At 44.2% G+C, this 70,899-nt stretch overlaps 3 protein-coding genes across 3 annotated transcripts in view; 1 reads left to right on the forward strand and 2 right to left on the reverse strand.

Moving 5' to 3' along the window:
• Positions 1 to 1,727: 1,727 nt before the first annotated feature.
• PANX1 (pannexin 1) lies at positions 1,728 to 28,303 on the forward strand. Its single transcript, XM_086475932.1, has 5 exons — positions 1,728 to 1,908; positions 12,554 to 12,693; positions 24,281 to 24,504; positions 25,522 to 26,192; positions 28,218 to 28,303. The coding sequence occupies exons 1-5, from the start codon at positions 1,728 to 1,730 to the stop codon at positions 28,301 to 28,303; spliced, it is 1,302 nt and encodes a 433-aa protein (XP_086332058.1).
• Positions 28,304 to 51,113: 22,810 nt separating this feature from the next.
• On the reverse strand, positions 51,114 to 56,108 carry GPR83 (G protein-coupled receptor 83). The gene is made up of 4 exons (XM_009956005.2): positions 55,722 to 56,108; positions 54,862 to 54,987; positions 52,537 to 52,670; positions 51,114 to 51,738 (listed from the first exon to the last, which is right to left on the reverse strand). The coding sequence occupies exons 1-4, from the start codon at positions 56,106 to 56,108 to the stop codon at positions 51,114 to 51,116; spliced, it is 1,272 nt and encodes a 423-aa protein (XP_009954307.2).
• A 5,638-nt stretch (positions 56,109 to 61,746) lies between these two features.
• The window catches only part of MRE11 (MRE11 double strand break repair nuclease), a 20,345-nt gene continuing 11,192 nt past the window's right edge, over positions 61,747 to 70,899 (reverse strand). The window contains exons 12-19 of the mRNA XM_086475910.1: positions 69,116 to 69,289; positions 67,849 to 67,911; positions 66,659 to 66,875; positions 65,629 to 65,712; positions 64,544 to 64,599; positions 64,012 to 64,079; positions 63,564 to 63,642; positions 61,747 to 62,375 (exon numbers count right to left, since the gene is read on the reverse strand). Of these exons, the coding sequence (XP_086332036.1) occupies positions 62,325 to 62,375; positions 63,564 to 63,642; positions 64,012 to 64,079; positions 64,544 to 64,599; positions 65,629 to 65,712; positions 66,659 to 66,875; positions 67,849 to 67,911; positions 69,116 to 69,289 (792 nt within the window). The 3' untranslated portion in view covers positions 61,747 to 62,324. The remainder of the gene's footprint in view (positions 62,376 to 63,563; positions 63,643 to 64,011; positions 64,080 to 64,543; positions 64,600 to 65,628; positions 65,713 to 66,658; positions 66,876 to 67,848; positions 67,912 to 69,115; positions 69,290 to 70,899) is intronic.

The raw sequence follows: 70,899 nt of genomic DNA on the forward strand, positions 1-70,899 counted from the left end.
GCTTGGAAGATGACAAATGCAAGATCAACCTTTAACAACTTTTCAGAGTAATAAGCAGCTCTGACATCCACACAATGCAAGCTGGCTGAAACTGTTCTGAAAAAAACCCAGAAAAGTGGCAAAGGACCAAAACGGATCATGGCAGAATAGATACGTTTGTTTTTTTCTTAAGGAAAATGGTACCTTAGTGAGATTTTCGAAGGACTCAATGTATGGATAAGAGACCTGGATGAATATAGCCTGCTTACATTTCTATAAGACATTTGAAAAGGTCTCTTAGTTAAAGCTTCTTAAGGAAATGAAATCACCATGGGATGAGAGGAAGGGTCCATGGTGGTTTAATAACTGTTTAAAAGACAGGAAAAAATGGCCAGATTTCATGTTGAAAGTCACTCATGGAGCACTGAAAGGACCCTTGCTCTTCACTATTTTCTGTAAGTGGTGTGAAAAAGGGTGATCAAGCTGAGTAACAGTTGTAAGTATGTGTAGCATGAAAAATGAGTGATAAAAAGATAAAATTTAGTACTGATACTTTTACAGTAGTACTTGTGGAAAAAAGCAATCCTAGCCCTACGTGCATCAGACTGTCTAAGCATCTCAGAAATGGGATCTTATTTCTAACCGTTTAATTACAACTTTAGCTCCAGTGCTTTTTAGGGGGCAGAAAGGCAACTGACTATTTGGAATCAGAAGGAATTAATAACAGAGCAAACCAGAAAACAGCGTAGTACCATTAAACAAATGTCTGGGGCACCTGTATTGTGAACGCAGTATGAGTCACATCCCCTAGTCCCATCCAGGAGAGGCCACAGCAGCACAAGAACAGCACAGAAAGAACAAGAAAGGCAATCAGTGTTGTAGAACAGCTTCCATATTAGGAACGGTTTCCTTGGATTATGGCTTGGAAAAACAGAAAGGGCAATTGAAAGCAGATAGGATAGTGGTTTTATAAAGGGCGAGCTGAGCGGAGAAGGGAGCAATTCGTCTCTTTTGGCAGAAGTAGTACGAGCTGGGGGAGCGCTACGTCCGAAGGGCAGCACAGGAGGTGGCTCCTTACGGGGTGGACAGCCACCTCCGTGACTCCTGCTCCGAGGGGGAGGAGGGTGCTCCGAGCTTACTGAGGTTCAGAAAGCAACTGAAAAAATGTAAGGGGGGGAAATGAATTAAGGGTTGTTAAAGGTGAAGGCACCCCACTGACTCCCACAAAATGCGAGTTGAGATGCGGCGGTGGTGACCAAACACTTCGGGTGTGCAAAATGGCGCAGCACACGGCGCTAGGCAGGTGAAGGGCTTGGGGCATCTGCCAGGGGAGGGCGGGGAGGTGTGTGCCGAGCTGGGGCAGTTCACCGCGGAGAAGAGATGGCTCAAGGGGGTCTCAGCGGGGTGCGCAAACAACGGATGGGAGCGCAGGGCAGGGGGGGCCAGGCGCTTCTCAGCGGTGCCCGGCCCCAGGCGACGGGCGCAACCGGCAGCACAAGCAGTCCCCAAACCTGGGGACACCCCAATGCGCCCGGCACGGCCCGGGGTTCCCCTGCTCCCCCCAGGAGGGCTGCCCGGCCCCACCTCCTGCCTCCCCCGCACCGCCCCGGGCGGGGAGGCCCAGCCCAGCCCGCCCCGCCGGGCCGCGGGGGCGCTGCCGAGCCGAGGCGGGCCGGGCCGCGCCGGGAGGAGCCGAGCCGAGGCGGGCCGAGCCGGGCCGTGTCGGGCCATACCGAGCCGTGCCAGCCATGGCCATCGCGCACATCGCCACCGAGTACGTCTTCTCCGACTTCTTGCTGAAGGAGCCGCCGGAGACGCGCTACAAGGGGCTGCGGCTGGAGCTGGCGCTGGACAAGATCGTCACCTGCATCGCCGTGGGGCTGCCGCTGCTCCTCATCTCCCTCGCCTTCGCCCAGGAGGTCTCCATCGGTAACCGGCCTCCCAGAACAGCTCCCCCCTCCCCGCCGCCCGCCCCGGTGCCTCCTGCGGTGGACAAAGGGCTCGGCGGGGCGGTGCGGAGCTGCGGGGCAGGGGCGGGGGTAGCGGGTAGCTCAGCGTGGGGGGCTCAGCGCCGGCTGCCGGGAGGGGTTTCCACTCGGGGGTAGGGCAAAAGGCGCCTTTGGGCCGCGGGGGGTGCGCGGGAGGGAGCGCGGCGTTCCCGGAGAGCATCCCTAGCGCCGGCGGTGCCTCCGTGCGACCTGACCCAGGTGTGCGGGGCATCCCGGCTGGCCCTTCCCGCGCTTCCCCGTGCCCTCCTCCTCCTCGGGGCATTCCCTAACCGCTGTCTAACACCTCCTGAGGAGCAAGAGCCCTGTCAGCTCAGCTGCTGAGGGTGGGTGTGATGTGAGGAGAGCGATGGAGCCATGCCGCTCTTTGTTTCCCGGTGCTGCTCGGCCTTGAGCGTGAGCGACCCGCCGGGCCGTGCCCTGAAAAGTGCCCGTGTGCTGCAGGTCCCGGCGCTCGGAGTGTTTTGCGGTAAGACCTCGCTGTCGTCCCGCAGCTGGCAGGGCCAGGTGCCAAGGAAAAGGGGTGGCTCAGTTGTACATTGGGGCTGGTCACCCATTCCTCGGATGCGGGGCAGGCTGGGGGGTAGTGCAAGTGCTCCCCAAAGCTGTCCCCTGCTCCGCTGCGCCTCTGCGACTGTTCCAGTTTAACTTCTGGTGTGGCTCGATAGATGAAGCTATGTTTTACAGGAGAATGGCCAAGTTTCCTAATTATTTTGCCATCTTTTTCTTTTTTTCCCCATCCCCAAGTTGCAGAAGTGCTTGTGCAGCAGCCTAGTAGCCAGCCCTTATCAGAGTCTGAAATGATGAGGGGACTTTTAAATCCAAATGACAAGGACTTGAAACTTGGAGGCTCACTTATAAAATCTGCTTCACAGAATCACAGAATGGTAGGGGTTGGAAGGGACCTCTGGAGCTCATCTAGTCCAACCCCCCTGCTGAAGCAGGTTCACCTACAGCAGGTTGCACAGGACTGCATCCAGGTGGGTTTTGAATATCTCCGGGGAAGGAGACTCCACAGCCTCCCTGGGCAGCCTGTTCCAGGGCTCTGTCACCCTCAGAGTAAAGAAGTTTTTCCTCATGTTGAGGTGTAACTTCCTGTGCTCCAGTTTGTGCCCGTTGCCCCTTGTCCTGTCACTGGGCACCACTGAAAAGAGCCTGGTCCCATCCTCTTGACACCCGCCCCTTCAGATATTTGTAAGTGTTGATAAGGTCCCCTCTCAGTCTTCTCTTCTCCAGGCTAAAGAGTCCCAGGTCTCTCAGCCTTTCCTCATAAGAGAGATGCTGCAGCATCTTTGTAGCCCTGAAGAATAAAGAAATGCTTACAAGAATTGCTCTGCATTTAAATAGCACTATATGAATGAATATTTCAAAGGTGAATAAGCAGTACTGTCTGTTTTGAGACTGGAATAAATCATAGGACTTCTGCCCATTCAGAAGTAGATTGATTTACTGCATGTGCCCATTTACTGACATTCAGTGTTGTATACGTGAGATACATCATCTATAGGTTTGAGTCAAGCAAATGTCAAGAAAGCAGAGACTGGAATGGGACTGTGAATTAGTGGTGAATATATGCAAAATCGTCATCAATAGCATTAATCAGATACCAGACTGCTTAAGAGATAAGATGCCCCAGACTGCTGTATTTACATCTAGCTACACATCTATTGCAATAGAGGTGATTTTGACCCAAAGCACTGTGGCCTGCAATAACCCCACAGAGGAGTCAAGGACAACCAGGCTGGGAATGCCAAGACCATATCCAAGCCCTGTGGCAGCTCTAGTCATCCAGAGACTGGGTGGATACAGCAGTATTTCTGTAATCTAACATGCTGGTTTTAGTTTCATACCTGCTACTGATATGTGCACTTTTCTTCCTCTTAAAGCAGTGAAAAGGAGGGCTTACATTTCCATATACTAGCTCATATATGGGCCCCTTAGTTCTTCTTCGTTCTGCTTCTCCTCAAGAAGTGCTGGATACAGTTTGGAATAGTGCCTGTGTACCAACGTCTCTTTTATGAGCTATACAGAAGTATTTCTTTCATTTTCCTTCCTTACATATAGCTCCAATAGGCAGCTGAATTGCAGAGTTTGGTAAAGGGGGCCTTTCTTTCAGATAAGTGAAGTCCTCATCTTTGCTAATCAAGTATTTGGGCCTCTGTGCGTGCTATATATAACATATTTCAGTATTAAACTAATTCAAATTGAATCTGTGACTGCAGTAGATTCGTAAAGCATGAAAATGCATGCTACATCTTGTGTGTGCATTATTTTGCTTACAATTCTGAGAACGTGTTAGAAGAAAACATGGGGTTTAAAACCAACCTTTTCTGTTTGAAAAATAAATATGAAAATAAGTGTGAGAAATACTCCAGGCCCCCGGTGTGAGTGAAACTACACCACGTGGTTTCCATACAGAAAGTGATACTGTATGAGCCACGCTGCTCTTACAGCTGTCGCCTATTTCCTGCACAGTCCTTGCGGCTTAGCAGGCTGGCTGCTTACGGGAGATCCCGAAGCTGTGTCCATTAAGGCTTTTTGGGGGATAGAGAGGGTCTTGGGGTCTGGATATGTCCGGTTCTGTGAGCACTAGTGTTCAACCAGTGATAAAATAGAAAGCAAGGATTGTTTTCAAATGCTTCCTGATGTAATTGTGCTTTGAAAAAGATCAGGAGGGCTAAACTGAGAGAAAATGGTAGGGTCCATTTTGGGTCTGAGGAAGAGCCACTCAGAATCAGAAGTGGTTATGAAAGCAGTATGTGAGTCGCAGCATGGAAATATCTCTGCCTCCAGGTACAAAAATTGGACACCCTTTCCGAAAATGAAAGCTCAGCTCCTATTTCTGTTGGGATGATTGCTTTCTTCCCACCTAAAATTCTCTTGGCACCTCGAGCTGTCACCTGCCCTTCCCACTCTGCTTTCCTGTTTCGTTGCAGTGCGGTGTCAGATAACTGCAATTTTCCTCCTACATGCAGTTGCTGTTAGTTGCGCAAGATGATTAAAATGTTTATGAAGGCTGCGGAGGTTTTCTGAAGCCGCCAAATAACTTTTAGTTTTGATAGAAGTTTCAGGAAATAAATGAGATTCCAGTTGGATATCGCAGAGGATTTCTCTGCCGGAGGCATGGAAAACCCAGCTGCTGCTCTGAGCCAGCAAGCACTGCCAAAACTCCTAGGGTTAGTGCTTGCACCGCATTTCGGCATTCTTCAGGGGCAGGAGGAGAACTAACCTAAGTTTATTCTTGATTATATTTTAGAAACCCATGGTTAGCTGCAGGTTTGTGATGATTTTAAGCTGCTTCTGGTAGTGCTTAGCTGTGATTGATCTGTTCTCTGCCAGCCCTGGGAAGCTTTGCTGCTTGAAATCCTTCACCTGTTATCTCTTTACAGCTAGACCTTGTTTTATACAATTTCATGTAATTTTATGTCATTTTACGTAATTTTATACTGGGAACTTGAAAATGGAAATAACAATAGGATTGTGAGGCTTGAGTTGTGGATGCTTATATTTCTTCTGTTATGGCCTGATATTATTTCCTTATATTATTTGGCAGTTCTTAGGGTAAATATAGTACAGATGATCAGGTAGTATGGTAACAGAAACCATATAAATATAGCTAAATCACCCATCTCTCTTATAAAGGGGGGAAAAAAAAAGATGGGGGCACCCTCAGCAATGTATGAGCCACAAATTAATAGAATTTTATCTGTGTGATTTTTCCATGACTGTATTTTTAATAAGAATAACTTTGAGCCAGGATTGAGATTCCAGTTTTTAAACTCTGTATGTGTATATTGTGAGATAGGCTTTCGTACTGTAAACCACTTACTTAGCTGAAAATGTAGGTATTTCTTACCAAGGCACTGCTTATAAGCAGAATACTGCAGCCCTAAGCAGGTACAGTCAATCGAGCTAAGAAGGTATCAAAACAAGCTGCTTAATTTTGACAGAGGCTTATTTCCAAGTCAGTTCTGGAAAAATTATCAGTAGCTGGCTTGGGTTGCAGCTGAAAGAAAAGCAGATGTGAGAGCTGTCCACTTGACATTAAATACTTGCATCTTTTCCCATAGGAAGGCAGTTGGGAATTGCTCAGCCCTGCTTAAGCCCTGCAGCTGCTTGTCACCAAATGATGTCGTTTGACTTTCTAGATACAGCAACTTTCAGGCACCGCTGTGCAGCAGGCAGCCTGTGCCAGCTGCGTTCATTGCAGCTTCATGTGGGAGGTGGTGGCTGGGAAGGGAGATGAGGAGGGAGGGAGGGAGCTGGAGAGAGAAGGGAATCTCGTGGTGGCCACCAGCAGTCCTTGCTACATGTTCAGTTTGGGTGTTGGTTGTGCATGGCTCATACATAGCTGGTATGAATTAATCCTCTTGTTGTAGCATCTCTGTTTGTTTTATAATACAAGAAAACACCTTGGAAACCTTCCTGGGAGACAGAAACCATCACGTGTTGAGTAAAGGCATCTGAGAAACTTGGGTGTAATCAGCATGAAGGCCTGGGTAGTGCTTCTGGCTTGTCAGTTGTGGGGGGGTGCTGGGTTAGGAAGCACCTGGCCATGGACCAACCCACAGCATCAGCGTGAGTCTGTCAAAATGAAGATTTGCTGCGCTAAAAGAGTTGTATTTCCCTCTGAAGCTCTCTGATGCATCTTATCATGCTGGAGGGTGCTCGAAGGTGGGAAGGTGGAGCCTTGCCCTATGCTTTACACACCAGGGGGTTAATGTCCCCATTGACCACTTTGGGCTTTCCCCGTGGTGACAGTCCTTGCTTGCCCTGCTCAATTCCCACCTAATTTCTGGGATGTTTTTTTCCCCAGATTTGTTTGTTTTAGTTCCCTTCCCCCTATTTGGCTGCCTGTGGGGTTTGAGGTGCTTTGGCCAGCAGAAAACACAGGGTGAAGGGTGTTAGTGGGAATCTCTGGGTGCCACATCCCAACAGCTTCTTTGGGTGCCATGGGGCAGCGGTGCCCATCTGCAGCATCCCTTATTGCACGTCCAGCTAAGCCTGTCTCTCTCTGTACAGGTTAATCATGTTTCTCAAACAGTCATGAGAATCAAATGTATAGAAAGGAAAAAAAAATATTTGTGAGACTATATCACAACAAATACACAAAAAAATTAGTCTTAGCTCTTGAGTTAGGCTTCTTTCCCCTCCTGCTGCCCTCTTACTGGCCCGCCCTGCTGCTGTCCCTCTCCCTTCATGTTCACAAATTGCTGGAGAGGCATTTGGGAAATAATCCTATCTTGTGACTTCCGTCAGTGCTGGGGGCTAAAGTTAAGTTGTGTGTAATTAAGCCAAAGACTATTACTATGGCAGCTGCTGGCTGAGAGCTTGAGAAACCTCTCCCAGTGCTGCTGAAGCAGGCTGTATGCTAAGAGATGACGTTGCACACCTTACATTTAGTTCAGTAGGATGCTCTGAAACCTGGGGCATTAATAACAGGACTGAGTCAATAAGTGTGCGGATAACATCAGTCTGGAGCAGCCAGACAAACTGTGAACTCCAAAGCATCTTTCCGAAGAGGTGCAGACCCCAGAGAACAGCAGCATATGCTGTGCTGCCCTTTGGCATATAAGGGGTGCTCGGTAAAAAGCAGAAGTTACCAGCATCAGGCACAGGCCTGCCTGGGGAGCCAGGACAAACTTGTGAAAACATTTACTTTAATGTCGAGTCTAAATTGTCTTTGGTGAACATCTTCAGCTGTTGGTGAGGAGATTTTCTTCTGTTTAACTTCTACAGAGCCAGATTTACATTTCCTACAGAAGTGATAGTAGGCTGCTTTTGATCCCAGAATTAATGTGAAAAGCATCATGGTCCTCTGGTATTGCCTGAGATTTGGGGTACCACCAATGTTAGCAGTGGAGCCAGATGGTCACCACCACTGTTTTGAGATGTTTCTCCTTCAAATGAAGGGAAACTTTTTGTTTGTTTGTTTTCCTTAAATGTCACTGGTGGGAATTTCGTGGGTTTTTCCCATGAACCAAAAAACCTGTTGCTCTGAAGGCAATGCTTGCTGAACACCCAGCTCTTTTCCCACTGCATGATTTTGAGAGTTCTCTGAGGATAACTGGCAGCCCTGTGGAAAGGGAAAGATACTTGCTGTCTGCTCTGAGCCACTCCACTTAAACGTTGCATCACCTGAGCTTTACGTTCTGCTACTACACCGTTGCCAAGGTAAATCTTAGGGAATAGGTCCTCCAGTGCACCTCAGGGTGAATCTCAGGGAGCTGTTTTCTCCTGTGCACCCGTTTCTGTCTCTTTATACTTCCTTCTTAAACACAGTGTCTATTCTGTCTCACCCAACCTGCTGCTTTGGTCCATGAGAAGCATCTGTAAATCTGATAAAGTCATTCCTTCTGGTCCACTCTTAATGCATGTGTGTACACTCACACATACAGTTGCTTCTTCTTTGGCATGCATTGGGACATCTTTTTCCATATTTTAAAATGTTGGGATGGAGGGCGTGCGTTGGATGGTGCCTGGCAGTCTGTACATTGTGTACATGTGCCTTGATGTTGTTGTTTGTGGGTTTTCTTTAGTGGCTGGTAAAGTGCATAATTCTTGCAAGATAGAATCAGGTGTTTGGGTGTTGTGGCTAGTTCATTTTGCCTTGTGGGAAATTATAGTAGTAATTAATGGCTAGGTTTTTATCCAAGCTTATGCAAATCTTTTACCAGTGATTGCAGTGTATTAGAAACCAAATAATTAGTTACTGAAGGTTTAATTCTGTCAATTACAACCACGTGATCCTGGTTCAGCATATGATCAACACTGATTCTTGGAATTACTCTTTGTTAGTTGTAGTTTCTTGATTAGATGTTTCAGTCGGAAGAAGGTTGTTGAGCCACTGGGGAGGAATCCAGTTCAGCTTGCTGGGTTTATGCTCTCTCTGGTAAGAGATGCAGCCAGAGGATGCTGAGCCCTCTGCTCATCGCACCTTGCACCCCAGCAAAGCAGTCAGGTACTGAACAGGGACTCTCCTTCAGATTTGAGATTTTCCTTGAGGCTCTGAGAGTCTCTTTTTGTCGGTAAGTTTCTGGTTTTGGAAAACGTCTACAGGGGTGGTAGGGTGGGAATCACAGAAGTGACCTCTATCCTGCTCATTTAGCATCAATAGCAAAATTTCCACCTCTATTTGGGCAAAAGGAGCTGGAGTAGGTCCACTGCTTGTATCTCAACTCTGAGAAGTCTCAGCTGGGATTGGGACATCTTTTAGACACCTGGTGACAGATCCTTCCCAAATGAGTTTGCAAGACTTAGGCAAAGTGGATGAAAAGGGCACAGGACCTCCACCTGTAGGCAGCCTCGTGCTGGTTTTTACAGTGCTGTACAGGGGTGCAGAGGAGCTAGTTGCAGAAGAAAAGGGTTGTCCTGGTACAGGCATGGAGGAAATCGCTGGGGGCCTGTTGGCAGAGCACAGGTGAAGACATGCCTCAGCTGGGTGGGGTGACAGCTCGGCCAGGGCCTTGCTGCTCGCTGGCGCTGGCGGCGGTGACTCAGGCTTGTACTCTGCACTCAGCTGCATGCCTGCGAGGAGTTCCTGCTGTCAGCCACCAGCTCTGTCTGATCATCTTAGCACACTTGTAAAAGTGACGTTTTATCATGCATGGCTGCACACCCGTTGCTGCCTTAATTTTCTGCGGCTCTTTTGGGTGGTCTCTCTTTAGGGCGACCATAGTAAGTGGCATTTTTTTATCCTCAAATGTTTGCAAAAGTGTAAGTCAGATCCCCATCACTCCCTCTCCAAAGTTGGTTTAGTACCAGGGAATGATTACAAAAAAAGTGTGTTGCCAAGTATAATGATAACTTGGCCAAAGACTGTTGTGGCAACTGCTTAACGCGTGTGGTCATATATTATTCCTCATCCTTCTTGCTGTGTATGTTATCTCCTTGTTGTTATGGGCTTGGCTGCTGCTTTTCTTTTTCCCCTTCTATTACTTGTGGGAGCAAAGGATGGGGAATGGCTTCATGCCACCAAGCCAGGAGGCTGTTCCTTTGATAGCAGAGGACTATTATCCTTTCATAAACTACCCCTGTGCATGCCTGTGTACACAGTGGGTCTGTGGAAAGCGTTTGGCCCTTTGCCTGATTTCTCCTCTAATAAAAACTACAGATTTTCTTTTTCACTTCCTCCAGAATAGCCCAACATAAAGTAAATTATCTGTATAAATTTATTATTGTTACTGCTTTAGAGGGGAGAAGGAAGGAAAAAAAGATGGAAAACAGTGACCATTTTCAGAGGCACTTAATAATCTGTGTTCTGTGTAGATTATGCACAAAAACATCTTCTCTGTGTAAGTCTTAACATTGCCACTGTTAGTGCAAAGTTGTAATTTACATTAACAAGTGTTTACAACCAAGACTGCGATAAGTTAATCAAAAAACAGTGCAATAACCAGAGCACCCCCAGCTGCTTCTTGATGCTGAGCTCTATCTGCTTGGCTCCTAAGTCAGGTTGCCAAAGGTTCCAACATCCCTGCTGAAACTCTGGGGATCAGAAGAGCCAGGTTCACTGCTCTGCTGCACCACTGGCATTGCTGTAGCTATTCTGGTATGAAGTTGTGCGCACAACTCTTTGGAGAAGGAGGCTGGCTGCCTTTTTCCTCACCAATTTAAACTCTCCATCACATTAAGTGGTTTCCCACCCGTTAACGAGAATGAACACATGGAATGTGTTTCTTGTTGTAGATACACAGACATGAATAGGACAAAGCATCTTTCTGAACCCTCCTATTGCTCATGCTTTGAAAGGGTCACTTGTTTGCTGCTTCACACTGGGCACAGCCAGCAGCAGGAGGTTCGTCAAGTGAGAAGAGCAGAGCACAAATGATCCCTATCCAGTGGAAAACAGACAAGTAGACAACTCCAATTGCCTGCTCTTTTCTTCTTTTTTTTTTTTTTTTTTTTTTTTTTTTTTCCCCTCTGCAGTGTATTATTTCTTGAGCTTCCACAGCTAATGAAAATTCTCTGGAAAGCAGAAACTCACGAAGCTTTGGGAGAGAGCAAGTGCTTGTCTTGTGCCAGCTTTGCTAAATCACATGAGCTCTGGTCTGATAAACAGTAATTTGTTTTCCATAAATTCCATAAATAAAGGGAGGCTTGTGATGGGTCAAACCATGTCTTTATGATACTACAGCCTTAGAAATAATTATAATAGTGACTCATAAGGAAAGGCTTTTATTCATAGTGCTCCTTGACTATGCTATGTTGTAAAAAGGCTATATAAGTTACAAGGCAAATGTGGTCAGCTTCTGTTAGGAAAGACGTTCTTATTCTCTAAAAGCTAATCCAGCAAAAAGGCACGAATGATACAATCTTATACAAAATACTTTTTCCTCATAAAGCAAACAGCGATGCCATTATCCCTAATTCTGATGAATATATTAAGAAAAAAAAGTAGCAATATTTCCTCCTCTTTTGATATTGGTATTGTGTTGAAGGAAGTGTTGGAGGTTGCTCTTGGAAGAGGGACGTTCATGGAAGAGCCATCTCCACTTTGTGTAATAGTTTGGTGAAACAGCTATCCTGTTTCAACATTTAGGAAAGCCTGCTGGAAACATGTGGGTTTTGTTACTTTCACTACCAAAGCTTCAGAAAGAAAATCAAACCCCCTCATCCTGTTTTATTAGCTCTCATCCGAGGAGCCACTGGTACTCCACATCCAATAACCACTCTTCCTCTCTGAGCTATGCTGCAGTAAGACTCAACTGGTACGTGTTGCCGGTCAGAGCAGAATTTGACCCTAAGGCTGAGGCTGGCTAAATAGCTGCTCTTGCTGTCAGTTAGTGCCCTGATCTTAATTTGAAGCTCCCAAGCAGCTGAAGAGGTGCTGGGAGTGAGTGAGGATGACAGTGGTACGACTGATCCTGGGCACAGCACGTCACTGCACTGGTGAGGAGGGGTCTGGTGCCCTTTGGAGGTGCCTGGAGGGCACGATTGCTGTGCCAGAAGTTACGTGAGGAAATCCTTGTTTTCACATGTGTGACTTGAACCCCTCAAAACTCATGCACAATCTCAGAGGCCGAAGAAGCAGCAGCAGTCTGGGCTAAACTTGCCCTTGCATCGCTCCAAGGGCTGCTGGGCTGCAGGAATGCTGTTCGAGGTCTTGTTTCACTGAACATGTAAGCGGTAGGTTGTATATTTGGGAGACACAGCAGCACGATGGTACATGGTGGTGGCTGTTTCCTCGGGAAACCAGCCTTATCTGATCACGCTTCATGTCTGCTGGTTTGCCTTTGGCCAACCTGAGTCAAAGGCAAGCGAGAGAGACAGGTCTTGGAGGTTGTGTTCCCCCCAAAACTTAAGAAAATAGGCCTAAAAGACAGATGCTTCTAATATAATGTCTCAACACTTAGGAAACATGAGAGAGTCTCATGGGAGTTTAACCCTTTGAGTGCAGTGGGAATTCAGTGACTCTCCTTCCTGCAGAGCTGCTGCGTTTCATTCAGTTGCTTAACCTAATAGCTTTGGATACCATGAAATCTCGAGGGTGAGCTTCTCTTCCTACACTTGATTTCTTTTTATTTTAATCTTCCAAGGATGCGATAACTTTTGCTTTGTTTTCCCAGGTGCCCAGATAAGCTGTTTTGCACCCAGCTCCTTCTCCTGGCGACAAGCTGCTTATGTGGACTCCTACTGCTGGGCAGCTGTGCAGCAGAAGCAACCATCCCAGAACAATGTACAAAACATTCCCCTGTGGCTGCACAAAGTATGTACAGATCTCCTTCTTCTCAAAGAATTGTCCCCATGTAGAAGCCTGTCTTTGCCTTGCTTTTCTTGCTCCTCTTTTCTGCTATAGTCCTTGGCTTTGACTTAACTCTCTATTTTTATAGAGAATGTTTTCTTTCCCTTAATTCCAAAGAGGGTAGTGCTAGAGAAGGTATCTTCTGCTTTTAAATAAAGGGTCTGTCGTACTATAATAAATATCACCAGTTATCTGACACAAGAGTAATGTTAATGTTGCTGTGTTGCCCTGGAGCTGAGTGCTTCAGGAACTATTTTAAAATAATCAGGATACAAGACACAACAACTGCCCTAATGCTTGTATCAAATGCTTACTTTAGGAAAACAGGATAGTAAAAACATTTTGTGTTTTTATTGTATTACACTTGGCCAGTTTTGCATGGAGAGGAACTCATGGCAGATAAGCATTTTGGGAGAGATCATCACTTATACCAACCGTTCATCACTGGTACCAACATGTTTCACTCTCTTCAGTGTGCTTTTCCACGGGCTGTTCGCTTGCAAACCGTGAGCTGGCTTTCACTGCTCTGGGTAAAGCATCAGCGTACTGAATGCACAGTAAGAGACTTATTTTATGGATAAAAAGTGCAGTAGGTACTAAGATACTTGAGCTGGCTCAAAGTGGTGAGCCGAACTTTGGCAGGAGTTACAAACTCTGAGTAATGCTGTGCCCATGCCTGGAGCTGACTCAACTCGAGAGGCAGCATTGCCCTGCTCGAGCAGTGCTGATGCCAAAGTAAGAAATGCTGTTGGAGCTCTGCAAGTTTGGGGTGTTATGTGCTGCCTTCTCCAGCCCTTTTATTACTTGACCCAGCAAATAACCCCCCTTGGGAGCAGAGAAGAACCTGGTGGTAGAGGGAGCTCAGGTCTGGGACCTGCAGCACCTGTATATCTGGGTTTTGCTGGTGTATCCCGTACCTCAGCTTTTGTTATCCAGTCAGCTGGTGGTATGTCCTCTGAAAGACTGTTCAGGGCTGTCTCTGATTCGTTTGCTGACGCACATCACTAACTGTAAGGATTTACTACTGCCCTCTCCAGTTAGCTCCACTCAAAACCTTGACCAAACGATCTTGTGTTTCATGAATATTAAAGCCAGACTTGTTGGTTTCTAGCCTAAGCTCTTCCTTGCTCAGTGCTCCACTTCGCTTCAGCCAGACCTTCTACAGAGGCCAGTTGAAGCTGCTGGGACATCTCGCAATCAGGAGGCTTGTGTGGGTGGAAACTCCACCTGCAAACCTGAATGTGTGCCTGCCCCTTTCTCTTGAGGGAATGAGTTCTTGTTACTTGATTTCTTTACGTTGAATTTTATGTCATAGTCACCTGCTGGTAGCTGTAACTCTCCTAGTTTGCCAGCCGTGACTAATAGCTTAAGTAGTCATACTTTTATGATGCAACCCACATTAATTTGATGACTGGTGCTTTCTCAGGAATTGATGCAGGGCCCTTCTTCCCACAGTTCCTCAATAGTAGCTTAATGGTATGTGATGTTTCCTTGTAAATACCCTGCAGACTGGCTGCCAGAAGTGTGTCTGAACAGCTGAGTCAGAGCTTGTAGCAGAGGCTGGGTGCCTTGTCTTAACCTCCTAAATCCATGCTTAGTCACCTGCCCTTCCATGGAGCTGGGCACTGGGAGCTGCAGATGCTGTTTGGAGGCCACTATTAATTAATATCTTTCTCCTGGTTGTTAATTGACTTCCAGGCTTAGCAAGTTTCCAGGGAAGGAGCAGTGTTACAGCTATTAATGCTGACCTTTGGTTCCCGCTGTGGTGGGAACCTCTGAAGGTGTTTTGCTATTGTTTGCCAAATAAACAGGGCCAGCAGCTGCTGTCAGTACTGCTGGGTGGCTTGCCGTGGGGGCTGACCGCTTCTGCAGGCAAACGAGGCTTGGGTTGTGTCCTGGTGCAGGCTGTACGCTGCAAGGTACGTACAACCTCATCGCTCTGCAGATTTTGTCTAGATAACCACTTTTAAAATGTGCAGAGCAGAGCCTTTCTGGGAGCACTGTGATGTTAGTGAGACCACAGAGCCTTCCTCAGCTCAGGTGAGAGAAGATTTGACTCCACAGTGCAAGGGCAGGGATGCACATAGAGGGACAGCAGGGATCTTTAGGCCCAGTTTTTCATAAGACAACACTTAAATATTTTTTCCTGCTTTCTGGGCAACAGTGCTTCTAGTTGCAAAGCATCTCAGGTTCTTTCTAATACTCTGATTCACTCAGCATCTCACTATATTAGCATGCTGGGAGGCTCCGTAAGAAATGCTCAAGGAGGTATTATATGACAGGTTTGGGGGAATGAGGTTGTAGGCCTCAATTCCTGATTGAAATGGATAGATTTCCTTATGGCACACTCTCTGTGCTCTGTCAGAAGAGCTGTTGAAGGTTTGCTTTCTAGGACAGTGCTGAACGTGGCATAGAGAGGAAGTAGGACCATGTAGCTTGTTGGTGAAGAAGCCAACTTGCAGCAACTTGCCCTGCTTTTGTTTGAGGCATCTGGTTGCTCTAAAGGATTATCAAAAACAGGTTGCATTCCAGAAAAACTGAAACCTTCCCGTTTCCCTCCTGTTTCAGAGTACAAGTTTGCTCTGGGATTTTTTTTTTTCAATCAGTAAAATGTATATTTCAATTTTGGGCAATACCTGAAGCTTGGCCACCTTTACTTGCTGTCATTTCTGTTCTGGGAGATCTCTCCCAACACTTAAACTTACCAGTTTGGAAACTTGTTTTGGAGTGGGGAGGAGGAGTGCAATTTTCTGGGTTCCCTGCCTCTCTAGGGGTCTGTGTACTCCCAGAGCATGCCCAGGGCCTTTCTCCTTGGAGAACAGGGGTTTTGAAATTACCAGTGGTCCTGGAATAATACTTCACACTGGATGACCCTTAGCAGAAAGCAAAATGAGTTGTGTACTCAAATGCACAATGCAGGAAACAAACTGTCTGCAGATGGGTAAATGGAAAGAAGAGACTATGTTATGTCCTGCCTATATTCTTAGTTTAATGCTAAGATTTCCTCTCTGTCAGTGAAAAAGCTGACAAAACTATTTTATGATTGAGTCCTCTGACAAGACTCATCTTCAGGTTTGTCATTGATGAAACTTAGTCTGGTTGGGTTTCACTCTTCTGTTGTCTCTGTTTTCTTCTACGGTTTTGCATTCAGGCCTAGTTCCCTCCAGAGGTTTCTTGTGTATATCTGAAGTGTCAGAACAGAGGTATTGGTTTCTGAAGGTGAGTGATAAAGAGAGACAGACAGTGATGATGTGGGGTGGAAGAGTCATGTATTTGCTCTCTCTGTGCAGATAGTTTGCTTTTTGTCTGTAAAGATGAGTGCTCCACCTGACAACTTATTTTGATAAAACTTAGCTTGATCCTTAACTGAAATAGAAATAAGCTTTTGGCCACTGTGAGTGGGCAGTCCTTGCAGTGTAGTTGAGGAGGAGGCTCTACTGTGAAGCCTTTTTAATCTGTAGTGCACAGAGAAATTTATACAAACACATGCAGGAGAACAGTGAGCATCATCTTACTGGCTCTTGGTAGCCACCAGACGTGGTAGCAACCAAGCAAGTTGAGGAGCAGATGGACATGGAGTGATGACCATTCTGTAGCCCTGAACTCACAGAATCACACAGAATCACAGAATGTTAGGTGTTGGAAGGGACCTCGAAAGATCATCTAGTCCAACCCCCCTGCCAGAGCAGGACCACCTGGAGTAGGTCACACAGGAAAGCGTCCAGATGGGTTTTGAATGTCTCCAGAGAAGGAGACTCCACAACCTCTCTGGGCAGCCTGTTCCAGTGCTCTGTCACCCTCACAGGGAAAAAGTTTTTCCTTATGTTAATGTGGAACCTCCTGTGCTCCAGCTTGCACCCGTTGCCCCTTGTCCTGTCACTGGCCATCACTGAGAAGAGCTCAGCTCCATCCTCCTGACACTCGCCCTTTCCATATTTATAAACATTAATGAGGTCACCCCTCAGTCTCCTCTTCTCCAAGCTAAACAGACCCAGCTCCCTCAGCCTTCCATCATAAGGGAGATGTTCCACCCCCTTCATTACCTTTATGGCTCTGCACTGGACTCTTTCAAGCAGTTCCCTGAGTAGTACTGGTCCCAGTACCGTCCCCTGAGGGACTCCACTAGATACAGGCCTGTCCCATTGACAACAACTCTCTGACTTCTTTCTTTCAACTAATTCACAATCCACCTCACTACCCAATCACCCAGACCACCCCTCCTCAGTTTAGCTGTGAGGATGCTGTGGGAGATGGTATCAAACGCTTTACTGAAATCAAGATAAACCACAGCCACTGCACTACCGTCATCTATCCAGCTGGTTATGTCTTCATAAAAGGTGAAGCCATGTTGACTGCTCCTAATGACCCTCTTATCCTTGATATGCCTAGAGACAGCACCGAGGATAAGTTGTTCCATCACTTTTCCAGGGATGGAGGTGAGGCTGACCAGTCTGTAGTTACTCAGGTCCTCCTTCTTGCCCTTAGCAATCTGGATAGCTACGATGGAGGTGGCTATGATCAAGAGACTTCTGGGGATTTTTTTAGTTACTCTATTTTGTTATTAATTGGGAAGCATCAAGGAGGAAGATAAAGGTAAGCAAAGTAGAGGTAAAGGGTGCAGGTGGTTCTTCAGAAGAAAGGGATTTGTAGCAGTGTGAAATGCAGGCAAACGGTTCATCTAACTGACAGCAAAAGAAGAAGTCTTTACATGTGGCCCAGCCAGGAGGGGTCAGTTGTCTGGCTCAGGTCTCTGTAAAAGTGCAGGGCAAGTGCTGCCAGACCTGCTTACAGCATTGCATGCAAGGAGTGGGTCTAAAGTCTTTATATGCATGAAGTGAAACTTATCTTGTTGAAAATATTCACTTTTTGTGATAGAATTAAGATTTACCCTGGACCTGTGGGTTTTTCTTTGAGTTGCTTGTCTGTAAATACACCCCTCCCAACCCCTGAGGTTCTTCATTATGTTGTTGGTATGTTTATAATCATGGTTGTTATCTGGTTCTTGTTGCTCATGGTTTATACAACTTCTTAGTTGACTGAGGACTCCTGATGTTTGACCTACAGAGCCCCACCCAGAGGGATTAAGGGCTGCCAGAGCAAGGAAACCTGATGTGGATTCTTTCACAGTGTAGTGTTAGAGCTACTTCAGTCCCATTAGTCTTACTAATTGAAAGTGGAGAAATACAGTTTTAAGCTGTATCAAGAGAGAAAGTAAGTAACAGGTCAGGTATGGCTTCAGATTCACTTTCAGGTCTGGTGGCAGGATAGTATCTGAACCAGAATGATGAGTCACTCACAGCTCACGTTTCTGCTCATCAACTCGAACAGGAATAGCATCCTGTTGAGAGAGAACTTAATACCTTTGCTTCTGGAAACATGTCGTTGCTGTCATTAGTCTGTTTGGGGGCTGGTGCTTTTGCTTAGGCTCTTCCTGGTGGCAAATAGAAATTTGGAACTGAAGAAGCAGGCACTTCACCCTGACCTTATATTTTACTGAGAAATGTTTTCGTCTCCAGTGAGTGAAGACACTTCAGTGCTTTCTTCTTTGCTGAGTACTGTATGCCAATGAGGTTTCTCAAGGATCTTAATCCAGACCTTTGCAGCTTAATGGCTTTGTGCTATTGTACTTAAAGTTACTGTTTAACCACTATTAGGTATGGTAGAAGTCAGAATGCTTGCAAACACTTTAATAGTGTTTGCCCAGAGGAAATAAGGACTGAAGATGCAGTAAAATTAGAAAACTTGTTTTCTAAATGCCACTAAAGTGATTCTCATCTTCAGTCAGCCATCTTTATCCAGACCTTGGCAAGCTTTCTGTAGATTAGGTCCTTGAAAATGCCTCTTGGGTCACACCACCGTTGGCAGCTATATTTTCTTTGGATGATAAAAGCATGTTTGAGCTTATGAAGAAGTTTTTTAAATGCCCTTTTAACTTGCTATGTATTTATTGTATCTTAGCACGGTTGAAGCTGGGGATGTTGTATAATAGACTATTCTGTGTTTTAGTCTGATTTTTCCTTTCACTTTCAGGAGAGTGTGATGCTAATACATCTTTAAAAGACAGTTTAATAATTCCAATGTCTTACATGGTTATGTGAGCATATTACTCAAACACTTCTATACTCATGCATACATTCTGGTTGAACAGTTAGCTGATTTCTAACAAATTAACTTAAATGGACTGATGTCTTCAAAGCTTATTTCCTTGGCCTCCTAATAAAAGGTGAAAAAAATCATGTCATGAGAATATTAGGAATTCACTTTAGTATTTGTAGTGCTAGCACTGTATGTGCATTTCTCAGTGAAAGGCTGTGCATGTGCATTGGGAACTGAAATGTAGTGAAGATGGTTCATGTCACTCTGAATATTTATCTGAATGTAGCTATCCACATACTCTGGTAAGACAGAGTTATTTTGGAACATATGTGTTCAGTTTGTGTAGATGATCTTCATGAGAGGAGCAGATGAAGCACTTGAATAAATGGTCATGATTTCAGAAGAGTTCGGTGTGTTAAATAGATACGAGATCTCTGGAGTTCGGACTGCATGCGTGCAGGTTATTTTTCTTCACTGTTCATAGTAGTTAGTATTGATTTAAAATTGCTCAACCTGTTTACAGTCAGTGATGTAAGAAAACAGCACACATCTATGAAGTGTAAGAGCTTTGATGTGCATAAATTATTTGCTTTGATGATAACTTGTGTTACTCTTGAGTATGGCAGGGAGATGGAGAGGCACTAACTGCAGTTCCTGTTTCAGCTACTTGTTGCAGAGCACTGATGTTGAGCACACACCTTTTAGCCTGGAGGGAGGAATCCTTCTCTGAACAGATTTCTGCTCTGATAAGGCTTGGATTTCAGTGCCTCCTCAGTACTGGTTAACACTGGCTTTGGCGGATTCTTATGCTGAGTTGTCAGTTGTATCCTACTCAGGCATTAAGTACTCTTGGCTTTCAGGTATAGCCTGTAATGTATACAGAGCTCAGAGGTTTGTCAAGTGAAATGAACTGTGGCACTACAGAATGAGGGGCAGTTTACCTCTTGGCTTCCTAGTGCTCAGCTTCATTTGGAGCTCGTCCCACCCAGCGTGTCATCAAGCTAAGGGACAAGCAGGGCAGGTGAACCTGCTTCCATCATCTTTGGCTTTCAGGAACTCAGCGATACTTGGCAGAAAACGTATAGGGGACTCTAGTTTGAGTCCCTGGTGCATACACTACTAGTTTTGTCGGTCTCATGCTGAATATTAATCACACAGTACCTATGCCTAACTTCCAGAAACCTGGATTATCCTAGCTGAAGCTCTGCTACTCTGTTTTTGAGTACCAAACTCAATGGGCTTTTGCCTGTTCTTTCCTCCTTGCAGCTGGGTTGAAATGAAGACTTGGGGCATCCAGGTTGAAGTACGGTGCTGTAGCCCTCAATGCACTTTCATTAATGAGGTTCTGAAAGGAGCATTTTGAACCATAGGATATTGTAGCTATTCTGATATATATCTGTTCTAATCTGCTTTCAGAGGACCTTTCTTCAGTTATGCAGTCTCGTACCATGTTACACACAACATTGTGAACTTGCATTGCAAAGGAGCTTGGTAACTAAACAGCAAAGGAAAAACTGAATCTTACTTTTAGGCAAATACTTTCTCTGGCATGTCTTTGACCATACGGTTCTTGAGGTTGGTGATGCTTCCTATTTACTTAAATACTACAAACTATCCAAGACTGAAGTAGCATTTCCTCCTTGTGTATTAAGTGCCTTGGAAGTAAATACATAAACCATAAAAGAGAGATGTATGGCACGTGCTCATCTGTGTATGAATACCACGGAGTCCTCTTCTTAAAATGGGAAGTCATTATGTGTGACTGTAAAATGTAGTCAGATGAGCTGGATAATTGAGTCTGTTTCTCTGAAACCTAGGACTCATGCCAGATGACTTTGCATTTTCACTTCTGCCTGTCGGTTCAAGGCCTTAAATTTTAATGGTTCAAAACAATTTGCTCGTTATCTAAGCCTGCTGTTAAGAGATAGAACAAGTGTATCTTTCATTTTTAAAAAAGCCAGAATCCGAGAATGATGGAGTCGTGCATCAAGTGCTGTGGAAGGGCTGACAAATACAGGCTTTTGTTTCCAAACAAAAAGAACTGGACGAATGGTCACACTGCTGCTCTGGTTTTGAGACCATTCAGAAAAGACCTGCATAGTGTTTTCTCATGCTGCCATAAGCTACAGCTTTAGGAGTGGTGAGAGCCTGGCAAGGGGAAGCCCAGTATACACGTGGCAGATGTGCTGTTGCCCCAGTAGTGTGATGCTTCTAGGTGAAGGGGCAGTGGTGAAGGAGTCAGGGTGAGGAGGAGGTGCAGGGGAAGATGGCAGAGGCTGCTTTTTGTAAGGCAACAGTCTGTAATGAGGCAGGGGAGATGGGGGGAATTGGAGGAGGTCTGGGACAGAGCAACAGGGCTGATACCAATGAACTACACAAGTGCAGAACGTGCCCACAGAGTCTTTTTCTAGGTATAAAGATAAAGATGGGGACTGGGACAATGGCCGTTTTGGGCTGTGACTTCAATGTGTCACCTGTCTTGCCTCTTGCCACCTGTCTTGCAGGCCTCATGGTAAGGAGAGCTCAGGGATTAATCGGATACTGCTGGTGGCATTTCCAATTTCGAGGGTCATAAAGGAAATTCATAAATCCTCTGATGCCTGTAAAATTTCAAATGAGTGAGTAGTAAAGCCAAGCGGTATAAACCAATGTGAGAATCTTTGGTGCTTCTTACTAAATCAGATGTTTCTTTGCTGTTTCTTTCCCTGCCTGGCACCAGTGGAAGGGTGCCAAGAGGTGTATGACACAGAAGTAAGTGCTTTGCAGCCATCTTATACAAGCTGGCATTTGTTAAGGCCTATGGAAAGGATGTTGCAGCAGCTTAGAGGAGTTCAGGAAGTTTAAGCTGTATGTCATTTCTATTTCTACATAATACAGAATTCAGAAGAGTAAAGAGCCTGGACATGGAACCATAAAGCTTTGGGTAGACCAAGGCATCCAGGACTTAGACCTGTGAGACCTGGTGGCATTGTCCACAGTGATAAATGTGAAGGGCAGACTCTTGAGCTGTTGGGTTTGAGTTGACAAGATGTCTACAAAAACACATGGGACATGCCAGAGCTTTACATCTCAATTGGGAGGGATAGACCTGGAAAAAAGCCGGTGGTCTGAGGTTATCTGCTGTGTGCAAAGAGGGAAGAAATGCAGTAGTGAGGGCAGAGCTCTGCGCAGTTTCTGCGGGCTGCTGGGCGTAGGGGAAGGGTCATGTCAAGGGTGCAGCAAGTGGGGCTGAGAGCTGAGAGTCTACAGCCAGTAAGGACGTGATTTTGAGAGAATGAGCTTGCTCAGTGTGGTCAAAAGCAGTTAGCAGTTCAAAAAGAAGAGCAGCACCCACACCCAAGGGCTGTCTTGGCTGCTGGCGTAGGCTGGAGCTCTGAAATTCCTGATGGTGTCTAGGGACAATCCGTTCAGTGAGCATGGTTTCATGGTGCAGAAAGTAGTATGGATTCAGTGGGAGTACTGGGCAGGTTAGCAGTCCTCAGCAATTCCAGGATGTCCGAAGGAATTCCCTAGATCCCTCTGGCCTTTGAGGTCAATCCCCTGCAGTGAAGAGGGGACAGACCACTGCTACAATATAGCAGTGTGGGGTTGATGCTTGTTCCTTGCTGGTGAGGAAGAGCTACCTCTGGTGGGATGTGCGCTGTAATTACAGTCAACTCTGCTTTGCTAACTTAACTAGGTTTTTGAAACAATCTTCTTACTGGGCTAGCCCATCCCTGCAGGGTTCCCATTTCAGATTTATGGGTGAGCCTGTCTTGAGGTTTTCTGTCTCAAGGGCTTACCTAGAGATTGAAGTAGCAATTTTGGCCAAGTTCAGTTATGTTGCTACTGAGCAGAAACAGTTAAAGTATGAATTTATAAGAAGGGTTGCAAGGGAAAGCTGACCTTTGAAGACAGCATCCTCAGTTTTCGTGGCTGTTTCATGCTTTTCATGGCTTTTGTCTTACTGTGTGTCAGAAATTTCCGGTCTGACTGCTATGCAGAGAAGGAGCACATTCAGAATGTTTGTATTATGGTCTCCAGTTGCTGATTCAGTTCCTTTAAGAAGTCAGTTTTTATTTATGTGCTCATACGTGGTATGCATTCCTAGCGTTAATAATAACACAGGATTTTTCTTTAATGGTAGGTGATATTAGAAGTACCTTTCCTGGATAAAATGTTCAATAACATCAGATTATTTATTTTGTGCATCCAAAACTCTAATCTCTCTAGATTAATGCAAACACAATTTAACATATTAATATTAGGTTCAGACTCTCATCTTGTTCAATATCTACAAATGTAAGTGGAGCTGTTCCATTTGCAATGAATTAATGACTTCAGTCCAAGTTTCCTCTAAAATTCTCCGTTGGCTTTTTCAATGAATGTGCATGTGTGCACAGCTGCAACATTTCAGATGCCTTAAATCTGTTTCAGATTTGTTCAGCACAACTAATTTAAAATTTCTTAGCGACTGACACTGGATTTGAGTGAAGTGTGCTTACTGTCAAAAGTTGAATGGAATGAATTAGAAATTAGCCAAATTTGCAGTACATTTTGTTAACTGTCTAACTAGATCTTACCCCATGTCTCTGTAAGAATAATGTTATGTCTGAATGTACACCTTGAATATAATGTCACAGTAGATAGAAAGTACCATCTTTCCAGCAGCTGGAGGGAACTAGAGAGTAAATCTCGTGGTGAAAAACTCATACTTGTGATGACAAGAAGAAAGACAGAAAGACCTCAAGCTGTTGTATTTTATACCTGCTTCAGCCCTTTCCCTAAGCAGTGGGGACTGTGTAAGGGCTGACTTCCCAGCGCTGCATTAACACCAGACCATTCTGATGCTGTGTGTTGGTTTCCATTGAGGGGGTATGAAAATATTTACATACCCTTAAATATTACAGCCACACTTACATCCTTTACGGTCACTGTGTGTCACGCACTCTGAACAGACATGTGTGTTTGCAGGCAGATGCAGCACTATAAATGATCTATTCGTTAACCTCCTGACAGCTAATGGAGAGCAGCAGAGATTTTGCTGGTGTTTTTGGAGCATTTTAGTTGCTGTGAACAGTGGTGACACATCGGGGAGGGAGAGTTATGTGATGCTGTCCTCTTCTTTCAGTCATCCTTTTCTGATAGCTGCTTTGGTTGCCTTTGCTATTTGTTGTTCCCCAGGTTAAGGCTGCCTTTCTCAATTTGAGCTCCAGCAGTGCAGTTCTGAAGATGCAATGTTATCGGGATCGTGGGAACTCTGTTCTGCAGCAAGGTTACTGGAGCTGTCTGAAAAGAGATTTTGCTTCCCTGCATATCCCCAATAACCACAAAAGTGGGTTTTGCCAGAAACATTTAAATAAAATTATAGGGAATTTAATAGGCTTATAGGGAATTTATAATAGGGAATTATGGTGACTGGCTGACTGACTTTATATGCAGGTGGAGCCTAATCTGAATTTTTTTCTACCTTTAGTTCTTTCCATACATCCTTCTGCTCGTTGCTATCCTGCTGTATCTACCGTCTTTGTTCTGGCGCTTCACCACAGCACCTCACCTTTCTTCAGACCTGAAATTTATTATGGAAGAACTTGACAAAGCCTATAACAGGGCAATCAAAGCTGCTAACAGCATCCGCAGTGGAGACCCCAGGACCCCTACTGACTTGGTTCCAGCTGTTAATGAGAACTTGACACAAAGGTAAGATGCTGGGGCTTGGCTTTCTTTGCTCTTTTCCTTAAGCTCTTAACAGATGTGACACCTACACTCTCTTAGAACTTTGTTGCAAACATTTGAATGGTGACCGGACACACCTTTGAATTTGGTTTAAAAAAAGAAGTTATCTGATATCATTACTGTGGGCACTTGGAGCTGGAACTTTATAACTTACATATTTTTGAGGAAAGCATTTGATGAACTCTTCAGATTACTAATTACCTGAGATGTCCTGATTTCATTAGTTGTAGTAGGTGTTAATTAGTTTTATCCACCACAGTATAAGAAAACAGGGATAGCTGCATCCTCAGTTCTCAAGGTTCTTGACAGTCGCTTGCATGCTGTAAGCAAAGTCTGCTACTTGTCATCAGCTGTCCTTTTGGGTGTAGGTCTGCAAAGCTTCTGTTTAAAGGAAAAAAAACCACAATAAGAACCAAAACAGCAAAACCAACAAAAGCAAACCCCCCCTCTCTGATCAGATAGGTGCACTGTTCTAACCAGATCCCGTTTCTGTTTCATCCTGGGTCAGGGTACATGTTTCTCTTTGCATGTAGGGGTACAAGCAATGCAATGGGGACATAGGTCTGTTCTTTAAAATGTGGAGTTAAGTCTTGACAGAAAAAAGCCTTCCAGTGTGCTATTATCGAACAAGTGCTTGGGAAGTCTGCTTTTACTCATGGGTTTGCTTATTATACCCGTTTTGTATTGGAAAAGAACAAAAATATATTTTTTTCTGCAAGGGCCATGCTTTTTTTCCATTTTCCAATGTTTGAGCTCTTTTGTTTCTTAAGTGGCTTTTCTGTATTAGACTGTCAATATTCTTCATTTGTCTGCTATTCTGTTATTTTTCTATTGACTTCAGTAAAGCTGCCCTTGATTTACCCCAATAAGAGGGACTCTGTCTTGTGTCTATTTTAGAGTACTAGGTTTCTTTGAAGTTTGAGGTAAGTGAATGCTGCAGCAGCTGATATATGTGATTTGGTTTTTTCCCCTCTCTTTCAGTTTGTGGGAGATATCTGAAAGCCACTTTAAATACCCAATTGTGGAGCAGTACCTGAAGACAAAGAAGAATTCCAAATGCTTAATAGTTAAATACATTATCTGTCGTTTACTCACATTAGTAATTATTTTCATTGCATGCCTCTACCTGGGCTACTACATTAGCCTCTCCTCTTTGAGTGATGAGTTTCTCTGCACTATCAAAACTGGGATCTTAAAGAATGACACAACTGTTCCAGAAGTGGTTCAGTGCAAGCTTATTGCTGTTGGTGTCTTCAAGGTACTCAGCTATATTAACCTGATAGTCTATCTTCTAATCGTGCCACTGGTAGTGTATGCAATGTTTCTTCCGTGGCGGTGGAATTCGGGTATCCTTAAAATGTATGAAGTCCTGCCAACTTTCGATGTTCTGAAACTGAAGTCAAAGTGTTTTGATGACTTAAGCCTTTACCTCCTCTTTCTTGAGGAAAATGTGAGTGAACTTAAATCATTTAAATGCCTCAAAGTGCTGGAGAACATTGCAGTTTCTGAGAAGTTTGATGTCATGCAACTTTTGGTAAACCTTGGTACTATTAAGACAGATACCGTAGATGGGAAGCCAGGGACAGCTGTGTTGGAGAAGCCTGAAGAAACAACTACAGAAGAGCTGGAAAAAAATGCAACAGAGCTACAAGGTAAGGTGACCTGCTCTTTCTTTAAAAAGAAAAATCAAGGAAAGAAACACCACAAAAACCACACCACATCCAAACGTGCTGGTATAGAGAGAGAAGGAACCCATTAAACCAAAAATTCATTCATGCATAAAAAATGCAGGTTTCATCTTGTCCTGTATTCCTACCAAAACCATTTTAATATATTCTACAAGAAAATGGATCTGCTTAGACCTTGCTATGTTGTTTGCAGTATAACCACTGTAACTTCACATATGTGCCAGAAGATTGTGGTGTTGCAAGTCAGTGGCACAGGCTAGGCACTGAAGTGGTGGTCCTTGCCGCCATCTCTGCTCTGGCAGTAAGAGGCTTCAGCTGTCTGAACGTGAACTCCTTAAGACCACCTGCACAGTGGAAGAGCACTAGATTGGTCTGCAGTAGGTTACGCTTGAAGAAACTCCAGTGAGAAAGCTGGTGGTTTCAGGACATTTGTTTTTCAGAGATTAGCTCAAAAGAGTAGTAACTGATGCTTCTGCTTTTCATTCAGGCTTTGGCAGAAATCTTAGATAAGTGTAAAAATAAGTCTGATGCTCAGAAATGCCGCTGGTAGAGGAACAGAAAATGACAGAAGAAGGGAAATGGGACTGGGGCCGGTGAACATGCTCCTGTTCCTTCTTATGCAGAGAGAAAGGGAGATTGTCTGTAAAGTGATTTTTGCCAACATGGTCTGAGTCGATCTGGATTGGTGCAGCTGTTCTCTGAATATTTACACCAGTTCCCAGACATGACTGGCTCTGAGCAATCACTGTTACATGAGATGTAATGTTAGATTCTGTGCTAAAAAATGTGGCATATCTTGAATGTGATTCTAATTCCCTTAAGTGCAGAATTAGAGAAGCCAAATATCCAGGGAGAGGCATAAAGGGATGGAAGAGCTTTCTTCTGATTTGATGTGAGCATGGCCACTGTCATAGCTGTCCCCTTAGAAGCAGCAGGACACCAGTGCCTACGTCCCCTGAACGAAGTAGTTCAGACTCTGTGGGCTGCCACTTCACAAAGTGCTTCACTCGTGGAAGTGAAGATGCTTTAAAGCGTTTAGCAGCTGACCTGAGGAGACAAGCACAATGCTGAGGGCAAGAACGGTTTCAAAGGCAGGAAGAAATTAAATCTACTTTCTCTTCAGAAAGCTATGCCCTGCACTTAATAAAAAAGAAGCAGCAGCACCCAGAGGGTAACTGTTCCTCTGTACTTTGGTCAAGCAGTTCCGGTAGGCTGAGGTTTGGAGAAGTCAATTTATACAACAGGGGAGTTCAGAACAAACACGCCTAATTCTTTTCAAACTAGAAGAAGCACTTCTGGCAGCCAGCTCCAGTACAGCAGTTTGGACTAAGTGTGACAGAAAATAATTTTCCTCAAATATGTCACTTTTTTGAAATGACAGGTAGGTGAGTTTTGGTAGGAGAATTTAAGAGCCCAGGGTGAAGGTCTCTGCTCAGGGAGCTGAAAAAACTAATAGAATATCTGACTCATTTTTATCTGAAAGCAGAACTTTTGAGACTGTTTTCATCTCACAGAAACACGTCAAAGACTTGTTTTCCTCCAGAACAGAACAAACTCATGCTTGAAGCTCTATTAAAATGCATTACAGAAAGAAGCTGCCATTTCATGACCAGTTCTGTCTCGTGCAGCCCTCTCCTTCTGCCTGGGTGCAGCTGCAGGCTTCACCACCCATCAGCCAAGCTTTGCCCGTGGCTCATCATCTTTTCTTCTGTCAGTAGTGGCATCAGCATGTTTTAATTAGCAGCCATGTTAACAAAGCAGTGGTAGATGCTGACTCTGGACCGTAAGGGCAGGAGAGGCTGCAGGGCATCCTGCTGCTGGGTGCTGCGTCTGGACTGCGCGGGGGCAGCTGGAGGCTGCTCAGCAGCTCCAGCACAGCACAGGACAGCCGGCCTTGCAGCACTGCCTTGGTGGCCGTTCCTTTGTAAATGAGAATATGTCGAGTGGTTTGGCGGCCCTTTCACTTCTAAAGGTTTGCTTTCTCTTCAGTTTTGACAGAGCATGACGCAAGTGGCAACACGAGTCCGAGAGAAGATAAAAAACTTCGCCAAAGACTTGTAGATTCTTCATGCTGATGCTTCCCTGCCGCAGCAGGCAGGAGCTTCGTGCTGCAGGAGGGCTTCTCCTCCGCCTTCACTGCGCTCAACGCAAGGTGCTGCTCTTTGGATGCAACCGTCTTGATAGCCTGATAATTCCTCAGAGGCCAAACTGGTTTACAGACTATTGTTTTATAATAATCAGCAATCACGTACCTGAAAAAAAATGTTGTAGACTTTCATTATTTATTTTAAAAAAACCCGCACAAAGAACAAGAACAAAAAATTTCTATCATGAGTAATAAGTGACATGCATTGAACGCCATTGAAGCTGACAGCAGGAAAGAGCTAGCCCTGTACTGTACAGGATGGGAAACATAACCCTGTAAATAACAAAAAGAGATGGCCACGTTGCATTCTGAAGGGTTGCTGTGCTGCGAGTGGCCATCTCCGTTCTGGGGTTTAATTGAGGCATCTTGGGGCTCTCTGCCCTGGAAAAGCAGGGGTGGGGTGGGGTGGTTTTTTTAAATGAGTCTGGTTAATCTGTACCAGGTGACGGCTGGCCGCTGATACTGGCTGTGTCTTCACAGGAAAAACAGAGGTTGCTCTGTTCAGCCTGAGATGTCTTGGTTAGCCATCTCAACACTGATGTCTGGGATTAGTTACTTGGCACTGATGGAAAAGAAACTACAAACAGGCTTGCTGTAAGGGGGTACCGCCAATGTTAGGGATTTTGAATTTTCTATGTATTCGTAAATTAATAATGTCTTAACACTTGTTTTTACAAAATGTAATTATATGTGAGCTAAACATTAGTTTAATTTCTATTTCTCAGTTGTTTTGGTCTTAGTGACTAACAAATCGGCCTTGGAGTTTGGACTGAAGATCAGCGAATTGGTTCCTTTTCTTTAATGGTTTGTAGAAGTTGCTTTGTAATGTTTGTATGTGTGGAATTTGTTTCAACATGTTTGTAGTATCAAATGCAATATTAGTTGTGCTGTTTTCCAAACCACACTTGAGAATACAGTCGTATTTGTATTACGGTAGCACCTGAGTGCCTCAGCAGAGCCAAGCGCCTGGTAGGCAAAGTGAGGTGGATGTAAATACGATGAAAAGTTGTTCTCCTCACACACTCTGTGACTTCATTTTAATTAAAGATGCTGAAGTAGATTGGAACAGACAAAAGAAGGGGGGGCATTTGTAAATTAGAAAACTGCCCTGGTTTATTATTGGACTGTTTTGGGATAGTAGCATTCAGCTTTGATGTCATTCCCCCTGCCCAGGACCTCTACCTTCAATGAACATTAAAATGACCTTTGTCTTGAATTTTAGAAAAAAGGTGAGGTGGGTGGGGGTTCAAGCACCACAGTGGCAGTGTGTGTCTTTCGCAAATGTTTTACTCTCACTTGTTTTCCTGTATTGTCCATGGAACAGAAGTGTTTTGCCTGTCAACCCTTCCAAGTTGTCTTTTTAGGCAAAGTAGGACCTTTTTATAGCTCGATAGGACTTCTGTTTTCCAGTTCATCTGTCACCCGCTGGTGTGTTCTTGACTGTTAGCATTCTCCATATAGCTGAGGATGAGGGAGGAAAAGACGTAATCTTCACACAGAACTGTTTATGTACTGCAGCAGATTTCAAAGAGATAGTGAACCTACTTGAACTTGGCAGCTGTTGCTAAACAAGTGGATCCCAAAGTGCTGCCATACTGTACTTTGGGCTACAAGAACTCTTCAGTTATCACATGGCTTTCAGCTAAGACAAGCCTTATTAAAAGAAAGTCTGTAAAGCAATAGTGTTATGCTACCTCTGCATAGGACAGCTGCAGTTCTAATGTCTGTTGTATTACCAGCAAGAAACAGGGCTTGTGTTAGATACTGGTGGTCCGAAGTGCTCAATTTTACTGCCATACTTCTCCCAGCAAACCTCCAGCCCCTCTGGCTTTTTCTAGGTTTTTTTCTGGCTGGCTGCACTGATGTGTGCTGGTGGTCCTTTATATGTGGGTAATGCAGATGCACATTGTGCATTGTGTGTTTTGAACAAGGAACTGTAGTGCAATACTAAGATTTTGTGATGTGGATGTGTTTGAACTGTCTGATGTAAATAGAGTTCTTAGTCTTTAAAACTTGAAGCTCCTGAAAGCAACATGTTCATGTTTCATGTTGGATATGAACCTAACTTTTTACTAATTCCCCTTTTGTATTTAAAAATATGACTTGTTGCAGTGAATCTCTCATCTTCTAAAGTGCTCAAGAAAATATGTATCAATTCTACTTGTTTATTTAAATAAAATCAGTTTTGTGAACTACAGCAGCCTAAGTGACTGAAGGTTCCAGGAACAGTTGCATGTCACCATCTGAAAACCTGTAGTGCAATACCTGTTGTCTGATGCTAAACCCTGAGCAAACTTTTTGAAGTGGTTATAATTGTGTTCTTTTAATTTTTATTCTCATAAAATTGTCAGAGCAACATGAATTGGTTCAAAATCTATTTAACCTTTAAAAACTGTTGAGAAAACATCAGCACGTGATAAATAGCCTATTGTGTGGGTTACTATCTAAAAAGTGGCCACAGTCTCAGCACATTTGAGCTTTTCAGCTGTATCTTACTGTTTTAAGATGTGTTTCTGTAACTGCCCAGCTCAGTTCTACTTGTATTTTAGTGGCACTGCTCCTGCTGTATTTCACCGTTTTCAAAAGGTGGGCTAAAATTCCAATTTAGGTCTTAAGGAAAAAAGTTCATTTTCAGCCTCCTCATCACTACACTCTTAAAAACAGCTACATCCATCTCTCTTTTTTAAATGTCCCAGAAAGCAAAATGGCAACATTGAGATTCAGGTTTGGTCCGTGCCGTCCTTTATCTCACTCTTCTCTCTCCATCACTTGGGTATTAATAGTCCTCCAAATGCAGGAGAGTTGCAACTAGGTCCTCTGCACGCTTTTTGCCTTATAACACTGCTGAATGGCTCTTAGATACCTTGTGAGGTTTAAAACTTGTGATGCAAACTGCATTACACAGGGAGAGTAAAAATGTTTGTTCCAGTAGAAGATGGTGGTGTACCTGCCGCTTTTCCTCCTCTGGATGTTGTCAGTCACTTTCAGAACAAAGAGTATATTTTAGGTCCATGTTTTGTTTCTCACTGGGAGCAGTGGGTGTTTTTTCAGTAGGAGCTACGATGATAGATTTAAGACCCAAGCCTAGAGTCCCATTTAATGACCCTATGAACAAAAGATGTCCTGGCTGCACTTTGTGAACGTGAAGACAGAAGTCAGTGGTTTTCTGAAGATGGAGGTGGTGGGAGGGATTTAACCACCACCACTCTCTGCTGTCTACGGTGACTTCTGTCTGCCTGAGTTAAAACTTTCTAAGAAGAAAACAGCTTGATGTAAATATTTTTCAGTAATAAGTGTCATATTGCTGACAAGAATAATCAAAATTATACTGTTGTGCCCTATGGACTAATTAGTTATCTAGCCTTATCATACCTGTATCAGCCAGACTTCCTCAGTGGTGTGCACAAGCCACAGGAAGCTCATTGTTCATTATGCTTCTTCACTGAGTTCCCGTTAAGAGATGTAAGCTGATTTTATGGTGCTGGGTACTGGTTTGATTTTTAGGTCGCCTGAAGGGAAAATGGCATCGAAGCCACGCACAGCTACGTGCTCTAGAAGGGACAGCTGTGAAGCTGGGAGTGGTGCAGCTCAGCACCATGAGCACCCTCCTGCCCGTGGACTGGGTGGGGAGGGGGGCAGCAGCAGAAGCATGGAGGTGTGTGCAGGAGTGCAGGGGGGCTGTGCCGTGTGGACACAGGATGATGCTGAGCTGGATCATCGGTCTTTAACCGCTCTGTTGAGCTTTGTGCCCCAAGAAAGTGAATGCACCACGTTATTACCTGCTCAGAAATGTGAAACATGGTTTTGTGATTATGTAAGCTGGCTGTGTGGCCCAAAAAGGTGAGAGGGGACTAAGGAAAGGATTGGAGAGGTCTTTTGCAGATGCTGTATCTGTGCTAACTGTTTTGAACTCTTGAACTTCATAGTGATATGATTGCTTCCCTGCCCAACTTAAATCAAACTCCACAGGCATCAAAATCTGAGTTGTCCAAATGTTTGTAAGGGATTCTATTAATTATACTATATCTTGATCCAAAGAGACAGTATATCATATATTCTTCTAATAATGATGCTAAAGGAATCTCTATGCACTGTGCATGAAAAGCAGGTGTCTCCACCGAACATCTTCTGCTGTCATGGAAACGCAGTATATTCTAATGTACTGAAGGAAATTAGGGATAGTTTGGACTTTATATACACTGAAAAGATTTTGTCAACCTGCCTGTCAAACCTTTTTCTGCCCCTAGGCTTGTACCGTAGACTTGCTTTTGAAGGCTCACAGGAACAGCCTTGTTTCTAACCCATGGATCAAAGGAAATACTGTATTTTAAAAGGTAGGTGAAGTATTATATCTGTCTTAAGGAAGTTTGTAATTCTGCTTTTAATGAAGTTTAGACTATATTCACCTCAATGAGTGGTGAACTACATCACTAACACAGGTGCTTTTGTGCTGCTGTGACATTGCTTCGAGAGCTGGGTTGTTGCAAACAGAACAAAAGCAGATGAAACAATACTAAGTATTCCCAGTGTCTGTGTTGTGCTTAAGACTATCTTGCTCCACTAAGGCTCATATTGAGGTCCCTGGCATTCATTCCTGGAATAAGAGTTAAAAATATGCTAGGAGGAGTACAGGGTAACCCTCACATCATCTGTGAAGTGAGCCAAAGAATTAGACTCTTATTCAGGAGTACTCTTTGTACTTGGAGGCTTGGAAAAGTCTGGGGTTTGTTTTTTTTTTCTGGTGGTACCAAGATGAGGAAACAAAACAGCGTAGTTTCCTGCTAAGTACCAAGAGACACTATGGAAGGGACCTGCTAGATGAACCCACCACAACCACTTCTTGGCTTGTGAAAAAATTTTTAAAATTATCTATCTGAAGAGTTTATGTGACCTGTTTGGCCAGCAGCCCAGCTCAGAAGACTTCTGCCTCACGGGGTGATGGGGTAGGGTCACCTAAGTGGTGAAGGTGGCAAAATCCTGGTGGAAATCAGAAGGGTGACAGCTGACGTAATGGACGTGCCCTAGAAAGGACAACACTGGGGAAGACAAAGCCTTTGTGGTGGCAGTATGTCCTAGATGTCTGCAATTAGCAAAAGCCCTGGTCTGTCAAATGGCCTAATACAGAATAAAATGTGAAGATGCTGTTGTTCAGAAGTGCAGCCAGCACTTCTGAACAACAGAAGGAAATGCAGGAAGGAAATACCTGCATTAAAATCAAGGCCAACAACACTCCCATGGGGCCTCTCATTCACTACTGAAGACCCTTTTTACCATGGACCCAGCACAGTCTTGCAGAGCAACATGCCCTTAACTGAGCCATTTCCAGACACAATGGGACCCTCAGGTAGAAACTACTTCCAGAGGAGTCTCACATGAGCACTTTTACAACCCACAGTTCTTACAGCCTATTTCAGCAAACAAGCCTTACAGAAGACATTGTAAGGACAGTCAGGATGAAAATCCATCTATCCTGGTATCTTGTCTTTCAGAGTGATCAACAGTGGCTGTCTATGGAACAATAGAAGGTATAGGTCAAACAGTAGTAGCTAAAGACCAAGCATATAGCCATGCTTTCCCAGAATAGTGTCACCGCTAAGGACCTCCTGAAATGGAGGATGTTATTAAACCTTTATATGTGATAATTGCTGGTAAATTTTACTTCCAGAAATTACTCTAGCTGTTTTTGGAACCCACAAAAATTTTCAACACCCATAATTCCTTGTTGACCCAAGACCCAGGAGAGCTGGTCAAGCACTTCACTGCTTCTGAAGGAGATCCATCACAACTGCCACAGACAAAACAGCCTGTTTGAGCTGCAGAGATGAAAGGGACGAGTTCTTTTGCTCACACTGAAGTTCCTCTTTCATAGACAGCATTCTCTAGAGACAAGTTCCTGAAGAGAGAGATTTCCCTCCTTCCTCTGGAGGAAAGGTCTTTTTCTAGCAGAGGAAGAATATCTCCCTGCTTTCATACCAGCATGAATTTCCCAGGCCCTGCCTGGGCTCACAGGCTCATGAGAGGGATGAAAAGCTGGAATCCAGGCACACTGCCTACCAACCCAGAGGGTTTTGATACGCCCATAGCAGCAGCAAGTTTTCCAGCTTTAGATACTCCCTTAGACAAACCGCTTCCTGTTAAAGCACGTCTCCTCACACGGCATTACTATGTACACGGATGAGCTCTGACATCTCAGAGCTGCTGCCAAAGGCCGACATCAGCAGTTCTCATCTCTTCCTCTTCACGGATCAGACAGTCAACTGCCACAAAACTGGGCTTCCCCCATTCAAGGGAAGGAGTGTTGTTCCCACACTCCAAACGAAATATTTATGTTTTTAGAGCTGCATCAAAAGATGGTGGGAAAGGTAATGCAAAATTTATGTGCCACAGAGGCTCTCTGACATTAGCAACCCGTGTAGTCATCCTGAGCTACAGCGCTGTGTTCCTTAGGGTTTAATCATGAGTCAGTTTTGAATTCAAGGCTAAGGTATCAAATGTCCTGAAATACCTTCATTGAAATGCTGATCTGTTTCTTTCCTCGTTCTCTTCCTCGTCATACACCTTCTCCTTCCTCAAGGCTTGTCACAGGAGGCTGAGTGGTAGAGGACCACTGATGTCCTCGTAGACCACAGTCACCTCCCAAGCTTCAGACGTTGTCTCTACGTTGTCAAGACTGTTCAGAGCAGTGAATGATGAAGCAGACATGATCTCATAGCCCTTTGATTCAGCACTGAGCACCTCAGAGGGCAGGGAAGAGTAACTTCTCCTGGTTCTCAGAGAGTGTAACAGCAAAGCAAGAGGTGGACGTTGCTGGACCATTGCTGGTAGCAAGTTTGCTGAAGGTAATGAAGACAAAGTCGTCAGAGATTTCCTCAGGGGGCTTCATATGACCTTGCAGATCACAAATGACGTATTTGAAGTGACAGTAGGCTGGAGACAGCAGGATGTCACTAGAAGCTCATCTTAATTCTTCCGCTACAATCTAAAAAGATCCATGAAAGAAAACAATAAACAGGAGAAAGCCTGAGGCAGCAGTGACTGCTTGACTTCAGTTCCTCATGTCTGAGATAACAGTGAGACAAGTCTCATCTCTCCTGAGAGACCTGCCAGTTACAAATATTCCCTGAGCTGTTTATCTGTCACCGCTTTGACCCTTTGGTGAAGGTAAGCAGTTCAGTAGTCATTAAACTGCCAGTTAATTTGCCCCATTTGCAGTTCCGTGGTATTCTCTTCCAACAAGGTTCAAGCAACAAGCCCTCTCTAGAGGAGAGGTCAGGTGGGACATTAGGTGCAGCAGGGGAGGGACTGACAGTTTATAGGCAGATTAAAAAAAAAGGGAATGTAATGCAATTGTCTGTTATTTAGGAGCAACTGAAATTTATTCCCCCTGCATAGGCCTTGAGTGCCCTTCCAGAAGGACTTGTTCACTGCAGAAACCTTGAGCCTGTTTGTCACTGATGCAGCAGAAGTCTTAGGCACATTCTGCACATGCTCAAGAACTGTATGGCCTTTTCTTTAAAGAGGAAGCTCCACTGAGGAAGCATTACAGCAGGATCTGGGAGCCGCTAAAGCTCCTATTGCTGGAGAGAAACCTTTGAAGACACTTCGTATTTTGCAAAAAAAACCCACCCCAAAACAGGGCTTTTTTAATTCAAAGAATATAAGGTCGCCCAGACTGTTCTCATGCCTCTTGGGGTTAATTTTATTAAGCTGCTGCTACAAGCAACCTCTGCAGGGAGATGACAACCATTTGGAGAAGAATAAAGGAGGAGGCCTGGGAGATATTCTGTCACGTTTCTATTTGAAAAGCTCAAATTGTTCTCTCCGTTACTTTGAAGACAAAATTTGATACAGACTCAGGAATGGGCTTTGTGCAAGGGCTGTGTTTTTAAGCCTTTTGAAAAGACTATACTTTTCTTGTGCACAGGAAGGTCGGGAAAGCAGACAAAGAAATTCTATGGTGAAAAACCAGCCTTTGCTGGATTAGGGCAAAATGACTGCAATAGAGTTGGAGGAATGGAGAACTAGCTTGGAATGACAAGCCAAAACTTGGGGGAAGACAACGCTTACAGAAGAAGAAGATGGAAAAGGTGTGACCCCTTCCAAGTACTGGGAGAGTCCTAAATCTCACCATTTCTCTGCTGTTACTGAACATTCAAATTCATGGGCAAAACTTCCCATTTTTGCCCTGCTTGTTAACTACATATGAAGGACATCATCCTACCATTGTTGTCAGACAGATGGGTTAGAAGAGGTTTTTATAATGGATCAACTTTTCCAGCCTTTCCTAGAATATATCCAGGCATCTATAAAATGACAGACAAAAGAATTTTTACTCCTTTCTGTGCATGTTTTTGAACCACGTTTCTCTCAGACTCTTGGTTCCAGGCATCCTGAATACATTATACATTTGCTCTTCTCTCTCTGTCTCAGTTCTCATTTTATAAAATAGGGGTGGTAACATCACTTCATCAAATGGGAGCATTCTAAAAAAATGTTAAGTGTCAGAATATGCAAATGTTTCCTCCATGTCATTGAGTGCTATAAAAAGCACTCTGAAGAAAGTGCTCTGAAGAAATTAATTCTCTATTCAGAGCAGGGTTTGAAAAGGATACCTACCCATAGTTGACAGACAGGAGAAAGAAAATATTAAATAACTACTTTTGAACACTGTGCTTCTGTAAACCAGATAAGGCAGGGCAGCATGAAAAACTAACATGTAATCCCTTAACTGAAAGTTGTGTCATTCATGTACACAATGGGAAGAAAAATTAAGAGTGAAATAGTAGTTTCAATTTGTAGTGTTACTGTTCTTTTAAAAGCTCTGTTTATTATAATGTTACACAACATGGACTTTCTATCAGTATCAGAGAAATATTGACTCCAGAGAAACTTAATGAGAGAAATGTTAATTTATCTAACCTTGTGTTAAAGTAATGGGGAACTGTAACAGAACGTGAGATTTCAAGCAGCCTACAGTTGCACAAAACATATTTGAATTTTAAGCACAGATATAAGTCCCTGTATGGAAACTTTCCAAAACGTTTAATCCATGAGGTTTTTCTCAAAATACATCAGCATTGTTATAAAGCCAGCCAGTTTTATGTATTATAAGTGAATTAGAAAAACTCTCTGATTTTAATATTCCACACATTCAACTAGCTAAGACATTTTTTCAACCATGAAAAAACATGAAATAGAAGGTGAAAGGTGGATTTTTCTTTTATGTGATTTTCTTCTGAGACCAGTCCAGAGAGCTCCAAAGCAAATCAGTCTGTAGAAACATGACTGCAGGTTCATTGTTGTCTTTTGAGGAATATCCTATTTGCTTATTTTGCTCTAGAGGTAGCAGAAGATCAACCAGCCAGCATGGGTTATGATATGCTGCAGACACAGGCATAGATGTACAGAAAAGCAAATAAAAAAAAATTAAGTCACTAAGACTAATGATTTTATTTCCACTGTGGTTTATGCTACCCACATCTTCTACCCATATCAAGTGCCAGGTCCCGCACTTGGGTCACAACAACCCCACGCAGTGCTACAGGCTGGGGAGGAGTGGCTGGAAAGCTGCCCGGCAGAAAAGGACCTGGGAGTGCTGGTCGACAGCCGGCTGAACGTGAGCCAGCAGTGTGCCTGGGTGGCCAAGAAGGCCAACAGCATCCTGGCCTGTATCAGCAATAGTGTGGCCAGCAGGAGTAGGGAGGTGATCATGTCCCTGTACTCAGCACTGGTGAGGCCGCACCTCGAATCCTGTGTGCAGTTTTGGGCCCCTCACTACAAGAAGGACATTGAGGTGCTGGAGCGTGTCCAGAGAAGGGCAACGAAGCTGGTGAAGGGTCTGGAGAACAGGTCTGATGAGGAGCGGCTGAGGGAACTGGGGTTGTTTAGCCTGGAGAAGAGGAGGCTGAGGGGAGACCTGATCTCTCTGTACAACTACCTGAAAGGAGGTTGTAGTGAGGTGGGGGTCTGTCCCTTCTCCCAAGTAACAAGCGATAGGACAAGAAGAATTGGCCTAAAGTTGCACCAGGGGAGGTTTAGATTGGATACTGGGAAAAATTTCTTCACTGAAAGCGTTGTCAAGCCTTGGAACAGGCTGCCCAGGGAAGTGGTTGAATCATCACCCTGGAGGTATTTAAAAGATGCGTAGACATGGTGCTTAGGGACATGGTTTAGTGGTGGATTTGGCAGTGCTAGATTAACGGTTGGACTTGATGTTCTTAAAGGTCTTTTCCAACATAAATCATTCTATGATTCTATGATTCTATGATTCTATGATCTCCTTTCTGGGCATTAATCCACGTATTGTGAAGAGTTAAGCCACTTGCTACCAGCTGCTCAATGCAAGTCTGTGGGTCTAGTGGAGGCAGGACACTGTGTATGGGCTAGCAGTGGTGAGCAGACCCCTTCCCATGCCAGATGACTCTCCTGCAGCATAGTTGCCCTGGAAGTTATGGTGCTGAGGCTCTCCTAAGTGGAGAAATTCACTGGAAAGAAAGAAATGGGCTGGGTGCAGACCATTTAAAACAATACCTCAGCCCTTCAGATTTGCTTTCCTTCCTGCAGCTGGATGCTTCTAGGGAGTGTTGGTCTGCTCTAAGGGCGAATGTTTCTTAAAGTAATGTGGTGAAACGTGAAACTTGGTCTGTGCTTCCTCCAGGATCATCTACAACGTCATGCTTTTCACATGGCAGATAAAATCCTGGCATTTGTTTAACTATTCTTTCCTAAGGGGTTTCTTGAAGTGTTTTGAGGATTGTTATCCTTGCACACAAATGGTTTCTTTATTGTTTTACCATTGCCCTGTGAAGTGACTAACTCTTAGTGACCTCTCAGGAGATTATCAGGTTTGGGAAACGGGCAGCCTGTAGAGTTATTTGATCTAGCTAGTACAACGATGAGGTACCGAGACTGTAACATCTGGAAATGCAATTGCTGGTGATAAAGCTGTCCAAAAGTTAGTTATTTCTCTCAGTTTTCCTCTAGTTGATAGGTTCTTCAGGGAAGATCAGAGCAGGTTTCGGAGTGAGGCAGAATTTGCTAAATAAAGCACACTCTTAGAGGAAGATAATAGTGAAGATGATACTAGATAGCTTGAGGAAGCAGAAATCTTCTGGTCATCATTGCAATTGTAAGGCAATCACATCACAGACAGCTGGGAGGCTGAGAGAGAAGATATCAAAGCATTAGATTTGAATTTGGCTGTTTTTTCCTCATAACGGAATATTCATAGAATCATAGAATGGTTTGGGTTGGAAGGGACCTCAAAGACCATTTAGTTCCAATCCCCCCTGCCATGGCAGGGACACCTCCCACTAGACCAGGGGGAGGCTCAAGGCTCCATCCAACCTGGTCTTGAGCACTTCCAGGGATGGAGCATCCACAACTTCCTTAGGCAACCTGTTCCAAATACAGTGTTATATAATATTTGACTGAATATACTAAATTACTACTATATTTTTTAAAAGTAATTACTTTATTAAATACTAAAAAAGTGTATTTCTGAAGTGACACAATGTAATGAAAAGAATAAATCTATTACAGCTTTTTATCATTAAATATTCACGCATTCATTTGCTTCAAAACATCTTCACGTTATCAACCCTCCATTGAAGGACTGTGACACAGAACTCACATTATAACACTGGATTTCTATTTTTTAGGTAGTAAAATTTGCAACCTCTCTTTTGTTTCTTCAGATTTTTTGTTGTGAGTTCCTCATGTGTTTACAAACTCTTTATATCAAGATTAACCAAACATCTTCATGCAAACAAAATTCCTTGCCTATGAATGAACTCCCACCGAACTCAGGTGCCTGCTGAATTAGTCCTCTAGAGTCAGAGCCTCGCTTTCCCACATAGTTCAGGGATGAAAATAGCCTGGGCTCACCGTGTTTGTGCCGGTTTTAATTGCTTTAGCTCTCGCGCACTTAAAAGCTCACGTACCTAAAGTAACAGAAGTGAAATTGCTCAACCAGCAACAAAAGAATTGGGTTGCTTGTTTTTCCCCTCTTACTTGTACCAAATTGGGATGAGAGAATTATGTGATGCTGCTCAGTTCAGAACAATGCCTCTGTGCCAGGAGTCTGAGCTGCAGGATGAGAAACAGGCCCGAGGGCTACTTGTCTGTTTGACATCTAGGAAAGTGTTTGCACTGCCGAATAGGGGGACCCATCTGAAGGTTTTGGTCCCTGCTGTCCTCATTATTCAAATGTTAGCTCATTCCTGACCCCTGTCTAGGGCTTTCTCCAAGACAAATTCTGGGCAAGCTTCTGAGAACAGTTCACTTTAAGAGCAGGTCCCAAAAGACAGTAGGGACGAGACCATACCGATCTGGTTCCCACCGCCCAAATGTCCCTCCAACATACCCGTGAAGTTTTGCACATTCAGAGACTCTGATGGTATGCTTTTAGGACATACAATACATGTCCTTAGCTTCATATTATTAAAAACTATTCTGGTGGCCTCTGGCAAACCTGTCACATTGTAGTGCTTTCAACTGAAAAGCATACAAAAAAAAGTAATTATGTCTCAATATCCCGATATCCCTGTGACCATAGGGGCTCAGAGTCAAGGACTGTGTACCATGACATATCTGGGAGGTAATGGAGTCGCCATCCCTGGAGGAGTCCAAAAGATGTATAGAAGTGGTGCTTAGGGACATGGCTTAGTGGGGGGCTTTGTAGTGTTAGGTTGATGGTTGGACCTGATGATCTTGAAGGTCTTTTCCAACCAAAATGATTCTATGATTCTATGGTCTGCTCTAGATGGAGCTAGCCCTACACACTGTGGAAACAGGTGAGTTAACACCTTAGAGCCAGCAATCCTTTGTAGACCTTGAGTTATTTGGTTGAATAGGCATACCTGCCTCATCCGAAAAAGCCCTGCCTACCAGATACAGCCTGTAGAGAAAAGGTACACTTCAGATGTGGCTGACAGACTGATCTGAAGGAAGTGGAAATCTCCATGCATTTGTTTTCTAGATAAAGGCAATTTTTCTTCTGGTCGGGACATTGTGGTTATGACTGGATTCATCCCTGCCTCTCTAATTATCATTAAAAGATTTGAGCCTAAGGCAAGAGGTGGGAAGTTTGACCACATTATGACTCACAGAAATCCCTTCAAGCCTGCAAACCAGAGACCGGGCTGTGGAGGACATGGTTCCCAGAAGAAGAAAGAATAGGCCAAACAATTTCCCTGTTTCCCTTTCTCTAATGCCAGCCCAAACCTGCTCTCTAGCCCACCGTGTCATCCCTGGGAAGAAGCAGGGACTGCCCTTCTGCTGGGCTGTGCAGGATGGGGAAAGCAAGGGAGAATCCCACCTTCATGCCCCCCCAGTGATATAAGGAAGATGAGGACATAAGAGAGCAAGCTACCCAGTCGTGACGTACTAGACACAGAGGCTGTGGGAAGGTATGAGCTCTCTCGGCCAAGCCTCCAAGAGCTGTTATATCATGATGTGGGTGCCTCCGTGGGTGCAGACTGTTGGAGCCCAGTGGCTTCGGTGCAAGGCTGGCAGTCTGCGTCAGCAGCAGAGCTGGCCATGCTCTCTCACCAGCACTCAAGAGATTTATGAATAAGCAGTGAATAATAGTTATTCTCAGTCTCCTGGGAAACTGCTATTCTAAAGCTCTGTCTGTAGGTGAAATTAAAGAAGGACAAATGCAAATAACAGCTACACTTAGGAGGGAGAAATTAAATGGGGAATAGTCAGCTAGGCATTAGGAGGAGATTTAAAGCCGCAAAATTATCTGTGATGCTTTTGCAACAAACCTACCCAGCTCCCCCATCCATATCCCCCCATTGCTCTGGACTACTACAGGAGGAATACCAGGTGTAAGGCATGGGAGATGGCTCTCCTGTTCCACTTGAGATGGGGCAGGGAGTACTGAAACTTTCTGTTTTGGGCATCACTTTTCAAGAAAAATGCATGCAGAAAACAGAAACATAGAATCACAGAATGGTTTGGGTTGAAAGGGACCTTAAATATCCTCTACTTCCAACCACCCTGCCATGGGCAGGGACACCTTCCACCAGACCAGGTTGCTCAAAGCCCCATCCAGCCTGACCTTGAGCACTGCCAGGGAGGGGGCAGCCACAGCTTCTCCAGGCAACCTGTGCCAGTGTCTCACTACCCTCATCATAAAAAATTGTCTTCCTTATGTCCAATCTAAATCAACCCTCTCAAACCAAACCATTGCCTTTTGTCTTGTCTATATAGGCCCTGGTAACGAGTCTCTCTCCGTCTTTCTTATAGTCCCCCTTTAAGTATTAAAAGGCCACAATAAGGTCTTCCCGGAGCCTTCTCTTCTCCAGGCTGAACAAGCCCAACTTTCTCAGCCTGTCCTCATAGGGAAGGTGGTCCAGCCCTCTCAGCATCTTCGTGGCCCTCCTCGGGACCCACTCTTCTGCTGATTCAAATGCTTAGTTACTGTATCTCTGTCTTCCTCAGGCTTGAAATGATGGCAACTAACTTATCTCCCTTGCATTTTTTAGCTACTCTTCTGCCATGATGCCTTTTTTAAGAGAAATTTTTCCCTACCTGCTAAGAATCTGTAAGTGAGGGGCTGGTGAAAAAACACAGCAACAGCTGCATTTTCACTGGACCAAGATTTGGAGAAAGGCTGCCTGAGAAGAAGCTCAGGTGTTCAGCCTGTGATAGGAACTGTTTCTGCAGAAGAGAACGATCCCTTCACGGCAGCTCCACAGGAGGACTCCTAGACATCTGCACCCAGTAAGTCCACACCTATCGAGTCACGTGCTAAAGTGACTGCCCAAATCAGAAGTACCCGTGTATCCCTAGCACCACAGTTGACAACCAGGATACTGCTTCTACTCCATGTACTACTTTATCACACCATATTATACCTCCTGTACCAAATAGTCATTTTACATCAGGGCTGGGACTTCTTGCCTTTCAGTTTGTACACCAGATCTATCAGCTATGCAGGCTCCATGGGCTAGTGTGCTTCACATCTCTGACCCATGGCTTGCAATGGGTCACAGATGCTGTGAGCTTTGCTGCTGCTCTGCCAAGGCTGCCTCACGACCAAGCTCCAACACATGGTCTTTGCCCTACTTGCACCTGACTTCCAAACAGTGCAGCTGCAGGCAACACGGCTGGACCACAACACAGGGTATACTAGAGAAGGTATAAATGCTAGGTACCAAGTGAATAGAGTGTCACAGAGATAAAAAGAAATTATTATATAAATAAATAATAATAAATTATATATTATTATCAATAATAAATATTTTCCAGTGATCTTGTCCTGTCTTTACAGTCTCACAGTTACTGTGTTTGGCTTCTCAGACAAAACTGATCATTTATAGGTCTTGACGAGTCATTACCCCCTTCCTCTGCTCAGGCCAGACATAGGGCAAGGGATTGTGGGGCTGCAGGGAACGGACTTGTGGGTCTCCTGTCCATCTGACATTTACATCTGGGGGTAACTGCAGCATTTCAGCTAGCAAAGTTATAGATCTGTTCTGCAGGAGTCACACGTCGTACTTTCATTCTCCATCATGACTAGATATGCTTTTATGACACAGCGGAAATGACACATGAGAGGCCAGCACCAAGTGACCACTGGATGCTCAGCGCTGGCGTCAACTGGTGCCTCTGTGATTCATAGGAAATAATGTCAGCAAGAAATTCCCTTTCCCTTTCTTCCCTCTCTGTCCTGTTTCTACAGGAAAATCTCAGACAGAGTTTATATTTCATCAGTCAAAACCGAAGTAGAAGCAACTGATCTACAGGCAATTTAGTGTTTTTTTCATAACGATAAAGCTTAGAAAGCTTAGAGGCTTAGAAAATGGCATCTGCAAGGGAAAGTTGGAAGAGCTCTGATTTTTGTAGAAGAGAGTAGGAAGAAGTAAGAAAAATCTCCTCGAAAGAAAAAATAGTGAAAGATGGCTCTCCACAAAGGACCTGAAAAAGAAGCCACCAAATTTATTTGCAAAAGCAACTTAAATGCTTAAAAAAAGCTTTAATTGCAAGTTTGCAAAGCCCTAGCCTCAGGCTACATTTTATCTTCACTGCACTTATGCTAGAGAGTGCCACAATACCAGTAGCAGTGCCGTGGACCACAGGCCTAGCGGCCAGAGCCTCAAGGGACTGAGGGAGGGAAAGAGGGAGGAAATGAAAGCTGGAAACTATAAACCTCATCTGACATCAACAAGTGCAAGAAAAGCTTCAAGGATTTGTTTTCCCCTGGAGGCTATTCAGAATAGCACAAGCTGCCAAACACAGCCTGGCATCCTCTTTGTTCCCTTTCAAGGTCTCTGTATAATTCTACATGGAGAAAATTAATGAAACACTAGGAACACTGTTAAAAACAGAGTATTAATATACATGAATTCGTAGAACTTGTAAGTTAGTTTTCATAGGCCTCTTACGATATTTTTCAAGGAAACAGAAAAATAAGAAAACAGTATTGTCCATACAAGTAATTTCACTTTTGAATAGAAAAAACACAGCAGTCTTTAAATCATGAAAGTTGCAGAGCCAGCCACTGAAGGTTTTGGAGATACCAGCATTAACTTTATCTATGTGACCTTAATTGAGTTCCCTTATTCATATGCCAAATGATGCATTCTCTAAATGTAATGCATTTTCCCACAAAACTCCTGTGCTCAGGCTATGCAGGTCTCCTGCAACAAGCAGCTGTTCAGCACCTCGCACACTCATTGTCAGTCAGCAGACACCGCTCTGCCATGTTCACAGTGTGCTCCAAAGGCACGTCTGTGAAAGCTCCAGAGCAAACAACTCAGCCAGGTTTAAAAGAATGACCTACACTGAAACCAAGATGACTGATAGCAGTCAAAGTGGTGAACTCTGGGGAACACACTACCCCAGGGCCAGAGAGCTATGCTCTGGTAAAGCTGTGAGCAGAACTGTGGTGGATGACAGGAGGATGGCCACAAGGTGACAGCACATCACTTGTACCATTGCTTGTCCTTCACCCCAAGAGAAGGACAATCTGTATCTATATAGACAGAAAAGGAGGGGAAAAAACAGCAGACCTTGCCTAAGATTTATGGAAGCAGAAGCGGGCAAGGTTTTGAGGGAAAAGATAACACTAATAATTGTTGACTTTTAAAAATCCAAAATCTAGTTCACTGCTGTCAACAAAAACGAACCCAAAAGACATAATGAGGAGTCAGTAGCTGGCATCCCTCGGGCTCTGTGTCACACAGGAGCCAGCCTGCCCAAGACACCTGGACACATACCCAGGTCGGAGTGCTTCTGAAGACGTGGGTATGAGGGTGGGAGCAAGGAGAGCTGACTGGCTTAGAAAGTCAGATAGAACAAAATGACCTCCCCTTTCCATAACACCTCAGATTTAGCTCTGATTCATTATATTCCCAGATGGGAAAGAAAAGCTTCCTGACCGTATGATCCTAACAATGCTCCAAAGCAACCAGTCCCTTCTCACACCAAAGTCCCCCACAGGCTTGTTCTTGCAGATCTGTTTTTCTAAGGCTAGCTACTAAACCACCTGTTTCGAAACACTGCACAAGACCAAAATTCAAAAGGTGGCAACAAGTCCAGCTGCAGCAGGCCAGTGCACGCAAAAGGGAAAATGAAAGAAGATAATCTCCACCCTGTACATGTGTCCCATTTTATCATCGCTCAGGACACCCTTTCACACTCACCAAGGTGGCATCTGAATGTAGTTTTTGTACCAATGGCTGTATTCACATTTTAAAAGAACCCTCTAGTCTGCAACAGAGCTGGGGTAGAATGAAAAAATACCCACGAAGCCTGGATGCCAAATTTAATTTGCCCAGAACGTGGTGGCTTTGAAATAATTTGCATCATATTTCACTTTGTGGACTCAGAGCACTGATTTCAGCAGCACTAGTGAATGCAAAATATTTCTACAAAATCCTGAATAACATATGAAGAAAATGAAAAATAGCTGATTAGGAAATGCTCACCAGAAACTGCCCTCTACCAAGTTGAGTACATTGTAGCACAGTGTATTACTGTGTGGTTTTCAAGGGCACCATTTCCAGTGCTTTAACCGTGTTCTTCTCTTGAACGCTTCTGTCCTATTCTCTCTAAAACTTGTACCTCTGCTGGCCACTGGCCACTAGCTCATTCCTGGACAGGCTGTTAAGGCTCACTCCAATCTGCCTCTTTTTACCAGGTCCATCCCTCCTGTTCTCTGTCATTAAATTAAACAGCTTCAGCACTTCTTACACCCTCTCTGTGCCCAGATCCAGGATTGGGCAGAGCCTGGAGGAGAAAGGTTTTCTACCTGGTGCAGCGGTGCAGGATCCAGAGCTGTAACTGCAGGAGCTCTGCTCAGACCCACCTGGAGCACTTGACTTGGCATTTGGGGATTTTGTCTACTGGAGTTACAGCAAGGTTCTACATATGTAGCTGTTTGAAGGATGATAGCTGCACCCAAAGATGGTGAATCTTAAGATGTTACCCTCAGCTTCAGAAAGAACATCTTACTGAGTCCAGACCATGAGCCCCGAGTCCCAGGCAAAGCTAAACACAAGGATCTAGCTGCAGGATCCATTATAACATATGTATGTGCTTGAAATCAACTGCACCGCATTCACTGAAAAAGAAAAAAAGACTTCGGATGTAAAATATGGCTCAGTCCAAGTGGTTCTGGCTTAGCAAAGCTGTATTAAAGCGTTGAGTAGGCAGAGCATCACCTGAGGCTCACCTCTGCAGCCAGTCTGTCCATCAGCTCCAATCAACCATTAACCTGCAACCTCTCTCACACCAAAAGCTCCCTCAGATGAAGCTCCCAGTACACCTAGCCAGGCCAGTAGGACCAAGGTCCGTACACCAGTCATACTGGTTTCTCATGAGTCCTCAGAATGATGGGAATACAGCTGATGCAAGAGCTATCACGGAAGCACGTCCTTCTCTGCCAGGGGAACTAAGAGACTTTTTGCCCTCAAAGTTTTAAGCCCTTTGGTGTCTGATCAGTCTTGTGGCTGGAAGAGGGTGTAAACTCCTACTTGTGTTTGATGATGATGATGAGTATCACAAATCAAAAACACCATTTGGGCAAGACTCTGAAAACACTGTGAAAGCTAGGATTTATGGGCAAGAAAGAAACTTTGAACATCTAACTCAACTGAGTCATCATCAGACAACAAACAGAATAATCACAGTTGAAGTAAGTATTTGTGCTTGAGTCTTTTAAGCTACAGACTCACTGGAAGAAAAGAAAAAAAGATGTAACAGGAAAATAAAAAGACATTAAAGCATAAAAACATTAATCCAAAATGAAAAGAGTTTTTTTTCCCTCTCCTCTTTGATAAGACTGACAAGAGCAGAATCATATTTTGAAAACACCTCGCTTTATTTTTCTGAGTCCCCCAGCCCCATGCTCACTCCGCAGCCAGCAGGTGATGCTGACAGGATAGAGCCGCAGTGCTGTTGGGCTGGCGGGAGTCATGAGAGGCATGTGGCCATGCACAGGAGTGGAGATGCTTTGAAGGATCAGAGCAGAAGGTCAAGCTACCAGCAAAATCTAACTTTGAGAAGTAGATTTCCAGGCAGACTTCCTTTCTCAAGTTGTTTGTGACCAAATGAGAAAGAAACCTGTAAAATATTGGATACTACATGAAGATTTGAAACATTGCATTTCTCTGAGGGCAGACTTAAACCCCGCCCCCCCCCAAGTAGACAACATTTTCCATTCTTGAAGCCAAGTGGCTCTATAGGTAAACCCAACTTGTAGCCTTGACCATTTGCTTCTCTGAGTGAAGGAAGGATGCTTTTGGGAAGGGTCTCTTGATCTGCTCTCACTCTCCTCCTTTTCATCCAAACAGGGAAGTTCTCTTCTCCTTTTGATCCAAACAGGGAAGCTCTTCTGTTCATCACTAGCTTAAGTTGAGTAAAGCCATTCCAGAAATCCAAGTAAAGAAAGATTTGAATTCATGAATACAAAATTACAAAGATGTAGCTTTTGAAATGGTTTTGTTCCACATTCACAAAACCTGTGACAAAACTAAGGTGGGAAGAAGATGGTGTCGGCTCCCTGTATGTCCTTTCTCATGCCATCCCCTTCCCTTGTGTCCTGTCTCTGAGTGTCTTCTTCCTCCTGCTGCCATCACACACTCCCTCCCCTCTCAGCATACTCCTCACTGCTCTTTTCCCTCCTCTTTGCTACCAGTGAGCGAACACTTGCTCCTAGAAACTGCATGTAAACACAGACTGTTTTTCTTTTGACCCAGTGAACCAAATGTAGCTTCTAATTTGCTGATTTATCCCTTGTCCTTATGTGCATGCACACATTTTTCTTCTCCTGGGGAAATGTTTTAGCATCTGGGAGAAACGTTTAAATAGTTAAAAAGTGATAAGGATGACTACAAGGGGATATGAGGGACTCCAACATTAAATTGGAGCTGCATACTTACAAGGAAGGAAGAGGCAAAGGGAAAAGTGAAAGGATAATGTCCACTGAATAGACTTTGGAAGGGATGGGCTAGCTTTCCAGACTCTCATGAAGAGGGTTTTCCAACACTATGAGACCTCTCTCTCTTGTAGAGCAGAAATGGGCAGAGGTCCCTCCTTCTCTCACATGCTTTGGCATGTTAATTTAAATCTTCTTATACGGAACATATAGGTCAGATCTTGCACACAATGGAAATCAGGGAATGGGTCTGGTTTACAGCAGTTCAGAATATGTCCAAGGTTACTGCGGTTCTAAAAATACCCCATCACTGCTTTCCTCTTTTAGGTGCATTGTACTAGATTTTTAGGTACTCAGCATTCCCAAAGATGTATTTGCTAGTAAAGAATTGGGATCTGCTGTCACTGGACTGAGGAGCTTGTTTCACAGGCTCTGCACATTTGGGGGGGGGGGGGGGGGGTGGAGGGGAGGGGAGGGGAGGGGAGAATTTCAGTTGGAAGGGACCTACAACAATCATCTAGTCCAACTGCTTGACCACTTCAGGGCTGACATGTTGCAAATGTTAAGGGAAGAAATTGGACTTGGCTTAGGGGATCAAAGCAGGCAGGAGGAAAGGTTTGATTCTGCATATCAGCTATACAAAGTGCTCTGACTCATGGGGCTTTGATAAAAGGTAGTAAAATAGCACTGGATTCAAAGTGAGAGACTGATAACACTTTGTGAAAGGACAGGCTAGCTGCAAGGAGTGACAGGCATTTCTATCTCCATGAATACTCAGATGTGAAAGACCTGCACAAGGCTTAAAGTTATTTCAGAAAAGTAAGTTTATTACAGCACTTTGGGAAAAACAGTTTCTACCTCTTTTCCCCATTTATAGTTATTCATAAAAAGATTTTTTCCACTTCCCTGCTGGCTGCTCTAAGTTGAATGTGGATCGGGGCACCTAGTGTGACATTCAAGCTAATTTCCACAGCACAGTGAGAGTTATTGCTTTCCGGTGCAATACAATGTACAGTTTTTTGAATGCTCATTTTTTTCATTATTCAAAATCAGATTTTCTTCTGCTAAGGACATTGAGTTCTGCAAACTACTCCAGACAGCTGCAGTCACATGAAGTTTCTTAGCCACCCCAAGAAGGACACATCTCACTTGTCTTTAAATGCACCAAAACTGTGCAATCACCAGAGATTGCAATCTTGCAGAGAAATGTTCCACTTCTATTACTTGCTATCAGAGATATCATCTGTTGTCTCAAAGCAGTTCGTTTATGAACTGGTTCCAGAGAGCTAACATCTTAGTTGGGATGAAATGTCCCAAATGTCTGATCTGAGAAGTACCCAGGTGCTTTACAGGGTAAGAGAGCAACATTCAAAGGCAAATTAACAAGTCAAACTGTGGGGTACTTTAGCTGCCACCTCTCAATAATGCAGAGATGCTCTGATGAGAAGATCCTATTCCAAACTCTGAGTAGAGTATAATTACCCATTCTCCAACTGTGCGTGGTAAGTACAATATTCTCCAAAGTAGATTTTTGGGGTTTAGTTCTGTATTTGAAGAAAAGCTTCCTGAATATTCATTACTTCATCTTAGGAAATAAAATTTCCTTGTGATTTAGCACTGGTGGCAGATGCTGAGCTAACAGGTTGGTGTTCGCCATCTACTTATACAAAGAATAGGCCTCCATTTTTCTTCAACTCTACCTTAGAAAAAGTGTCTATGATGTAACAGACTCCTCTATTTACCAATGTCCATCTTAGTCTCCACTTCTCTGAAGGTATTTCCACCAAAAAATGGATTTGTGAAATATATCTGTCCATTCATTCTGAAAAGATCTTGACTTTTCAGACCCCATTCAGAAGGGATACTTTACTACCCAGTTGCACTGGATCCAGCAACCTAAAGGTCTACATCTTGACCATTCCCATGTTACTACAAAGGGACGTAGAAAAGCAGGAGGGAGGCCTGATGCGATCAGACTGTTGCTTTAGTGTTTAATTACCAGGAAAACACACACACAGCCCCAGTGGTAAAAACGCTTAGTCACACAGTTAACAGAGACATGCATGCAGAGAATCCTGTCCTGCAAGCCAATCCAAAGTCAACTTGACAAAGACAAAGAGAGGTCCTTCCTGGGAAGAGTTTGCTTTCTCCCTTTTAGGGGCTCCCCATCATCAGCCTGCATCAAACATGCAGCTCTTTCATTCCCCCTCGTGCAGAACCTCCTTCTTGGTTTTGGTTTTGTTACGGATGGTTGCACAGTCCCTAAGTAGGCCAGGGCTCTACAGCTTCCCACCGTTTTAGCTCTAGCCAAATCTATGTGTGGTCTTTACAGATTTCCCAGGGCCACCGTTTAGCTCACAGCTACTATTGGCTCAACTGCAGAGATGTCTGCCTTTCCTGACTGGATGTTGGAGGCTGATGGAAGGACCTGGGAGGCCTGCAACCTCTTGCAGTTGCCGTTTTCTGGCCAAGCCAGTCGGCAGGATGGGACCGTGGAGGGAAGCCTCTGTTCTTCAGGCCTGGGAGGTTTTCTGCACATGTTGAGCAAAGCTTTCAGTTCCGATCGGAAGCTGTCGTTGAGCCAGCAGTAGATGAAGGGGTTGTAGCAGGTGCTGCTCATCGCGAACCAGTGAAAGGCGAAGTACAGGGCATTGTTGGTGTGGATGGTCTGGCTGGAGAGGAGGACGACATAGCAATTCAAGGGGAACCAGCAGACTGCAAAGAGGATGACAACAAGCATCAGCATCTTTATGGTCTTCTTACTCTTTTTGCGAAGGGCAAAGTACTGCTCAGTGGTGACGTCCCCGATGATATTGCGCAGCCAGAGTTTCTTGGCCACTGTCATGTAGGCAGCAGAGATGATCAGAAGGGGCAGGACATAGAGCAAAATGAAGGTTGTTAAGTCAAGGTACTTCCAAAAGAGGTCAGCAGGCTCGGGGAAATCTGGCAGACACAGGCACCGGGTAACTTCCTCACTGCAAGTGGAGATACCGGACAGGGGGTGAGAGTGCATATAGCCAGGCACCATGGGAGAAGTACCTCAGAAAGGAGTTAGGTGGAGAGGGCTCCTGCCATACAGCCTGGAGGCAGACCCTTCTTTATGCATATGTGTCACGTGCATACGTTAAGTGGAGATCTGCTGTCCAAGGAATTGAGCCATGGAGCAGCCTGTGAGCAACGTGGTGATAATTTCTTGTGGGCATTCATGACCTTATGATAATTTTATGAATTTCATCAATTACAAAATCTCCAGCTGCACAGAAGTAGGTTTTTATTCTCTGGCAAACAGAAACAGTCTCTGCACATATTAAGGACCTTTCCCTCATTAAAGCACTTTCCAAATATCAAGGCTCATGGCAGCATTTTATGGAACAAACAGCTTAAGAAAATTTTTTCACTTTCCCAGGACTAAAGAGTAGATTAAAACCTGTTAGGTTTTAGGTTTGTCCTCATTTCTGGTCTGCCCAAACAGGTCAGATTGCTACATCATGTAAAATACCAGCATATAGAGATAGAGGGTCCAGGCCAGATCCTCTAACTCCATAGCCTGTTTTGTGTGATTAGTGTGACAGAATAAAGATAAAATAATTAAAAACAGAAGCAAGGAAAGGATATCAGCCATTGCAAAAGGGCTCTGATGAAAATTATAATCTAGATCCATATTTGGCTGACCTCAACATAAACTCAGGGTTTTCAGTAGAAGATGCCAAATTATGACCACCGAGAGTTTGGCCTCCAGGGAGACTATGGAGGAAAGCAAAGCACATCCTTACCTGTATTCAAAGGTAAAGAGTTTTTGGTAGATAGCATGCGGTAGAGAAAAACATGTTGCCATGATCCAGATTACAGAGATGTAGATAACACCTTTTGCAGTAGATATGCGAGGTTTCAGAGGGTGCATTATCACCTGTGCAAAATAAACCAATATTCAGGCTCATGACATTGCAGGAAATAATTATATCATTTTTTCATGTGATCTTCCAGATAAGTCTGTTACTTAACGTGGAAATTCAGCATGCAAGCAGTACAGTCTCGTGGTGGGTTGACCATGGCTGGACAACACGTGCCCACTAAAGCCACTCTATCACTCTCCTCCTCAGCTGGATGGGGAGACAAAATACAACGAAAGACTTGTGGGTTGAGATAAGGACAGAAAGACCACTCAGTGTTTACCGTCATGGGCAAAACAGCCTCAACTTGGGGAAATTAGTTTAATTTATTACCAATCAAATCAGAGAAGGATAATGAGAAATTAAACAAAATCTTAAAATCACCTTGCCCCAACACCTCGCTTCTTCCCGGGCTCAACTTCACTCCCGATTTCTGTGCCTCCTCCCAATGAGCAGCACAGGGGGATGGGGAATGAGGGTTGGGGTATGGGGATTGAGATCAGTTCATCACACATTGTCTCTGCCGCTGCTTCCTCCTCAGGGGCAGGACTTCTCACACTCTTCCCCTGCTCCAGTGTGGGGTCCCTCCCACAGGAGACAGTTCTCCATGAACTTCTCCAATGTGAGTCCTTCCCACGGGCTGCGGTTCTTCATGAACTGCTCCAGCATGGGTCCCTTCCACAGGTGCAGTCCTTCAGGAACCGACTGCTCCAGCGTGGGTCCCCCACAGGGTCACAAGTCCTGCCAGCAAAGCTGCTCCAGCGTGGGCTCCTCTGTCTCCACGGGTCCACAGGTCCTGCCAGGAGCCTCCTCCAGCACAGACTTCCCATGGGGTCACAGCCTCCTTCGGGCATCCATCTGCTCTGATGTGGGGTCCTCCATGGGGTGCAGACAGATATCTGTTACACCATGGACCTTCATGGACCTCCATGGGCGGCAGGGGGACAGCCTGCCTCACCATGGTCTTCACCACAGGCTGCAGGGAACTCTCTGCTCCACAGCCTGGAGCACCTCCTCCCCCTCCTTCTTCACTGACCTTGGTGTCTCCAGAGTTGTTTCTCTCACATATTCTCACTCCTCTCTCCAGCTGCAGTTGCCATTGCGCAGGGTTTTTTTGCCTTTCTTAAACACGTTATCCCAGAGGCGCTGCCACTGTCGCTGATGGGCTCAGCCTTGGCCAGCGGTGAGTCCATCTTGGAGCCAGCTGGCACTGGCTGTATTGGACATAAGGGAAGCTTCTGGCAGCTTCTCACAGAAGCCACTGATGTAGCCCCCTGCTACCAAAACCTTGCCATGCAAACCCAATGCAACATTCTTCACCCAGCTCCCATTGACTGTAAGCTGTACATGAAAGGCCTGAATTTTTCCTCCATGGAAATGGGTAAAGTCAGATCCCAGTCCTACCCTCACATTTAAGTATTTGTGTCTGGGTGGGAAAAACTGGGTGCCAGGGGGCCTTGCACACATGTTAATTTCCAGGTTCAATTTATTTAATAGCAAAAAAAAAAAAAAAAAGAGAGAGAGAGGAGAAAATTGTCTCAATCTCTTCAGTATTGGTGAGCCAAAGAACCATGAGTTTGTGATTTAACCAGAGCTCCCTGGGGATGCTTCTGGACAGCCAGGTCATTTTCTGGAAATGAAAAGCTTTGTAGCAGAATATGTCAACTGTGGTTGTTGGGTGACTCCAAACTGACAATGCTTGACTGTCACCAGTTTTGAGCCTGTTATCAACAGCAACCCACAGCTCTGCTCGTGACAAACACCAGCGTGCTACAGGCAGCTCTCTGGTATTCAGGGTAACAAGGGGTGAGGCATCCCAGAGCAAAGGGAGACAGAGCCACAGAAGCTAACTGGGATGTCCCTGCGTCCATGGTGGTGGACAAACCACCCCAGAGGAGAGCTGTCCACATGAATTCCTATCAGGATCTTGGACTTTCTCCTTGTTTGAGAGCTACAGGATTATCTACCACAGAAAAGCTCCTGTTCCCCAGCTGGAAGCGATAGCAAGGCAATGGACATCTCCCACCTCGCTGTGGGTTTGAAAATATTCTTTCCATCTGACAGCAAGAGCTGCTCCCCTACCCTGCCAGCTCCTCATGCATCTTACATTAATCTGAGAGCCGAGAAGGAAAGGACACGGGATCATCCTTTCTCATTTTAATTATGCCCTCCCAAGCTTTCCATCTGTCCGCTTCAGAGAGCTCTCACCTGGTGCCTGTCCAGGGCAATGGCTGTGAGGGTCAAGGCTGAGACGTGGAGGGAGCAGTACTGTGCAAACCTGCTGACATGGCACATCCCCTTCCCAAATATCCAGGTACTGTTCACAAAACGAGCCTGAAATCAGAATACCATTAATTTTGTGCACCCCCACACTCCTCCACATGCTTATAGATATCTGACACACCTCTGGCACATAATTCCTTGTGTTATGTAAAAGATATTTTTAAAATAGCAGGTTCTTTGTATAATTGTATAATTTTCTGGCTTCTGAACCCTGAAGAGGTAGGTTAGTGCTGCTCAGCAGCCCAGCAGTATCCTCCAGGACAATACAGCAGCGCAGTACTAAACATGTTTGTTCTGTTTTAGTCACAGTGTGTCCTTCTGCAGTCTAACTATTGAGTCAATACATTCATTTTTTCCTTTTAAGCCCTCCTTACAGGCTAGGGCTGACCTATGTGCCTTATCTGACTTCAAAGCAAACTACAGCTTTTCAACACAGATTGTAAAAAGACGGTGAGCATTAATCTTTTTTTCAAGAGGTTTATAGTATTCCCTTGGAAATACTTCAGAGAAGGGAAGGAAAAAAAAGATCAGAAACTACAAAGTACTAAGTAATCACTGTGAGGTTATTACTGTTCAATTACTGTCAGGGCCACTTCTAACAAATGGGTAATTTCAGATCTTCAACTAGATAACAGGAATTAGAGAAGAAAAAGACGTGTGGAGTTTTCCAAAGACAACTCCAATCACTGTAATTTGGACTGAACATGTATCTGCAGAGCATCCGTGCACCGAAGGCCACCGAAGTAACTGTCGATGCCTTCACGGCACCTCTGCCCCAGTCTTACCAGTGTAAAAGGCGTGTTGAGGAGTGTGATCATGATATCGGCTACAGCCAGGTTCACAATGAACAAGCTGGTGGCGGAGTGCATGCGCTTGGTCTTGATGACAACGTGACAGACCAGGATGTTGCCGAAGAGAGAGAAGACAATGATGAAGGAGTACGCTGTGATGAGCAGGGCTTTCACCGTGATGCTCTGTGACTCTGCTCCGTACCGGCTCCTGCCCACAAAGCTCTGCCAGTCAGCCAGGCTGTCGTTATCCCAGGAAAAGAAACCCGAGGTGTTCAGGATGACAAAAGTCTTCTCTAGGCTCCTGTTGAGGCGTAACTTTCCTGGGGTCACAAAGGTGTTAACCAAGTCGGGGAGCGAGAGCCAGACCAAACAGGACAACATCTCTGAAATGCCGCTCTGCTCCTCCAATTTGGAAACAGCTCATTTGCGAGAGAGCCGAGCTGCCGCCGGGTGGGTGCCGGGAGAGCCGTGCTCCCCTTGCTCAGCCCAGGCACGCTCAGGCGCTGTAAGCACGGAGCTGGTGGATGCTCTTGCCTCCCGCAGCATGCTCCTCTCCCGCTCGGCTCACCGCTACTTTTGCTCCTTCAGACAGCTTTATACCCCCGAGTGAGCTCCGAGCCGTTGGGCAGCATGACATTATTTCTGCTCTGACGTGCTGCTTTTCCACCCAGTCACGCTCCCCCGGGCGCTGCTCCAGGATAAGCACATCTGTGAGAACAGCGAATCAATCTCTCCAGGCGTCAGCAGCCTTTTCCTCCACCAGCAGCCCAGCTCATGCAAATTCTGTGCTGTTTATAAACCAGCAGTGTGTGTGGCAGCTCTGTGCTCTTCCAGGAGCACCGTTCAAATTTAAGCTCAGTTTTAAAGGTCTGGCAGGCAAGTTTCAGCTTATTTCACAGCATGACAGTTACTAACTAGCACAGAATAGGGAGGTAACAGATAAACTATGAATAACAAACTGGCTTACTGTACTTACAGTATCTTTCCAAAGATATTTTTTTTTTTCCTCAGAGAGAGAAATACTTAAGCTTTCCTTTGGCAGGGATTTCCCCTTGGCCAAGGGAAGGGGTCCAAGTTTGATGTGAAACTGTGCTTTCGAGGGTTTGTAGAAATACAGAGGTAACTACAAAGAGGTGATTATATGGGACAGAGGATGGGAAGGAACGTCCCAGTCCAGTGAGTCCAGTACCCAAAGCAACAGGCAGCTGTACGTTGGACCCAGGCACAGACAAGACGGCAGCACATGTGTTCCCTGTGCCTTCCCCCTGAAAACACAGTAGGAAATCTAAAATGAGTATCAGGAGACCAAAAGCCACAAATCCTACACAAGCACAGAGTGACATGCCCCTCCACAAGTGCATGTGTAAGATGCTGCCCCTCTGCTGGGGACAGATCTGCTTGGCTGGTGTCAACTAACCTCAGGTAGAGCAGGTTTTGTACATAAAAGTCTTTATTTAACCATCAATTAAAATACCACTATCTGAAAGCTTATACTATAAGCTGGTCACTCACTGGTGAAAATAACACTTCCAGAAGATGTTTGTGACTCCCCCAGTGAACCACTCAGGCTGCTTTCTCCTGAGCGCTGCTCAGGAGTTGGACGCAGCAGGACAGGCGGCATGGCCAGCCCACAGCCCTCCTCTGCAAACTGCTGCCAGCATCTATTTCTTCCACAAAATTGTCCAATTCAAGCTCTTTTGGCAGCTTGCCTGTATCAGAGGAAGATTTCCAGCAAACCTGCTGGAGCTGCTAAGGTGGCAATCACCTGTGACCATTCTGAGAGAAGAAAGAAATCTGTGTCCAGCTCAGAAGCACTTGGCCAGAAGGATGCCCCTGATCTGATACTGCCAGGAAAACGCAGAGAGTCTCACAATGCAACATAAAGGCCCAGAGAAACGGCAGAAAGCAGGACAGGGCAGCATTCTGGTGTGGGTTTGGGGTCAGAACAGAGCAGTTGGTGGCATATGTCCCCCTTCTCGTTGGGCTGCTCCAGCAGCTCCCAAGTCCTCCTTTTCAGTGCTGCTGGCCAATGCATAAGGGTATTCTGTCTTCTGACACTCAAACTCCTGCTCTGATTCCTTCACATCTATCAGATCCTGCTCCCCTGTACTATAATCCATATCCCAGCAAAAATGGTTAGTTTTGTCTGTTTACTCCCTTTGATCTAATTCTTCATTTCTGGCAGGGTACCCTTGCATGTGTAGCTAGAGCCACCATTGCCTTTGAAGACCAGGTGCTTCCAGGAGTGCAGGAGGCCTCTCCTCACCTCTGCCAGGCTGCTGGGGGCAGGATGGGAATCTCCTCCCATGCAGCCCAAGACCACCGTTCTCCAAGCTGGACTCAGCATCTTGTGATCCAAAGGAGGGGGTCCCACCACACACCGTGCAGGCCCACTCAAAATACCCACAACAGGGAAAAGCCCAGTGGAAGCTCCAGGGAGCTCCTGTGTCACCCGTGTGCCCTTCCCTGCCTCACATCACTCTTCTGGTTTAGTCTGTATTTAAACATACCCCAGTACGAACTGCCTGAACAGTTCACCTCCGCGTGGTGGTTACCCAAGGACAGGCTGTAGCAGATTTGTCAGCTTGGCACTGCCTCCTGCTGACTTTCCCCCTCGGTCCACCAGCCCCAGCCACCACTGTCAGCAAAGTATGTCAGGATTTGGTATGCTGTACCTGGTTTTTGTAAAAGGTATCTGTGATGTAATTTATAAAGTGGAAAGTCTTTAGAAAACGTTTGAAATAAAGCTATACAGATCATGAATCCAGGTATCCAAAAAAAGTTATCAAAACCATCAGTGCACTAGCACTCTTAAAATTATAATAAATTAGAAAACAGGCCTGGTAGAAAAAACAAGGTTATAAAAGGAATATTAAAAAAAAAAATCACCCAGACACACTAAAAAATCCAATTTGGAAGCATTCAAAAAAAGGAATAATGCTTTTTTTCTTTCTCTTTAAATACACAGTAGAGAATGCAACCCCCTCCCCAGCCATTTCCCTCAGAACAATCTTTCTTTCACTACTGTGACTTTACTGAATTTTTGAGCTTCCCTGGGGCAGGTGATCTGGAAGTTACATGATTGAGAAATGACTTTTCAAAACCACCAGTGTGATCTCTGAAAAATAACGTTGATTCTCTGAGCATCTTACCCCCCCTGTATAACAAATCCCATTAACAATTAGGAGAAGTATCTGTTTCTAGTACAGTCTTTCTACACGCACCAGATCACATTTTTCCCCCTGCAGTGAAGGATGTCATCTTTATGTTCTACACAAGACAATTCAAGAACTGCTTCACGTTAACACTATAAACAAAGCCGCTGTGAATATGACAGCTGACTGAAAAAGAAAATGTGAAAAAGGTAGAAAGAACCTTTGATATGACTCCTATTAATCCTACATACTTTGCTAAAAATCTTTGCCTAGGATGTGCCTGCAACATTAAAAGACAGAGTCCTTTTAAGACCTTAGTGAAACAATAAACTAGACAATTTAAGACTTTGTAACAACACAGGCTCAATTTGGTGTGGCAGGTTGACTTTGTGGGTTTGCCAGGTGCCCACCAAGCTGCTCACGCACCATTCTTAGCAGGACAAGGGAGAAAATTAGATTAAACACTCATGGATCAAGATAAAGGCAGTTTAAAGGAAAAAAGCAGACGCCGTACATGAAAGCAAAGCATAAATAGAAGACTTATTCTTTGTGTTCCATCAGCAGGAGACGTCCAGTCACCTCAGTACATGAGGCGGCTGCTTTGGAAGACAAATGCCTTAATAACAAACGCGATCCTCCTCCGCTCCTTTCTTTCAGCTTTTATTGCTGTGGTCAGTTGGGGTCACCTGTCCTGGCCGTGTCCCCTTCCAACCTCTCCCCACCCCCAGCCTGCTGGCCTTCGCAGTGGCGTTGGAGAGACAGCCCTGATGCTGCGGAGCGCTGCTCCACAGCAGCCAACACGCTGGCGTGGTGTCAGCACCCTGATAGCTGCAAAAGCAGGGCACAGCGCTGCCTGGGCCGCTGCAGGGAAGGTGAACTCCCCCCAGCCAGACCCAACCCATGTGGGCAGCAACATAAAGCATCACTGTTTTAAAAATGTTAGTCCCTCGGATTCAGTGTAGTCCATACCACAGCCATTCACAATTCACTTAACAGAAATAGTTTATTTTAAAAAAAACAAACCTAAACCCTCCTCTTGAAGGGTATTTACAGCAACTTTTTAATTGCATAGGTAACATTACAGCTGACAGCCCTTCATGAGAGAGACAGACTACCAAATTATTTGCTGACACCTTAAGCGACCTCACTGCTTTGTAAGTTACTACTAAGCTCTGTGCTAGAAATTTGCAGGCTGATCATTTTTACAGAAGGCTTCAGGGAATAAAAAGGCTCTTTTAGGTTCCCTGCTAGAGCATATATTCAGGCAAAGTAACAACAGTCATGTTCAGCGAGAGCCAGAGAGACACAACTGCCCAATCCCCTCTCCTTGAAGGAGAAAGTGAAAATGCAAAGGCATGCAAAAGCTACTCAACGTAGTTAGTACTTCTCTGACGTGCTGGGGCAGTAGCCGATCAATTCTTCTCACCTCTTCCTTACTAGTTCCAATGGACACAGCTTTAGATCAGCACTTTTTGGGGAGCGGGGTGTACGGAGGTGAAGGAAGAAGAGGAATAGGCCTAGGTCTTGGCTCCTTCACCAGGAGTGGTTCCCCCACCGCAAATACACCACTATTTTAAAAGCCTCACTTGAAGAGTATTTGGAAAACAGTGATCCCGTTTTAGGAGGGTTACTGCAGCAGTGGGCTGAGGAAACACCTGAAAAATGTTGTATTGGGTTGGCATGGCAAGGTTTCAGTAGCGGGGGGGGCAGTGAGAAGCTGCTAGAAACTTCCCCCATGTCCAACACAGCCAGTGCCAGCCAGCTCCAAGACGGACCCACCGGTAGCCAAGGCCGAGCCCATCAGCGACGGTGGTGGCTCCTCTGGGATAACATGTTTAAGAACGGGAAAAAAGTTACTGTTTAGGAGCAACTTCAGCTGGAAAGTGGAGTGAGAATATGTGAGAGAAACAACTCTGGAGACACCCAGGTCAGTGAAGGAGCAGAAGGAGGTGCTCCAGACACTAGAGCAGAGATTCCCCTGCAGCCCATGGTGAAGACCATGGTGAGGCAGGCTGTCCCTCTGCAGCCCATGGAGGGCCATAGCAGAGCAGATATCTGCCTGCAGTCTGTGGAGGACCCCACACCAGAGCAGGTGGATGCCCGAAAGATGCTGTGACCTCCTGGGAAGCCTGCACTGGAGCAGGCTCCTGGCAGGACCTGTGGCCCCATGGAGAGGAGCCCACGCTGGAGCAGGTTTGCTGGCAGGACTTGTGACCCTGTGGGGGATCCACACTGGAGCAGTCTGTTCCTGAGGGACTGCACCTGTGGAAGGGACCCATGCTGGAGCAGGGTGAGTGTGATGAGTCCTCCCCCTGAGGAGGAGGGGGGACAGAGACAACATGTGATGAACTGACCCCAAGCCCCAGTCCCTGTCCTCCTGCACCACTCACGAGGAGGAGGGAGAGGAAATCGGGAGTGAAGTTGAGTCCAGGAAGAAGGGAGGGGTGGGGGGAAGGTATTTTAAGATTTCATTTTATTTCTCATTATCCTAGTCTGATTTGATTGATAATAAATTCAGCTAATTTCCCTGAGTCCAGTCTGTTTTGGCTATGGTGGACAGCGATTTCTCCCTGGCCCTAGCTTGACCCACAAGCCTTTCATTATATTTTCTCTCTCCTGTGCAGTTGAATAGGGGAAATGACAGAGCAGCTTTGATGGGCAGCTGACATCAACCCATCACCTATGTCAGCTAAGAAAAAGGTAAGAGGCCACGTCCTGCCCATTACTGCCTCAATTGCTTTATTCTTCAAGCAGCATTCCTGTGAAGCTCTAGGTTTCCAGCCCTTACACCTCATTTAGACAGTAAAAGCTGACGACGCGACTCCATCTGAAGTCTTTGGCACTTCTTGAATTACAGAGCAGAATTCACTCCTGTATACCATGACATTTAATAAAAGTGCAATAGTGGGTTTACTTCTCCTAGTAGAGTTGAAAGTATTAGAACATTTCCAGCTTCAGAACTGAAAACTATTTTTGGGTCAAACTCTTCAGAGTTTAAAACTGTACCCATAGGAAATTGCAAGTACAAGTTTCATTACGCTGACTGAGTCCATGTCCATATCCATACTTGCATACTACTATAAATTTACTCCTCTGCAAAATTCAAGCCCAAGAGATGGGGTTTTCTATAAAAGATACAACTGTTATTTACATTATCATCCCAGAAAGAAAACAGGCTTTTAGAAATTTTAGAAAGAACCTGCAGCTCTTCAGAATATTAGAGACACTAATGTACCAAGCAATGCAACGCCCAAATTATACCAAATTTGGTGCCAATGGCCAAAAAAACCCCACCCAACCCCAAACCAAAAACGTTTCATAGAAGTGAAAATTGAAGGCAACCCCTCATTTACAGAGAAATGTCGTACAGAGAACGCTTTGTAAACCGCCTTCCGTTTTCTTCACTAACTTTCACGGTCTCTCTCATGTAGCGAGGCAGAAGTCACTTGGTTCTCCTTGACGTTGCTGTGGTTTTGAATGGATCAAATTCATCCTGCCGTTTGTAAACAGACATGCATTACCAGAACGAGCATGCATCCCGAGTCACAGAAAGTAGTCACCTTCAGATTAAACTAGAAAGCCTGGTCACATTATTCTATGTCTATGACAGACCTGTTCTTGTTGGTTTTGATACGAAAGAGATTATCCATTGATTAAAAAAGCCCAAATGACACATGTGCAGAGAACAGAAATGGGGTTTATGTCAATATGATCGGAACAGCTACTTTGAAACGAGGAACAACCTATATTTCATGTGTGACCCAGGAAAATGTTATCACTATGAGCAGCACATCCTCAATGAAGTTATGTCCATATACACATCACACACAATTTACAGAGATTTGCATGACTCAAAAATAATGGGTTTTTTGCATGTTCAAGCAAACATGCAGTTTTGTATTTCCGGTCCAAGAAGAGATAGCATAGGGGAGAGAAGGGACAAGAATGTGACGTTTTCTGTGAAGTGGCCAACTGCTGACATTTTTAAGGTGAGGATCCTGACCATACCTGACAGTCTGCTAGTGCCTGACAGTATAATGTGTACTGTACTCAGTTCGAAACTGTGAATAAAGTTCTACTTGTTTAATTATGGAAGAAACCAGTTCCTAGCAGTTCAAATACACTGCAAGGAGAGACTTAAACTTTAAAAAAAAAAATAATCAAAACAAACCCAAAACCCAACACTATCTTCAAGTGTATTGTACATAATTTGTAACAATAAAACAGTAAGTACCCTGGAAAATAGCCAATTTTAAATGCAAAAAAAGATTCTTCCTTTTTACAAGAATAAAATACATAAACAAATGAAAGGACATGGCCAAGCACTAGAAGAGATTACAAGAATAAAATACATAAACAAATGAAAGGACATGGCCAGCACTAGAAGAGATGACAATTACTTTCTTCCCCAGGCAAAATAACCTATTCCACACATTCCAGGAATGACAATTAACTGATTAAGAATTGTAGGGAGAAAGGACTAGATATTTTCCTGAGGTCCCTTCTAGCCTTATTGTTGATGATTATGTATATAGTCTAATTAAAGCTGGTTGCAATAATCTAGCCCTGTTAGTGAAAACGAAAAAATTTACTCTGAAATGCTTTATCGAAATAGCTGTAAAACAGTAAGTTATAAAAGCCTACATGAAATAAAAGGAAAAAAGACCTCTATATACCATACCTCATCTGACTCAAAATCAACTCCTTTAGATGTTTGGCTTTGTGAACCTCTTTTACTACCTGAAGGTGTAGTTGACAACCTTGAAACATACAAAGAGAAGAAAAAGAGGCATCAGCACGTTCTCAGTTACACATACTCCAATAACCTTCCCTTCAACTTAGATCTGACCACCAATAGAGAGATTAAGAAGCCAAGTAGGACGATTCAAATTCTCAAACGAACAGATTTATTCTAAACTCAGACCTAGCTTATCTCAATCAATAGATCAATTGATGGTTATAGAAAGATCATCCACATTGATAGGTAAAAATTTACATAGGTTCTCTAAGCAGTGTTACGACTTTCTTAAAATCTGTTCTTTCAGGCAGTGGATGAGATGCCTGGACTCTGCCGATTGTCCATCAGGAGTAAGGCAGTCATGGGACACCCATGAAGTAAACACACCAACCTTTGATTTACTCTGGAAGAAGGAGCAACAGAAATGTCTTCTAGATCAGAATCATCATCTATAATATCCTGAAAAAAATATATAACTTATAAAGTTTTTTCACCAGATTTATTCTTCTAGAGATATAGCACATAAAACTACAGCACTATAGCACAGAAGCTCTGGGCTTTTTTCCAACTATATACCTACTTAGTTATAAGACACACTTGACAGGGCTCCAGGCTAGAAGTGTACAATGAGCAAACACAGCAAAAGTTCAGCTCTTCAGATCTTGCAGAACTCCCAAAATACTCCTGTACATACACTCTGTACCTTAGTCTGAGGTCACACATAAAACACGGTCTTTGTTTTTCTCAGACAAACACCATACCAAAAAAGGGTACAAAAGGTCTACAAATTAACACGCAGAAACTTGCTCCTGGAACTGATAGCCTGGGAACATCTGCTACTATACGCTAATTTTCTGGCCATATATTTATTTTTCAAATCAGAAGACAGCAAAAGGCAGCGCAACTTCATTCACGCTTCTTACCTCAGAGTAAGATTTAGGTGAATTCAAGGAGCGCTCTGGTTTCAAAGACCTAAAGGCTAGAATAAAGCAAATACAGTATTTTTAAAGTGCTCACACAATAAAACGCAAACAACGTTACATCATTCTTTTTAAGACCTGCCTAGTGTGCCTTTCCTCTGCAAAACACCCTGTGAATCAAACAAGCAGAAACCCCCAGACCCAAATCAAAACATAGATTAAGGCTTTGCTAGAGTCTGACAACCCAGGGATCTAACCCTCCGTGCAGCAGCAGGTATTTCCCAGTCTGGCTGAAAAACCTTCAGTAATTTTGGCTAACAGGAAGAGAAGAATATTCCTCTAATTGATATTCTTGTACGTCCAGCAGTTTAGACATTAACACATCTGCTAAAAGCGATTTCTCTGCGGTATTTTAGGTCATTTGCTGACCAATTTAAAATTTAGGTAATTTGTGGATTAATTTAAAACTTGCTCTACCGTTGGGTATCTTGTGGGGGATTCACGTACAGATTTGTGAGCAGTAATTTTTTTCTTTAATACTCAGATTACCTACACTGTTTCCTCAGAGCCTGTCCTCTGTAGCAAGGAAGGGATATTCTCACACATGCAGCTTCAATCACACATAAGTTTCATCTTCCCTAGTAAAAACTGGCATTTCTAAAACTTGCTACAAGGTAAGACTAAATGGACTTGCATTAAAGCTTACTAACTTGTAAACATCAGTCAAATTCAACCTTTTTACCCACTAAGGAATATTCTGCATAAACCAGATGCTATTAAGTCACATTCCTTCTAGGCTTATTCCTTAAGGAATTGCATACAGCAAGGCGTTCCCTATTTCTAGTTTTAGTCAGAAGTTCCTGACAATTTTACCTCAAGACAGCAGGATATCACTTTTCTTTTTTTTCCCCCTCCATTTTTCTTTCTCTTATCACTGTTAGTTATTCTACTTGATTGGGACAAAAAGAATCTCACAGCTGAATTGGACTGAGAGAAATAAGGGCAGTCAAGGCACTGCGTTGTTAAATAAACACTTTCATTACAACTTGAGAGCGCAGGTTAGAGCAATGGACAGATCCAAGGCCTACCATCCATGATTGACATATTCTTGGCAGGCACAGATACAGGCTTGTAGGTTCTGCTGCTAGTAGCTGACTCTTGGCTGATGCTTCCTGTAGGGATAGACAATATGCAAATCTGTGAAGTGGTTATTTTGGGGTGTCGTGTGTCCCCCCCTTTAGTCTATCATTGCTGAGAGGGAAGTCACTTAAAAACCTACATTCCTCTCTTCTTATTGACTCTTGTCCTCGAATCAAAGTCCTCTGTACCCGCAGAACTGCTCTGGGACCAGTGTTCAAAGCTCCACAGACACACGCCCCTGCTCTGACGGCATCAGAACAGCGTTGGAGCACATGCTCCTACAACTAGTTGAAAAGCACGAAATCAGTCCTAAGCTGCCTGCCTTTGTTTCAACTCATCCTGCTCTTAGACCTTCGGGCATATTACTGAGGCAACTCAAAGGAGTATATTACTGCAAGACCTCATTTTTTTTTTTTTTTCTTTAACATATATATATATATATATATTTATATATATTTATATGTAATGGAAGTACCATTATCAGTGTAAAGTGCACAATCACACACAGCCAAGGAGCTGTTTAATTTGTTTCGCTTAGGAAACGCTCCCCATTTTCTCACTCACAAGAAACAATGAAGTCTCTTCTAAATAGCATTAGGCTACAGACAATCTGTACCTCCTCTCTACACTGATCAAAGGCATTACCTTCAGCAGTAACTAAGGTTTATCCGTGCACTTCACTGCACAGACCTTCCCAGTAATGCATCTTTTAAGAATCTACTACATTTCCATAGCTGAGAAGCAGGATATTTTTCTTTCAATCACCCTGTGAAAAAGTCACAACTTGAGCCTTGTAAGGCACTCAACTGTATGTAATATGGTACCAGAAATACTCGTGAAGAATTTTTTTTCCAGTAGGAGTCCTTAAGCAACAAATTTCCACTTGATGGAAGCATCAGAAGAGAGCTGTCTTTCAAAGAAAAAAAAACCAAAAACCAGTCAGTAACTGCAGCACAAAGAATGTGAAGTTTTTCTAACCTCTTCCCCGTCGAGATGACCCTCTTGCTGTTGAATTTTGTCCTCTTGCACCTCTTGCCCTACCTCTTGCCCGACCCCTTCTTTGGCTCAGTGTTGCAGGAAGGCCATCATCTGAATCACCAGTGCCTTTCAACCCCGTATCCATGAGTTCTTCATCACTGGAAGCTGCGACAAGAACTGCATCCTCAGATCTGTGGGCTCTAGCCCTGGTCATTGCCTGAAATGGAACAGTAAGTGCTACAAGGAAAAAGAATCTTAAATGATGAAATGGACCATTGTTAAGTCCTAGTTGTCATATACAGGTCTAAACCATTGAGGTTTAGAAGACCCAAATCCACAGTGATATGGAAGGCAAGGAAGTCTATCAAAAAGCAGGGACAGTATTTAGTCTATTTAATTTAGATGTGTACACATAAAATAGTTCACTAAGCTCTGATAACAAAACGGAGCTAGTTAATATGATACACTGTCAGTGGAGTGTGGTGAATGGTTGAGGTCATCCTCTGTCAGCCACATGTGTCTGCTCAGAGGAAGCACCCTCTGGGCTCCATTGACTTGATCTTCACACATGACAGTGGGTGCTTAAGACAACTAGTTCATGTGAAGATCTCTCAGATTAGGAGAGCTGAATTTCATCCCTGCTGTCCTTTTTCTCAAAATTTCATTCCGGTCCCACATAGCTTGCAAAGACAAATAAGCACCAATGCTGTCAGTGTTGGCAATTCTCTTTGGAAAGATATATGAATCTAGACACGAATCTCTGGGAGATCTAAAACTCAGATTGCTGATGAGGACAACAGTACCTAAAGCTTTACCAATAATACCAATTTGTTCCAGTAATATCACTCAATACAGCCCATGCACATGTCCACTAGTGATGAGATCACAGATAGTTTAAGCTGACAGATCTCTGAAGGTCACCTGCCTGGTCTAACTTCAGTTCAAAGCAAGAACAACTGAACATTCAGGTTCACAAATTCGCACAAGAAAAGAGATCTCAAAAGCCAAAATCAGCAGTAGCTTAGGCACACATTATATCAGGGAAGATTTAAAAAAAGACTTACTAACCCTCCCTAGGCAGACAGGGACTTTTTGGCAAGGACAACGTTGAAGTATTGATAAGTGACTTCATTATATGCAGAAGTCACCATGCCACTCTTCAGCCTATGTTCAAAACTTAAAGGAGTTACCTCACGAACTTCCTCATCCTCCTCTTCGGTATTCTTTTTTCTGCTCTCCCTGAATTTTCGCACCTGAATTAAAAAAATGTTCCCATCAAAATAACAGCTAATTTCATATAATAGTCAAAACACCGTATGTGAGAAGTCTCAATCACCCAATTATTACGTCAAGATCATGTGAGAGGCAGAGAAGAGTGCAAGAAGAACTGAACAGTTTTTTTAGGGTCTTTTCATGCTGACCTACAGTTTAAGAATCTCACAGTCTATCAATAACTGGAGCTACATCACTGGGGAGAAAAAAAAAAACTTGGGACATGACACAAAGCAGGAGAGACTATGTTCAAGAGAAGGAAAGTACATGTAATTTGGCTATAAAGGACAGTGAAATATGAATACCTGGAAAAGAAGGGGGAGAGATGAAGAAGGAAGATAGAAAACAACGATATTGAGAAGAGACAAACATTGCAATACATGTACAGCTACAAAAGCTCAGTTCATCAAGTATGGAAAAAGACATGATGGGTGAGAGGGAGAGTATTAGTCCAAAAGACAAACAGAAAAAACCCAAACCACCAAAGTGGCACAGCAAGACTACACGTACTGGTTGTTTACCGTCTCTCCCAGCCCCTCATGAATTAAAGCAATCGGCAAGAAAACAAGTAGGTGCAACCCCCCCCCACCCCCGCCGCCCCAATTATTCTTTACACAGCGCACAGTTAAGCTGCAGAACAACTTGTCACATGATGCTTGAATATTGCAACTGAATACACAGGCTCACATGGAAGCTCAGTGAGTTGACAGGGTTACTAGAAAGACATAAAACATGTTTGCCTCTGGGAGACCCTGAGCTGCAAGCAGTTAGAAACTAGTAGAGCACCTGAAGGATAAGTTTCCTTTATGCTTGCCCTCTTCTTGTACTCTTCCCAAGCCAATGCGAAAAAGGTAAGAAAAGATTATATCTATCATTTTTCTCATAGTATACACACACACACACACACACACACAGTTCTGAATATACAGGTGATGGATCTTTTCTATGCATGCATGTGCAAATAAAGCGAGAATCAGTACAAGCATACCTAAACCCCATCTTCAATACAAGCTTTTAAACTATGTATTCGAAACTTCATCACCATATTTATTAACTCCAGAAAATTACTAGAGGTGAGTGTTGCACACGCTCCACTCACAGGCAAATCTACTAAACCAGGTCTGAGCACTGGTTTTCCTACTATCTGGCTTGACCTCTCCTAAGGAATTAACAACAGAATATTACCTCCTCATCTATCTTTTCTTCCTCCGCATCAGTGCGACGCTCCTTAAGAAACCTCTGTGTTTTTTCTAGTTGAAATTTCACCAACTCTTCTATGGCATCTTTTTCCTCTTTGTCCACGAACTCTTGCACTGCTTCTCCCATTCCTCTCTCAGTTAGAAGTGAAAGCTGTACTTTCTTTATAAATGGGGAAAACATTTTGTTAAGAAGCATCTGCCATCAAAGCAAGCAAGTAATATTCCTGCTGTTTCAGATAAATACTACATTAAGTTGGTTCCAAAAGCAATAGTGTGCATTGAAGACTTCAGCCAGAGAAAAGCACAGCAATAAGCAAACATGTCATTGGTCATAATGTAGTTACAACCTGTTGCTACCAGCATGTTATATCTACTTAACAGAGTATTTACCAGGCTCAAAGAAAAATGTTTCATAAACAGTAAAGAAACTACACTGCTAGTCATATCTAATTTGTCTGAAATGTATTGCTGAGAGGTTAATCGTATTCTTTCCTAGTTCCTCTCTTTTTTAAACTAAAGATCAACCTGCAGAGACATAAAAAAACACTATTAAAAACAGGCCCTGAATTATTACAGATTACTAAGTTTTACTGTAAAATTCTAACATTAAAAAATGGCAGTTACAGAGCAGGGCAAATTTTTATTATGAAGCATTCAGAGTTATTAAGCAGATGTGTACTCTATTGAAATGCAGTTCTGTAAATACCAATAGTTCTCACATGTTCATCAAGTGAGATGATATTCACCAAGCTATTCTATATTAAGATATTACTACAAACCCTAATTAGTAGAAGTAGTAGATGCTACTGGTGGTGTCTCGCAGCCATTCTCTTCTCTACCCTCCTTCCTAGTACAGTAAGAAGAAACATCCTGAGAATGAAACCCCCATATGGACAGTAATGCTTAACTAGCAGCCTCTTTTGTCTGTAAACTATGGCACAGCTAATTTCTCAGTAATAAGCATTATATATGCTTATTAATGATTTTTGACCCTTCCAGGTGTCCTTCAGGAACTGTTCTGAATCATAAAACCTTCCCTGAAATAATGCTGCGCAGAGGAGTAAGTTTTACAGCTATTAGAAAATAAGAAGTCTACCAAAAAAAGAAAAGATAAGTGGCTGACTAATGATGCAGAACATTCATGTTGATTTTCAGAAATTAAGCTGTCTTCCAAAGGAAAAAAAAAACACAAACAAAAAGCTTGCTAAAGAGACAAATAGCAGTGATTTCAATTCCCAGCTCTCAGCTTACCAGCAACCCTGGAACTGAACAGAGTCTGGTACTTGTTAGACATTTTTCGTCTAAGATTTTCTGAACATCCAGCTACAGGCCTGTGCCACCCCAGGGTCCAAGGGCTCTTTTGTTTCCCTAATCGGATGAGATCAGAGCTTGTGCTTTGGGCTTTGCTAGCCATCTTAACACAATGTTTGAGACCCCTATCATCATTTGGGGGCACAGTATGCTGCTCCCCCCCTCCCCTTTCTTTCATTACCAGTGTTAACTTAAAAGCTATTGATGCCCTACTGCAAGCCTTCCCAGAGCATCAACCGATTCCTTCAAGTCTTTACAGATGTTTTGCTGCTGAAGTAGGCCTCAATGCAGGGACCAGGAACTGGGCTGCTCATACAAGAACATACAAACGAGTTGGGAAGATTGTGTAACAGCGACAATTTTGCAGAATAAGGGAGGAAGAGAGATTAAAAGCAAAATTTGTTTTTCGCTGAATAACACAGTGCCCTGCCTTTGACACTGCTGCCCCTCCCCAGGGGA

Source organism: Leptosomus discolor, chromosome 1 (assembly GCF_034619465.1).
Source record: "Leptosomus discolor isolate bLepDis1 chromosome 1, bLepDis1.hap2, whole genome shotgun sequence".
In the NCBI taxonomy this organism is placed as follows: Eukaryota; Metazoa; Chordata; class Aves; order Leptosomiformes; family Leptosomidae; genus Leptosomus; species Leptosomus discolor.

Coding starts and splice junctions, on each gene's coding strand:
- GPR83 (XM_009956005.2), bottom strand. CDS start 56,108: ATGTTGTCCTGTTTGGTCTGGCTCTCGCTCCCCGACTTGGTTAACACC. Junction 54,988..55,721: donor TCAACACGCCTTTTACACTG/GTAAGACTGGGG, acceptor TTCTGATTTCAG/GCTCGTTTTGTGAACAGTAC. Junction 52,671..54,861: donor TTGCCCTGGACAGGCACCAG/GTGAGAGCTCTC, acceptor TATTTTGCACAG/GTGATAATGCACCCTCTGAA.
- PANX1 (XM_086475932.1), top strand. CDS start 1,728: ATGGCCATCGCGCACATCGCCACCGAGTACGTCTTCTCCGACTTCTTG. Junction 12,694..24,280: donor TTCCCCTGTGGCTGCACAAA/GTATGTACAGAT, acceptor TTCTACCTTTAG/TTCTTTCCATACATCCTTCT. Junction 24,505..25,521: donor AATGAGAACTTGACACAAAG/GTAAGATGCTGG, acceptor CCTCTCTTTCAG/TTTGTGGGAGATATCTGAAA.